Source organism: Rhinolophus ferrumequinum, chromosome 17 (genome assembly GCF_004115265.2).
Source record: "Rhinolophus ferrumequinum isolate MPI-CBG mRhiFer1 chromosome 17, mRhiFer1_v1.p, whole genome shotgun sequence".
In the NCBI taxonomy this organism is placed as follows: Eukaryota; Metazoa; Chordata; class Mammalia; order Chiroptera; family Rhinolophidae; genus Rhinolophus; species Rhinolophus ferrumequinum.
Window position 1 is genome coordinate 64,445,006 of NC_046300.1, and position 72,089 is coordinate 64,517,094.

Below are 72,089 nucleotides of genomic sequence, written 5' to 3' on the forward strand. Positions count from 1 at the left end.
GCACAGAGTAGCACATTGGATCAAAAAACTAAACCCAACCATATGCTGTCTCCAAGAGACACATCTCAGCTACAAGGACAAGCATAGACTCAAAGTGAAAGGGTAGAAATTGACACTTCAAGCAAATGGTACCCAGAGAAAATCAGGTGTAGCCATAATGATATCAGATGAAACAGACTTCAGGGTGAAAAAGGTAACAAGAGACAAAGATGGACATTTCATAATGGTAAAGGGGACTATACAACAAGAAGCCATAACAGTTATCAATATTTATGCCCCCACTCAGAGACCATTGAAATATACCAAGCAACTACTAACAGAACTAAAGGGAGAAATTGACCAAAACACAATTATACTAGGGGACTTACATATATCATTGACAGCTATGGATAGATCATCAAAACAGAAAATATATAACAAAATAGCAGCCCTAAATGACACATTAGATGAAATGGACATAATTGACATATATAGAGCACTTCATCCTGAAACATCAGACTATACATTCTTTTCTAGTGTACGTGGAACATTCTCAAGGATAGACCATATATTGGGACATAAAATCAGCCTCAGCAAATTTAAGAAGATTGAAATCATACCAAGCATATTCTATGATCACAAGGCTTTGAAATTGCATATCAACTGCAAAAAGGAAGCAGGAAAAAACACAAATACATGGAGATTAAACAACATACTTTTAAAGAATGACTGGGTCAAAGAAGAAATTAGAGGAGAGATCAAAAGATACATAGAAACAAATGACAATGAAAATACATCCTACCAAAATTTTGGGGATGCAGCGAAAGCACTTTTAAGAAGGAAAGTTATATCATTACAGGCCTGTCTCAAGAAAAATCCCAAATAAATAACCTCATGTTACACCTTAAAGAACTAGAAAAAGAAGAACAAGTGAAACCCAAGGTCAGCAGAAGAAAGGAAATAACAAAAATCAGAGCAGAACTAAATGAAATAGAGAACAAAAAGACAATAGAAAAAATTAATGTGACAAAGAGCTTATTCTTTGAAAAGATTAACAAAATTGACAAACCCTTGGCTAGACTCACTAAGATAAAAAGAGAGAAGACACTAATTAACAAAATCGGAAATGAAAAACGGGAAGTTATCACGGACACCACAGAAATACAAAGGATCATCCAAGAATACTATGAAGGACTATATGCCATCAAATTCAATAACCTAGAAGAAATGGACAAGTTCTTGGAAACACATAGCCTTCCTAGACTGAACCATGAAGAACTAGAAAATCTAAATTGAATCAGTCATCCAAAACCTTCCCAAAAGCAGAAGTCCGGGACCAGATGGCTTCACTAGTGAATTCTACCAAACCTTCAAAGAGGATCTAATACCAAACCTTCAAAGAGGACCAAACCTTCAAAGAGGACTAATCCTGCTCAAACTCTTCCAAAAAATTGAAGAAGAGACAGTACTCCCTAACTTATTTTATGAGGCCAACATCACCCTGATACCAAAACCTGGGAAGGACAACACAAAAAAAGAAAACTACAGACCAATATCGCTGATGAATACAGATGCAAAAATCCTAAACAAAATTCTAGCAAATCGAATACAACAATGCATTAAAAAGACTATTCACCATGACCAAGTGGGGTTCATCCGCAGGGCACAAGGATGGTTCAACATCCGCAAATCCATCAATGTGATACATCACATAAACAAAATAAAGGACAAAAATCATATGATTATATCAATTGATGCAGAAAAAGCATTTGACAAGCTACAACATCCATTTATGATTAAAACACTTAATAAAATAGGTATAGAAGGAAAATAACTTAACATAATAAAGGCCTTATATGACAAACCCTCAGCTAATCTCTTAATTAACGGTGAAAAACTGAAGCCCTTTGCTCTACATTCAGGAACACGACAGGGCTGTCCTCTTTCACCTCTGCTTGTCCTCTATCTTCCTCTGTAGTATTGGAAGTCCTCGCCAGAGCAATCAGGCAAGAGAAAGAAACAAAAGGCATCCAAATTGAGAATGAAGAAGTTAAATTATCACTCTTTGCAGATGACATGAAGCTATATATAGAAAACCCTAAAGACTCCACCAAAAAGCTATTAGAAACAATCAACGAACACAGTAAAGTTGCTGGCTACAAAATCAACGTACAAAAGTCCATTGCATTCCTATATACTAACAATGAAATCTCAGAAAAAGAAATACAAACAACAATTCCTTTTGCAATTGCAGCAAAAAGAATAAAATACCTAGGAATAAACTTAACCAAGGATGTGAAGGACCTATATGCTGACAACTATAAGACATTTTTGAAAGAAATTGAAGAAGACACAAAAAAATGGAAAGACATTCTGTGCTCATGGATTGGAAGAATCAACATAGTTAAAATGGCCATATTACCCAAAGCAATATACAGATTTAATGCAATCCCCATCAAAATCCCAATGGCATTTTTTAAAGAAATAGAACAAAAAATCACCAGATTTGTTTGGAACCACAAAAGACCCCGAATAGCCAAAGCAATCTTAAGAACAAAGAACAATACTGGAGGTATCACACTCCCTGACTCTAGCTTGTACTACAGGGCTACAATAATCAAAACAGCATGGTATTGGCAGAGAAACAGACACATAGACCAATGGAATAGAATTGAGAACCCAGAAATAAAACCACATAAATATGGACAGGTGATTTTTGACAAAGAAGCTAAAAACGTACAATGGAGGAAAGACAGCCTCTTCAATAAATGCTGCTGAGAGAATTGGATAGCCACGTGCAAAAGAATGAAACTGTACTGCTATGTCACCATGTACCAAAATGAATTCAAAATGGATCAAAGACTTAAGCATAAGACCTGACACAATAAACTGCATAGAAGAAAACATAGGTACTAAACTTATGGACCTTGGGTTCAAAGAGCATTTTATGAATTTGACTCCAAAGGCAAGGGAAGTAAATGCTAAAATAAACGAATGCTACTAGATGAAACTTAAAAGCTTCTGCACAGCAAAAGAAACCATCAACAAAATAAAGAGGCAACCAACTGAATAGGAGAAGATGTTTGCAAACAGTGCCGCCGATAAGGGGCTTATACCAAAAATATACTAGGAACTCATGAAACTCAACAACAACAAAAAAACAACCCAATTGAATAATGGGCAGAGGACCTGAAGAGACATTTCTCCAAAGAGGACATACAAATGGCAAATAGACATATGAAAAAATGCTCAACATCACTAATCATCAGAGAAATGCAAATAAAAACCACAATGAGATATCACCTCACCCCAGTCAGAATGGCTGTCATCAACAAGACAAATAGTAACAAGTGTTGGAGAGGCTGTGGAGAAAAAGGAACCCTCATACACTGTTGGTGGGAATGCAGACTGGTGCAGCCATTATGGACGGCAGTGTGGAGGTTCCTCAAAAAATTACGAATAGAATTACCATATGACCCAGCAATCCCTCTCCTGGGTATCTACCCAAAAAATCTGAAAACATTTATACATAAAGACACATGTGCTCCAATGTTCATTGCAGCTTTATTTACAGTGGCCAAGACATGGAAACAACCAAATGTCTTTCGATAGATGAATGGATAAAGAAGTTGTGGTATATATACACAACGGAATACTATTTGGCGGTAAGAAAAGATGATAGAGGAACATTTGTGACAACATGGATGCATCTTGAGAGTATGATGCTAAGCGAAATAAGTCAGGCAGAAAAAGCAGAGAACCATATGATTTCACTGATATGTGGTATATAAACCAAAAACAAGAACAAGACAAACAAATGAGAAACAAAAACTCATAGACACAGACAATAGTTTAGTGGTTACCAGAGGGTAAGGGGGATGGGGGTGGGAGATGAGGGTAAAGGGGATCAAATATATGGTGATGGAAGGAGAACGGACTCTGGGTGGTGAACACACAATGGGATTTATAGATGATGTAATACAGAATTGTACACCTGAAGTCTGTGTAATTTTACTAACAATTGTGACCCCAATAAATTAAAAAAAAGAAAAAAGAAAAAAAGAAATCTTGTCTCTGTTGGTATTTACCTGGAAATTGAACTAGAACATTTTTGCCGTAGCTTAAATGATCAATCTTACCAAATTTTCAGTTCTTACAGTTGTCGACATAAGAAATGTCCAAACCCATAGAGAACTTGAATGAGTTTATTTGAGCCAAACTGAGGACAATTGCCGGAAAGCAAACTGTCAACGGATTAAGAAAATGCTCCAGAGAATGGCAGTTTTGCAGCTTATTTTATACATTAGAATCAAAGGAGGAGACGAAAGGATGATTACATGAAATCCTTCGGTGGTAGATTAAGGGGGTGGAAGAAAACAAAGCAGAGAAATCTCTGGGATTGGATAAAAAGTAAAAGGGAGAGACACATACTTCTTTTACCATTGGTGGGTACAAGATGATTAATAATTAACACTTATAGCACATAGCAATGGTATTCCAGGAACGAGATAACAATGAAGGGTTCTGTGGTCTCCTGCTCATAGTATGGTGGGATGTGCCCTCAGGGGTCTGGAAAAAGGGTATTACTCTGACATTCTAAGGGTAGGTTATCTTAGATGCAAAAAGACGATAGGCAGGCTCGCTTAGGGTTAAGATTGACCTTTGTCAAGGATGCTACAGGCCAAGGATCTATCCACCATGACCTGCTTTTAGTTAGAAATTTTTATGTTCAGACCATCCTACGTGGTTACTTTCGGTCTCTGAGATTATAGGGACCCTCAGCTTGTCAGGGTTAGTATGTGACCCCTTTTTTGTCCCACAGTTCCTTTAAATACCTGGCTACAATTTTCCAAACTAGTGTTTCCAATTTTTACTCCCTCTGACTCAGCATCACCAAGAAATAAACCTGACTGGCCAGATCCTTATCAGGCTGCAGACACTGAAGAAGCCCTGCAAGTGGAAGCCTGGGAACTTAAATAAACCTCCAAGGACTCACCACAGCAGCCATCCATGCATGGACTATAATTCTCCCAGGACGAGCCACTGTCTGGACTGTTAAAGAAGCTGGTCAGGCATGTGTAAGAGAGGTGACCAATAATACCATGACACTGTCACCAGAGCATAAACACGCCGCTCGAGAACACAAAGAAACTCAGAACTGCACAACGGGAAGGTTTTCCTCCACAGAGCCCTTGGAATCCACCGGGCTGGTGACCCTCGGGGTTTAATTCCTGGCTCTTTACTGGAATACAACCTTTTATATTAATATTTTTCTTTTTCATTTTAGGCATTCCTCTTTGAAGATTCCTGATCTCCAGGACTCTAAGACAACTGACCTTTGCCTCCATCGCTCAACAAACAGTTCAGCTGGGTTTGGAGAAAAGCAAACAAGAATCCTCCAGACATGATTTCTTAGACCCTGTGGGGACAGAGCCAGGAGTGCAGTTTCCAGGCTCCCACTCTCATGTGGAAAGGTGCTCACTCGGGTAGTAAATGGCTATCAACTGTAATTGGATGGCTATCAGCTGTGGCTAGTTGGCCGTCACTGTAACCAGTGAGCCATTGGCCACTAATATAACTGCCATGGCTATGCTAGCAGCAAATGGGGGCTAGCAAGAAAATGGTAGCTGAGCTAGCAAGAGCGGATTGCAGTTAGCACGGAGGATTGCAGGTAGCAAGTGAGGTTGGTTGGCAGAGAGAAGTGGACCGCAGGTTGTGGATAGTGTGGCCCCTGCTTCCTGTGTCTCCAACCCAGCTGCCAGCAAGAATATAGTGGTATGACTCCCCTATCTATGGCTCCGTGGGTGTTCCTTTTTGGCCTCACCATGTCCTGCGTTCTTATGTGGGGAGCGGGAGCTGAGACCCCGCCTGACACCCTGCATGACAGACCCTATTTTTTATTATCTCTGAGATGTTCAGTAACAAATTATATTCATTCATCTTGAACAAAAGGGAGGACAGGCAATGTGGAACTTTGTTTGAGTCCTGTGCTTCCAGAAAGCAGGACCAGTAGAAAAATCGTTCCTACCCTTTCGAGTTCTGAGAAAGAGCTAACTTCCAAAGATCACCCTGCCCCCACCTGTCCTGAGGTAAGACTGGCCTTCACCCTTCCTCAGTGAGACTCATCTCCATCTTTACTTATGACTCCCATAAGACTTGGGATGATTTCCTTGGTTACATGCCTCTGTAAGCCCTGAGGCCCCCTTCCTTTAATCTTTCAGATGTTCCCCATTGATGACATTCTCCCTATTGCAATAGGCTTAATAAAATTATTTCTTTGATTGCCCTGTGCATTTTGTCTTTCACAGTGGAAATTTTTTCAAAATTCATATGTGACCACACATATCCTGTAGGATGCAAGATGCAACCTACAGTGGGGGATGAGGGAGAAAGTTCAAAACGATTCTTCAGGCATAGAGTAGTCTTCCATACAGTTCAAGCTAATGAAATAATTGTCAGATATCTCAGCTGGGGCATTGCAGACACCTCCTCAAAAACTTTGGTTCTCATTAATTTGATCTCTTCCCACAAAATCCAATCATTCATGCCCAGAGAAAAACGGGACATGAATATTTCCTGACTGCATGGCTATTTATTTCCTGCAAATGAAATTGAATCTCTTGTCATACTTAAAAAAACAAAAAATAGTTGTTCACTTTCTGCTGCTTATCACTAAAAAGATGTCTACCTAAATCTGTTGTATAGGTCAGTTTCTGGTGTTCTCAAATATATTTTCTCCCCCTTTTACTGTCTGTATTTTATGAGCACTAAAGTAAGAAAATAAAAGATAGAAAGATAAAAGTATAGTGGATAAAATAAAATTAGAATAAAATATGTAAATTAGAAAACCAAAGAATTTCCTCCATAATTGAAGATATCATCATAAAGGAGACCTTATCTTTGCAATCTACTTTATCTTCAAATTAAAAGTACAGGGAAAATAGATCTACCTTTGACTAATAATAAAAAGTCTAAGTTGCTTATGTTGCTGGTGTCATTCAAGTCCTGTTTTCAAAAAATTGCATCTAGAACACTCTATCTTAAGAAGATAAACTTATTTCTGTAGCTTTTAATAACTGACAACTCCACATTTAAATCTCAGGCTGTACATAAACTGTCAGCATCCAAATTTGCCCAAACAGAATTGGAAAAAACAAAAATAACATGAGGAAAAAATGCACTATTAACAGCTGTGTAAATAACAGCACACCGTTAACTAATAAAAGGAAAGGAGTGATCTCAGGAAGAACCAAAGAAGGAATTCAAGTAGCTGCAAGTAGAGTTAGAAGGGTCAGCTACACTTCAGCTCGTCCCAAATTCGGTTTACTTTAAAAGTTAATACATCAAGGAACCTAGAGAAAAACCTTTAAAAAGCCAACTCTTCTATCATTAAAGAAAAAATAAGAATAAAGTGAAAATATTTCTCACTTACTGTTTTTGAGAGAGAGAAAGAAAAAGAAGACTCAGTTATTACTCTCGTTTCCCTAATCATTTGCCTGATTTACACACTTGTATTTGAATAGGACTGTATTACTGCTCCAAGTACAAAAATGGAGGGAAGACACTTCCCTCCAGTGCAGCCACTGCACTTTGTCAAAGCCCCTTTGGTTGCTGGTAATAAAAATCCTTTCAAACTTGCTCAAGCAAAACAAGGGACTTTTATTTAAAAGCTTCCCGGGGAATGACTGGGAACTCAATAGTGGGAAGTATAATTGGGTCTTGTCAAGAAATAATGATTGCGTACCTGAAATTTACCAGGCATCATTCTACATGCTGGAGACCAAGGGTGAAAGAGACCAGCAGAGACTCTGCTGCTGTGGGCTTGCATTCCAGTTGGGAAAAGCAGACAATAAACATACAACCAAGTAAATAAGAATGTCAAATACCAATACATGCTATGAAGAAGATAAAATAAGTATGGATTTTACAAAGTAAGATAAAATAAGAGTCCTGAAGTTTAGGAAAAGAAGGAAGGCAGGGACTTTTTGCACTGAGGAGAGCTTTCGTGAACAGGTGAAACTTGGCATTGAAACATCAATGAACAGAAAGAGACTGGAGCTGTGAGTCCTGCAAAATCTAGGGGAACGGCTTTGCAAGCAGAAGGAACATGTCAAAAGCTGGAAGACTGGAGTCCACTGTCCAGCAGGCACATAATTGAGCCACATATGTAATTTTTAAATTTTCTAATTGCCACATCCAAATTAAGCAAAAACAGACAGGTGAAATTAATTTTAACATCATTTAGTCTAACATATCCAATATGTTAGCATTTCATTTCAATATATAACCAATACAAAAATCATTAACGAGATATTTCACATTTTTATACTGTCTTCAAAATGTAGTATGCATTTCATACTTAAAACAAATCTCAAATTGGATGCTAAATTTTCAATACACCGAGTAAAATCTAATCCTACCCAAAGAATAAAGTTATGTTTAAAGGAAATAATATCGTACACTGCTTCAGGTTTTAAATTAAAATGTACATTAAGCTTTTATTTGATCTAAAACTTCAACTCTTCAGTTGCACTCAACTCAGTCGTCACATTTCCCATGGCTATCGTTCTGATAAGAACAGAATGAAAGCACGGGGAATTAGGGAGAGTAGGGGTCCATGGGCTGAGAAAAAGGGAAGAGCCGGCAACATAAGCCAAAACACAGACTGGTGAGGAATTTGGAATTTGGGGCTTATTCTAAGTGTAATAAACAGCTATCAGAGTTATACCAACTTCCTATTACTAATACTGTGTTTCCCCGAAAATAAGACCTCAGGATGATTTTTCAGGATGATTTTTCAGGATGACATTCCTTGAACATAAACCCCAATGCGTCTTTTGGAGCAAAAATTAATATAAGACCCGGTCTTATTTTCGGGGAAACATGGTATAACAAATTACCAGAACTTAGTGGTTTAAAACAACACAAATTTATTATCTTACAAATAATAAGGTCAAAAATCTGAAATGAGCCTTCCAGGGTTGAAATCAAGGTGTCAGCAGGGTTTGTTCTTTCTGCAGGCTGCAAGAGAGAATCTGTTCTTGCTTTTTCCAGTTTCTCGAGGCTGCTGGCATCCCTTGACTCATGAGCACATCACTGCTGTTTCTATTATTGCGTTGCCTCCTCCTATCTATTTGACCCTCTGCCTCCCTCTTATAAGGTCTTTTGTGATTGCATTGGGCCCACTCAAATATTCCAGGACAATCTCCCCATCTGAAGACCCTTCACTTAATTACATCTGAAAAGTCCATTCTGCCATGTAAGGTAACACATTCACAGGTTTAGGACTAGTAAGTGGACATCTTTGGGAGGGCATTATTCAGCCTATCACAGAGAGTTTAAGCAGGGGAGAAGTAATATGATCTCATGTACGCTTTAGAAAAAAATCACACTGGCTGTTAGACAAAGAATGACCTACCCACAAAGAAGAGAGAAAATCGACTAAGAGGCTGGTTGGCAGAAATCCAGGTGAGAGTGAGTGAAGATTATGGAGCTATGCTAGTTTTTGTCTGACCAGCATCTCCCCTGTGCTTTCTTTAGGGAACGACTCACCAGCACTACAGTCAGGAACTTGAAAGGGCTGCCAGAGCTGTAGCTCTCCAATGAGAAGAAGGGGTATATGACTCAAGCCCAACTAACCATCACAGCCCATTCACCTGGCAAGGATGGTTAGAATGAGCGTGTGACTCAAAGTGACTTTTTCATCCTGAATTGTTCAGTGTGGAACTGGAGAAGAATTGGACTTGCCTTATTGCTCATGGAGTTGAAAGCATGCAAATCAGGGACTTGCAAGCAGCTGTCTTTTCCACCATGTGGAGAAAATTTCTCTGCAGGGGAGAGAATGAAGCCAACACACGAGCCAAGGAATGCAGGGAGCCTCTAGAAGCTGGGAAAGGCAAGGAACCGAATCTTCTCTGGAGTGTCCACAAGGAACGCAGTCCTGCCATCACCTTGATTTAAACCCCATGTAAACCAAAATTAATTTTAGACTGTAATAAAGAATAAAAAGCATTTATCTGAGCAAAAAGGAACTGCAGCCGAAACACAGAGTCAAGTAGCAACCTAAATTGTGCTCCACTGAGACAAAGGGGACGCCACCTTTTATAGTGAAAGTTCCCACCCAGGTTCTCAATTAGGTCCATTTTATTTAAATGAGGTATCCAAATTGTGCAGTTCTGATTGGTCAGGGCAGGTCTCAGTCCATTGGTAGAAAGACAAAACTGTGGTTTCTCTACAGTGGTTGACTCAGATGGCTTCAACAAGCAGGACTTAGTGCAGGACGCTGAGAGCAGTCTGAGGTTCTCCCCGGTGTTCACAGGATGTGAGGAGCCCCTGTCAGCATATTTTATTATTTATAAAATTTGAGCCCTCAGTTAACCATGGCAGTCCATCTCAGCAGATAAATTCTTTGAATTTTCACATCAGATGAATCTTTCTTCTCAGAGTCCACATTGGTGGGACTGATTTTGGACTTCTGACCTCCAAAACTGTTGTGGGGACAGAGCCAGGGATGCAGTTTCCAGGCTCTTGCCCTCACCTAGAAAGGTGCTCACTCGGGTAGTAAATGGCCATAACTGTGATTGGATGGCCATCCGCTGTGGCTAGTTGGCCGTCAGCTGTAACCAGTGAGTCATTGGCCAATAATATAACTACCATGGCTACACTAGCAGAAAATGGGGGCTAGCAAGAAGGTGGTGGCTGAGCTAGCAAGAGCGGATAGCAGTTAGCACAGCGGATTGCAGCTAGCAAGTGAGATTGGTTGGCCTATCACAGAGAGAAGAGAGAAGTGGACGGCAGGTTGCGGATCGTGTGGCTTCTGCTTCCTGTGTCTCCAACCCAGCCGCCAGCGAGAATATAGTGGTATGACACCCCTATCTATGTCTCCGTGGGTGTTCCTTTTTGGCCTCACTATGTCCTGCGTTCTTATGCAGTTAGTGGGACCAGAGACCCCCCCCCCGACACCCTGCATGACACTTAAATTTATAAATTGGTGTTATTTTAAGTCACTAACTTTGTGGTAATTTCTTACAGCAGCAATAGGAAACTAATACATAGGTGCTTGTGAAATATTTATGGAATAAGTAAAAAAATTATGAGTGAGTGATGAATAAGGATCATTAGTAAACAAGACAGACGCCAAAATCCTAATTTCATAGTCTCATTGATTCAGACATAAACAAGTAATTATCAATGTGCTGAGATATGGTGTGGGGACAGAGTCCCAGAGAGCAGTTTCCAGGCTCTCGGCCTCACGTGATAAGGTGCTGACTTGGGTAGTAGATGGCCATCAGCTGTGACTAGTTGGCCATCAGCTGTTACCAGTTAGCCACTGGCCACTGATATAACTGCCGTGGCTGAGCTAGCAAGCGCGGATTGCAGTTAGTAAGTGAGGGTGGTTGGCAGAGAAGTGGACAGCAGGTTGCGGATTGTGTGGGTCCTGCTTCCTGTGTCTCCAACCCAGCCGTCAGCGAGAATATAGTGGTGTGACTCCCCTATCTGTGGCTCTTTTTGGCCTCACCATATCCTGCGTTCTTGTGCGGGGAGCAGGAGCTGAGACCTTACATGACATATGGGAAAATCTATTTCTATAGGAAAAAGATATAATCTAGCCTAAGGGGTCAGGTTAAATTTTCCTGAAAGAAGTATTATTCAAACTACAGTGGTACCTCGGTTTTCAAACATAATCCACAAGTTCTAAAACGTTCGAAAACAGCCGGCAGCTAGGCCTCAGGATCTTGCACTCGAAGTATGACATGTTCGACTTCTGAGTCGTGTTCAAAAGCTGAAGCATTTACTTTCGGGTTTACGGCATTCATAAATCAAAATGTTCGTCAATGGAGACGTTCGAAAACCGAGGTACCACTGTAGTAGAAATTTATATAACCACAGAGAGCTACCATTTTTGCCAAACTTCAGAAGGAAAACATTTCTTTTCATTGATTTGTGCTCATGACCCAAGTTGCCTAGTTGTTTTGTTTTCAAGTTTAGATTTTCTAGTGAACCATGTACCGCTGTGTGTAATGGATGAGACTCCCCTTTCCCATACATGCCTCTATTCATGCAGTGCTCTTTGAGAATGAATGCAACCCCAATGAGATAGTGCCACTCCAGGCCGCGTGTGCCTTTGCTTTATACCTACCTTAAGACCTTAATGCATCCAAACCATACACAATACACAATCCAGTGCCTGAAACATTGCATATGAATACAATTTTCATATAAGCTTCCCAAAGGAGGCAAAAGAGAGGATTATCTGTTGAACCATTTTAAAAAACTAAATCGTGTTTATGCATTATGACCTCTCTCTGCATTCCAATACCCTTCCTCCAGAAAACCTCTAAAAATCTTTACTTTCCTCACAGGAGCTCTGTGCCCTCAGGTAGCCTACCTTACTCAGCAAACCAAAAGCAGTAGGATTCCGAGGTTTGGCAAGAAAGAAGAAAAGAGGGGGTAAAAAACATCATCTTTGAGCCTTTCCTGTTTCAGCTAGACCCTGCTTGCTCCCAGATGCCTTAGGGAAACAGGCCAAAACCAAGAGAAACAAAAGAAGTTAATATTTGGGCTTGCAAGGAACCCAATCCTGATGATTTAAATCCATATTCACAGGCAATTGTTTTAATCTGTATATAATTTTCTCCCTAGTTAATGACTTTAGAAATGAAGTGTATTTGAAGCTAATAAAGTCTATGGCATAATAGCAGTGTTCCTCTGATGCAACAGCCTGAAGAGGAAAGCGAGGGAGGGGCATTTTAGCTGGGCCTGGAAGGATGAATAGGATCTCAGCAGGGGTTGATGATGGTGGGGGGGGGCATGCATGAAATCCTGCTTCATCCCTTTTTCCTGACCTTGCAGCCTCTTCACCTGTGTAATTCTTGCTGGCAGAAGCTCTGGCCAAACTTGCTTTCTGTGGATTCTCTGGATTCGTCCACCTTTGCACGTATTATACTCACGTCCCCACTTCCCACCCTTTCGCCCTCCTTCCATTCAGTGCTTGGCCTCATGGACACTTCTTCCACTTTCAAATCCCATTTCTAAGATATTTCCTTACATGTGGTAAAATCTAGCATCCTTTAGTGTGGCTATTTGTTCAGCGTTCAGCTCCCTCGCTAGACTGTCAGTTCCATGGGGAGTAAATCAATCTGCTCTTGCTCCCTGCATTTTGACACCCAGAACAGAAGCTCAGCAGATCTTTTATGAATTAAACTACAAATGCTATTTGCAAAAGCTCTGAGGGGCTGGAATTTGGACTGTAGATGCAGGCAGAGCAGTTTCCTTCCCTTGCTGTCCTGAATCCTTTGGAGCTGATACTGTGTTGAGAAGGACTCCAGGGTCACATCCAGGCTCATTGGGAAAGAGCAATATGGCCTCAGTGCTGGAGAACAGCAGCCTCCACGCTGCAGATTTACTGTCAGCGGGAAAAACAAAGGGCCAAGTGGACTTTTGACGTACCTTCAACAGCTTAAACAATCTGAATGGTTTTATTCTCTTTAAAAACATTTGGGTGACATTTTTCCCGGGAGGGAGGGGGAGGCGTCCCTTGAGAACTTCTTCAGGCTTGCTTGCCCTCCATAGTCCTGGATTCAGATGTTTCAGAGCATTCGTATCAAATAGACCTTCCCCGTGGAGAGACGGGAGGGATAGCCCATGAGAAGCCATGTGCTAGAACTAACCTGTGCCCCAACTGAGTGTCCTGGTCTGCTTTCTAAACGAGCGACATGACTCAGAGCTCTTGTCATTTCCCGAGTTAAGTTGACATGGTTTTGGCATCAGCTTCACAACTTCACTTTGTGCCATCAGGCAGCACTGGATCATTGTCTGAGTCATTGTGACAATTGGGAGTCACGTTCAAGTGACAAGGAAATTGATGCCAAAATAAAAAAAGTTGAGGAAAGCAATTATTGTGTATTCCCATTATCTAGCTTTCAAACTTAAATATTTTGTTTTGGCCAGTAGGAACCATTTGTTTTCCAAAACAAAATGAAGAATATCGGTTACATTCAAAGGGAGCTTTCTTAGAAACCAGATTCTTTTTTACCTTTTAGTGAGACACTTAGCGAAGATGGGTAGACACCGTCAGCCTTCCAAGGCTGATCTGTCAGAAGTTGGGCAAAGTGAGTACTGAGAAGAAGGACTCAAATCTGAGGCCATACGGGGCTACTTTTTCAGCACCACCTGGCCTCACTCCATTCAGATGTCTGCTGACATCCAAACACCCATCAGTCCTCCGTTCCTTAGAAGTCAGACTGACTGACTTCTGCACCATGCAGCCCCAGTGCCTCTTCACAGTGTTGGAGTGCCATAAGTTTTGTTGAGTGAGTAAAAGAATGGGTCTGTGCCATCTGGGTACTCAGGTGAGGCACCCTTTGTGAGGGAGCTAGATTTGAGACCGGTCCATGCCTCAGAAACAGTTTTTCTTTCAGTTACGACATCCCTGATGAGGATGTAATTGAAATACTTGAGTTTTATGGCCGACAATCTGAATATTGTTGCAGACCCTTGTGGCTGTTAGGTCTGACCACTGAGTACCTGCTGGGAAGTGATGGCTTGATCTGCAGTTCTCAAGTGTGTGAAGATGCATCCTGGGAGGGCTTGAGGATGGTAGAAACATGGCACATTGTCTTATATGTTCAGTGTGAAGCTTGTTTTTACATTAAAGCAAGCAGAGCTACAATAGTAAATAGAACCTGAAATACTAAAAGAAAAAAAAAAGTAAGAATATGCTAGGCAACTACCAACACATCGCTGTTAGCTTTTTACCTCTGGCTGTTCCCTCAAGGCCTCCAGTCTGTCCTGTGCACATATGGGCACCACAGTGAAAGCAGAGAAACACTGACAAACTCTATGTAATCTAATTCCATATGAGCTTCCTATCGGTGAAACTTTGCAAAATGTATGGTTTCTCAGCTCCTTCCTCTATAAAATGGCGATGACACTTGTACCTCGCCATACTCAGAAGACTGGTGCTAGGTACCCAGGAAACGCTGCAATCAAGGCTGGCCATTGCCATCATCGCTGTTATTGCCGTTTTGTTGTTGCTTTTTTATTAGAGGTTCTGGGACAGTTTCAGGAGTGTAGAGGAGTAATGGCTTTGTCAAGTGGAGCCATATTTAAACACTGGAAAAAGAAAGGGATTTATTAATATCATTTAACCTAAATAAATTTTTCAAAATTCAAAGGAAAATCGCCCAACATTGGGGACGGAGTTCCCTGGTGAATTCCAGAGCGTGTTCTGCTCACGTTCTTTTGCTCACCCACTTGTGTCCTCAGGACTCGGGGCCGTCCATCCACTGCTCCGACAGTCCAAGGCCACTGCTCCACTGTCACGCTCCTGAGGACACTCAGGGGAGCTGCATGTCTCTGCGCCCAGTTCCAAGCATCTCAGCCTCTATCTTCTGGCCGCTTTGCCCTTCTTCTGCCATCACTAACACAGTCAGGAAAAGCATCTGTCATCTGTCACAGTGGTATCTTTCTTGATCTTTAGGACCAGTTTGTCCAGGTAAATGCAGTGTCATAGAGACCTTCCGAAAAGTGAACAGGGAAACACTTAAAACTACAGAAAGGGGGACTTAGGAACATTGGCATGAACTTTTCTGGTCGGCCACTTGTTGCCTGAATGGTATTTGTTGAAAATGAAAATGTTTGCCCAGACCTAGTGTGCGATACAAATAGTTAATAAGGAGATTTCTTTCCTGCCTTACCGAGGCATGCCAGGAAGTTGGAGAATTCTCAATATTCCTAACCTTTTATTTCAGCTGTTTGTTCTATGTCAGATAAAACCCATGTCTCCAGAAAATAAAGAATAGGGAAGTTCCCGAGGCTTGGCATCATTTGAAACACATAATTAAGACAAAATTTTCTGTAACAATAAGTGAGATTCCCATTACTTTCCAAGTATGATTTTTATCAGTATTTTATTGTCATATATTTTTTAACTTTGAAAACTCAAGTTTACTTTGAAAGACTACCAAACTGTAAATGTACAAGTTGTGACAATTTTGTACTCTAAGGCAACTGCATAATGAGACATGGAGCTAAGTATAGAGCAGGGGATGACAAAGTCAGGCCTAGGGACTAAGCCGTGCCTGCCGGTTCTAATGCTATCCACACTGCCTGCCCACTACAGCAGTACAGCAGAGTTGTCTCAGCAGAGACTATGTGGGCTACACAGCTTAAACTGTCCCTTTACAGAAAAAGTTTGCCAACCTCTGGCAGAGAGGTTAGGTGCAGGTGGTCATGTATGCCTTCCAGAGCTGCCATTTACCTCGTGAATTTGTATAACTGCTCTAGACCTCCTTTCTGTGAAGCGGGACTGATGATCGCAGTTGGCACCTATGGCAAAGTGTGGCTCTGAAATTAAAATGAATATCAGTCAGAGGACTGATGCAAGCCAGACTGAACGCATAGCACGAATGACATAAATATTAGTCGCTGCCATTCTTATGTATAGGATCTAGCGTAGTGCCTAATGTAAAACCCGAGTGAGGGCATCCCCTGGAGAATTTGGAAATAGAAATAAGGTGGCACTGCCTGAGGTTAAAAAGTAAGGTAAACACAGAGTAGAGCAGGGCAGAGCTATGGCACATCTCTTGAAGACTTAAAGCGGCACTCAGCCAGTGAGGCTTAAATGGATCAACACATTCAAATCAAGAATGTGTCCGTCAGATGGGTGTTGACCTGAAACCTGAGTCAAGAGAAAAGTATGCATTTGGACATCCAGCATTAACACTGCCCATCCTAGCTTTGCCCCCGGAGGAAAGGGGACCTGCCAACCACTGAGATTCTTTTGGGGCCTAAGGAAAGCTACTCCCAGCATGGACGAGACGCACTGTGTCTTCGTAGTCTACCACCACTAAATATTTTAAAATTTGCTCGCCAAGCAAGCTTCTAATTCTGATTTGACTTCTCAAATGGTTCTACCAGAAACTGCCAGCCCTACCTCCAGTCCTGGAGTCCGTGGATGGGGTTTGAGGACTCGTGAAACCCTTTAAATTGTACTCAAACTATTCAGTGTATGCATTTTTCTGGGGAGAGGAACCATAGCTGTTCTCTGGATCTCAGAAGTTGCCATGATTCCAAAATAATTAAGAACCCACTGGCCCCTTACAATGCGGGTCACATTTGCATTACGTCTTGTGGTAAACTAAGAATTTGGGGCTTTCTTCATCAGCTTTGCTGACATAGTGTGATTGTGCAGTACACAGCCTTCACAACCACATATGATTACCCTACTTCATAAATATTGCTGCTTCCCAGAGAGCAGGGGAGAGAGAAAAGAGAAAGAGACCGGTGGGTTAGCCCTTAGACCTTGATGAATTCTCTAATATTTTCCAAGCCTCTACTGTCTTGTCTGATGATGAGCAGGCCTCTCCTCGAGATCCTTCTTGTCACTGCTGGCTAAAAGTATACCTTTTCCTACTTGAGTGTCCTTTAGCGAGCCCTTCATTCAACAATGTTCACTTCAGAGTCTTAGTAGCTTACACTTGATTTTAAATTTCTTTACGAATCCCAACTAATTGTATATTTGAGCTTAAAGATGGACAATTCAAAAAAAAAAAAAAAAAAAAAGCCAGGTTTCTCTGTAAGAGCTTTGTAAGGCAAGAAATAAAGACTTACATTTATCTCAAGGAATAATAAACAGCAGCTAGAAAGGTATGGCTGATGAAGTGAGCCGTTTACAGGTTCAGCTGTGAGTGTGGCCACATCCAGTAAGGCTGTCCGGAACCTCCATGACAGCTTGTTTAGGAATGCACACAGACTCTGGGAGGCGTATACCACGGAGGCCAAACAGCTGCAACCTGCCCATATTAGACCACTGTTTTTTTCGAATTCACATAAACATCGCCACAGCGCATGAAGTCACTGGGCCACGTTTCCTAGTGGGTCTCTCATGGGCAGATTCTTGGAGGTCAGCAGAACAGGGAAGACCCTGGTTGGATCAGACAAAGTTGTAGGAAAACACGGCAAAATTTTCCCAAGTTGATATTCCAGGATCAGATGAGAATCACCCCGGAATTTTGAGGTGAATGCTCCTTTTTTTTTGCCTTAAAAATCCTTGGGTAGGCTTCTCAGGCTCAACTCTTACCCAAAGGAAGTCAGACTTGGGGTCCCCATCTCTGGCAGGTCCCGAGCCAGTCAGTCCTGACACTTCAGAAGGCCACAAGCCTCATGCATGTTGGACCAGCGGGGCTATGTCTCCCCTGCGCAGTGGGGTTACACAGAGCAGCTGCAGAAGGCTTTGCCTGCTGTGGGGCATCCGCTGTAGCTCTGTGGTTACAAGAACGAGACTTGGCCATGACTTAGGCTCAAATGACAGTTCTGCCGATTCCTAGCTGGGTCCTTGGGTAAGTCATTTACTCTTCCTGAGGACAGTGGGGTAATGTCCTTCCCACAGAGACATGTGACTTGTTGAGACACAAGGCACGGTGCTTGCCACTCAGCAATAAGACAGCATCCTTATCTTCTGTTATAATCTGTCATCATCATCGTCATTTATGTCACCTCATCCCAGCTCAACAGCCCACTTTCCCTTCAACTTTACTACAGCAGATTATTAGAACAGGTGCTTTTGCCAAATTATTTTTAAATCATTAATTATAAGCTTGCTCTAGCAAGAACACTGAAGAGAATACTGAATCATGAACTTTCCAACACTCAGATCAGTCCTATAAAATCCAGTCTCAAAATCAGCTTTACAGGTTTCCAGAGGCAAAAAGGAAGTGAGAAGCCTCTACTGGGCTCCAGTATTCGTGTCTTGGTTTCTCATCCCTGCTATGCTACATAGTTGGTGGTTAATGTGCGAAAGAGAGGTTTCCAAGTTCAGCTTATGATATCGCTTCTTGAAAAGTCAAAATAAATCAAACTGAATAGTTGGCTTTAAAATTTGTCTTTTAAATATGAATTTTGGGTGGCTTTCTTGTTCTGTTTTTTTCTCTGATTTTTTCTCTCTTTATTTTTCAATTACACTTCATATTCAATATTATTCTATATTAGCTTCAGGTGTACAGCATAGTGTTTGGACATTTACATAATTTCTGAAGTCATCCCCCTGACTAACCTAGTACTCACCTGCTACCCTATATAGCTATTACCATATTCTCCATGCTGTATTTTATATCCTTATGACTACTTTGTAACTACTAATTTGTACTTTTTAATCTTTTTTTCACCCAGTCCCCCAACTGCCCTCCCATCTAGTAACCATCAGTTTGTTCTTTGTATCTATGAGTCTGTTCCTGTTTTGTTTGTTCATTTATTTTGTTCTTTAGATTCCACATATAAGTGAAATCATATGGTATCTGTCTTTGTCTGACTTATTTCACTTAGCATAATACTGTCTAGGTCCACCCATGTTGTCACAAATGGTAAGATTTCATTCTTTTTATGGCCAAGTAATATTCCATCATATATATATATATATATATATATATATATATATATACCACCTCATCTTTACCCAATCATCTGTTGATGGGCAATTAGGTTGCTTCCATATCTTGGCTATGTAAATAATGCTGCAATGAATATAGAGGTGCATATATCTTTTCAAATTAGTGTTACAGATTTCTTCAGATAAATACCCAGAAGTGGAATAGCTGAATTGTATGGCAGCTCTATTTTTAATTTTTTGTGGAACCTCTGTACTGTTTTCCATAGCGGCTGCACCAATCTGCAATCCCACCAACAGTGCACGAGGGTTCCCTTTCGCCACATCCTTGCCAACAATTGTTGTTTGTTGATTTATTGGTGATAACCATTCTGACAGGTGTGAGGTAACATCTCATTGTGGTTTTAATTTGCATTTCCATGATAATTAGTGATATTGAGCATTTTTCATATATCTATTGGCCATCTGTATGTCCCTTTGGAGAAATGTCTGTTCGGATTCTCTGACCATTTTTTAATTGGATTGTTTGCTTTTTGGTGTTAAGTTGTGTGAGTTCTTTATAAGTTTTGGATAATAAACCCTGGTTGGATGTTTCATTTGTGAATATCTTCTCCCATTTAGTAATTTGTCTTTTCATTTTGTTGATAGTTTCCTTAGCTGTGCAAAAATTTTTAGTTTGACGTACTCCCATGACTTTATTTTTTTCTTTTGTTGCCCTTCACTGAGGAGATAGATCAGAAAAACTTATTACTAAGACCAATTTGAAAGTTACTGCCCATGTTTTGTTCTAGGAGATTTATGGTTTTAGGTCTTACATTTAAATCTTGCACTTAAATCCATTTTTAGTTTATATTTATATATGCTGTAAGAAGATGATCTATGTTCATTTTTTTCTGCATGTATCTGTCCAGTTTTCCAAACACCATTTATTGAATAGACTGTTTTTATCCCACTGTATATCCTTGCCTCCTTTGTCATGAATTAATTGAGCATATAGGCATGGGTTTATTTCTGGGCTCTCTATTCTGTTCCATTGATCTATGAGTCTGTTTTTATGCCAGTACCATGCTGTTTTGATTACTATCGCCTTGTAATATAGTTTGAGATCAGGTAGCATGATACCTCCAACTTTGTTCTTCTTTCTCAAGATTGCTATCGCTATTCGGAGTCTTCTGTGATTCCATATCAATTTTAGGAATATTTGTTCTAGTTCTGCGAAAAAAGCCATTGGTATTTTGATAGGGATTGCACTGACTCTTTGAGTACTTTAGGTAATATGGGCATTTTAATGATGTTAAAGCTTGCTATTCTTGAGCACGATATATGCTCTCTTTTATTTGTATGTTTTTCAATTTCTTTCTTCAATGTCCTTTCCAAGTACAGGTTTTTACCTTATTGGTGAAATTTATTCCTAGGTTTTTGGGTTCTTTTTCCATGTAATGGTAAATGGGATTGTTTTCTTAATTTCTCTTTCTGATAAATTCATTATTTGTGGTTACATAAATGTAACCAATTTCTGAATATTAATTTTGTATCCTGCTACTTCACTGAATTCATTTATCAGTTCTAATCGTTTTTTTGGTGGGATCTTTAGGGTTCTCTATATATAGTGTCATGCCATCTGTAAATAATGACAGTTTTACTTCTTCCTTTCCAATTTGGAAGATTTTATTTATTTTTCTTGTCTGATTGCTGTGTCTAGGACTTCATATTGAATAAAAGTGGTGAAAGCAGGCATACTTGTCTTGTTCCTGATCTTAAGGAAAAAGCTTTTAGCTTTTCCCCGTTGAGGATGATGTTGGCTGTGGGTTTGTCATATATGGCCTTTATTGTGTTGAGGTATGTTCCCTCTATTCCCACTTTGCTGAGAGTTTTTATCATAAATGAATGCTACATTGTATCTAATGCTGCTTCTGCATCTATTGATGTGATCATATGATTTTTATCCTTTATTTTGTTTATGTGGTATATCACATTAATTGATTTGTGGATATTGAACCAATCTTGTACCCCAGGAATAAATGCCACTTGATCGTGGTATATGTTCTTTTTAATGTATTACTGAATTTGGTTAGCTAATATTTTTAAAGAATTTTTGCATCTATGTTCATTGGGGATATTGGCCTATAATTTTCTATTTTTGTGATGTCTTTGTCTGGTTTTGAAATCAGGGTAATGGTGGCTGGGTAAAATGAACTTTGAAGGCTTCCCTCCTTTTGAATTTTTTTGGAATTGTTTGAGGATTGGTATTCATTTTTCTTTGAATGTTTGGTAAAATTCATCTATGAAGCCATCTGGTCCAAGATTTCTGTTTGTTAGGAGTTTTTTGATTACTGATTTGATTTTGTTAGTAGTAATTGATCTGTTTCTTCTTGATTTAGTCTGGAAAATGATATGGAGTGAGGAATTTACCCATTCCTTCCAGATTGTCCAATTATATAATTCTTCATAGTATTTTCTTATAGTCCTTTGTATTTCTGTGATGTCAGTTATCACTTCTCTTGCATTTCTGACTTATTTGGGTTCTCTCCCTTTTTTTCTTGATGAGTCTTGTTAAATGTTTATCAAGCTTGTTTATCTTTTCAAAGAGCCATCTCGGTTTCACTGATCTTTGGTATTGCTTTTTAGACTCATTTATTTCCACTCCGATCTTTATTATTTCCTTTCTTCTACTCACTTTGGGCTTTGTTTGCTGTTCTTTTTCCAATTCCTTTAGGTATAAGGTTAAATTGTTTATTTGAAATTTCTCTTGTTTCTTGAGGTAGGCCTGTATTGCTATGAATTTCTCTCTTAGGACAACTTTTGTTATATCCAATAGATTTTGAGTCATTGTGTTTTCATTTTCATTTGTTTCAAGCTACCTTTTGATTTCTTCTTTAACTTATTGTTAACCTATTCATTGTTTAGTAGCATGTTATTAGCTTCCATGTATTTGAGTGTTTTTCAGTTTTTTTCTTCTAATCAATTTCTATTTTCATATCATTGTCATCAGAAAAAATGCTTAATAAAATTTGAAAAATTTCAGTCTTCTTAAATTTATTGAGGCTTGTTTTGTGGCCTAACGTGTAGTTGAGCATGGAAAATGTTGTTCCATGTGCACTGAAAAAAAGGTATATTCTGCTGCTTTTGGATGAAATGCTCCAAAAATCTGAATTAAATCCATCTGGTTTAATGTGGCTTTTAAGGCTGCTGTTTCCTTGTTGAATTTCTGTCTGGAAGATCTATCCAGCACCGTCAGGGGGGTATTAAAGTCCCCTATTATGACTGTATTACTGTTGATCTCTCCTTTTATGTCTTTCAATAATTGCTGTATTATATTTAGATGCTTGGGTGAATAAATGTTTACAAGGGTTCTATTTTCTTGTTGGATTGATCCCTTTATCATTATGAAATGCCATTTTTTGTCTCCTATCATAGCCTCTGTTTTAAAGTCTATTTTGTCTGCTATAAATATTGCTACCCTAGCTTGTTTGTTTGTTTCCAATCACATTAAATGTCTTTTTACATCCCTTTACTTTTTTTAAAAATAAACAACAGAAATTTATTTCTCATAGTTGTAGTGGCTGAAAAGTCCAAGATCAAGGTGCTAGCATTGAATGATCCATTACTTTACTTTCAATCTGAAGTGAGTCTTGTAGACAGCATATGTTACGGTTTTGTTTTCTTCTCTACTCAGCCACCCTATATCTTTTGATTAGAGCATTTAACCATTTACACTTAAAGTGATTATTGATATACTTATTGCCATTTTATTTTTCATATTTATGTTCATTTTGCCCCTTCTTTTAAAAAAAAAAGTCCCTCTAACATTCCTTGTAATGCTGATTGGATGGTGATGAAGTCCTTTAGCTTTTTTTGTCTGTGAAGCTCTTTATCTGTCCTTCAATTCTCAATGATAGCCTTGCTGGGTAGAGAAGTCTTGATTGCAGGCCCTTGCTTTTCATCACTTTGAATATTTCATGACAATCCTTCCTAACCTGCAAAGTTTCTGTTGAGAAATCAGCTGACAATCTGATTTCTGGGGACTCTCTGTGCTCCCTGGACTTGCATATCTCTTTCATTCACAAGGTTAAGGAAGTTTTCCATCATTATATCTTCAAATAGGTTTTCAATTCCTTGCTGTCTCTTTTCCTTCTAGTATTCCTATTATGCAAATGTTGTTATACTTGATGTTGTCCCAGAGGTCCCTTAAACTATCCTCATAATTCTTTTTTCCTTTTAGCTGTTCTGATTGTTTTTTTTCCTCTACTTTGTCTTCCAAATCACTGTGTCAATTACCTGCTTCATCTATTGCTGTTGATTCTTTCTAGTGTATTCTTTGTTTCAGTTATTGTATTCTTAATTTATGACTGCTTCATTTTCATGGTTTCTGTGTCCTTTTTCATGCTTATTGTCTCTTCATTGATGTTCTCATTAAGTTCCTTGAGCATCTTATAATCAGTGTTTCATAGATTGCTTGCCTCCATTTTGTTTAGTTCTTTTTCTGGAGTTTTCTCTGGTACCTTCATTTGGGGCTTGTTTTTTTTTGTTTGTTTGTTTGTTTTGTCTCCTCATTTTGGCTGCCTCTCTGTGTTTGTTTCTATGTATAGGTATATCTACTATATCTTCCAGTCTTGGCAGTGGTCTTGTGTGGTAGGTATCCTATGGGGCCCAGTGGCACAGTTTTCCTGGTCACTTGCTCCAGGTACTCCAGGAGTGTCCCTTGTGTGGGTTGTGTATGACCCCCTGTTGTAGTTGAGTTTTGATTGCTGTTGGTATATCAGTGGGTCGGATTGACACTCAGGCTGACTGGCTGTAAGGATTAGCCATGGCCACAGCATCAAAGCTGCTGTGCAGGGACTGACCCCTTAGAGCAGGAGTTGCCCCAGCATGCTCTGATGCCTGTTGAGACTACCATTTGGGTGTGCCACTTGTAGGCAAATTGAGTGGTGCTCTATTGTCATCTGAAACTGGCTACTGGGTGTCTTGGTCCTGGGACCTCTTAGTAGGAGCTTAGCAGGACAAGATCAGCCATTGCCTGTGACCAGCCTGGGGCTTCCTAGTAGTAGCTACAAAGCACCCCACAGTTGGTAGCTGCCTATGCTGGACCTGGAGGCATGTAGGAGAGACTATGCTGTGAACAAAGGCGGGCTGCCACCAGTATCAGGTTTGAGGCCATTCAGCAAAATGCACAGCATATAGCCAACCTTGCTGCTGCCTACTGGCTGCCTATAAGTCTCAGCCACTGAGAGGGCCTCCAGCAGTATGTGAGTTGGATGAGGCAGGATCTCAGGGAGTCACCAGGGTAGAGTGAGTGGTGTTTACCAGGTTAATACAGATTCAGATTTTACACTGGCACAAAAGGCAAAGGGCACACCGAGGCCAGCTGCCACCCTCCTGGGGCCTGCAGAGCTTGGAGAGTGTTTTCAGAAAGACTGTAGCATGGTGCAAGGCCAGTTGCCTGCTGAGTTAGGTGGGGCAGGGACTCGGGGAGTCATCAGGGTGGAGCAAGTGGAATTTACCAGGCCAGTGCAGATTCAGGCTTAGTCATGTGTGTGGGAGAAGGGCTCAACACAGGGACAATGGCAGCTGTCCCTCCAGTCCTCACTGCAAAGTCATACTACTCAGTTTCTCCCTGTGTGTCCCTGGTACCTCCTGAGCCACTGTCCATTTACTGGAGCCCAGGTTGAGTGCTTGGGTGTGAGAGACTCTGTGCACAGACTGTTTAAGAGGACTGCTGGGTTTCTAGAAGATTTCTGTCTCACCCGACGTACTGATTCCCCACTGATTTTCACAGCTAGTTGTTGTGGAGGTTCCTCTTCCCACCACTGGTGCTCCAGGCTGGGGATCCTGGTATGGAGCTTGGACCCCTTACTTTTTAGGGGGACTTCTGCAGCCAAAATATCCCTCCTGATTCTCAATCACCACATGTGGATGTAGGGCTGGTCTGTTTCACATCTCCACCCCTCCTACCAGTCTTGATGTGGCTTATTTTTTACATCTTTAGTTATAGGACTTCTGTTCAGCTAGTGTTCAGGTGCTTCTCTAGATTACTTGTTCAATAATTTAGTTACAATTTTGATGTAGTCATGGGAGGAGGCAAGCACCGCATTTACCTACTCCTCCATCTTGATTGGAACTTCTTGGGCAGCTTTCAACTGGTCAAGACCTGTCACCTCAAATGTTCAAAGTTAATATTAAAAGACTATTTACTAGATATCAGGCACTCTGCTGTGTCATCTCTTTTAATCCTTGTAACTATCTAAATTGGGTCTTCATTATCCTCATTTTGTCGAGGAACATGTAGCTCAAAGATATTAAGTAACTGGATGAAAGTATGATAATATTTGTAAAGCACTTAGAATAATGTTGCATATGATCAGTCCTCATTAATATTACCTGCTGCTGCTGATGTTTTCATTATTAATATTATTATCAGGTGGTAAAGCCCCATTTTCACTCATGCCAACTCCAGAACCTGTGCTCCTAATCTCTACACATGTAACTGCCTCCAAACAAATGTTTCAGTTCCAAGAAGTTACTAAACGTTGTCACCCTGATGAAGAGAAAGCTGAGGAGTTAAGCAGTTAAGACCCCAGGTACCCCTAGTGACTCATCAGAGAAAAGAATCCAAGGAATGATAAGCCTCTGCTTCTACAGTTGCCAGGCTAAGAGTAAGGCCGAGGGCAGAGTAGATCCTGCTTTGATGGGCAGGTCTGGAGTGGTGGTGGGGGAGGAAGGGAAGGAGACCCTGCACTGTGGGGAGGCTAAGCCTCCATTGCTGGTCCAGGGGACAGCTGCAATTTATGTCTTAATCAGAGAGTGCCTGGAGACCTGCTTCTACCTCTCTGACTTGCCCACTCAAATCAGTAATCAGAATTCGGATCCACCAGGGATTGAGTGATGGTCAGAGAAAACTCGCTGGCTGTTCTTTCGCCCATAGTTCTTACCGTGTTTCCCCGAAAATAAGTCCTAACCAGAAAATAAGCCCTCGCATGATTTTTCAGGATGACATCCCCTGAACATAAGCCCTAATGCATCTTTTGGAGCAAAAATTAACATAAGACCCCGTCTTATTTTCAGGGAAACATGGTAGAAGAACCCTGTGGCGTAGTGCGGTGAGAGAAGAGGGATGGGCAATTGGAGGAGGGTGGATCTATCTCTCCTTTCAAATACATGCAGGCCTCTCTTCCTACTGAAATGCCTGCTGTTGAGTCCTCATGGTCACTATGGTAGCCTGTCAAAAGCATTTCCTCCACTCTATTTCCTAGTCCCCAGTTTGAAAGACCTGTGATGAACACATGTCTAGTTAACTCTAGTTTGAAAGATTTTTCCTGACCTGTAGTTAAAAGGCAGAAAATTTTCTGACCTATAGTTAAAGGCAGAAGGTATTTTTTAACACAAATCTTTCACAAAGCATGGATTCAAGAATACTGCTGAATTCTAAAGCATTGACAACATTGTATGTAGCCAAAATTTCAGCCAACATCAAGTATAATCAGAGACAGAAAGCTCAATTCTGGCTGCAATTCATAATCCTCAAAGGCTCCCTTACATTGTGCTGTGTCAGGCGGTGTTCTCTTCTTGCAAAAATACAAAAATGGACTCCAGCTAACATAAGCAGCGAAACAATATATTGGGAGGAAAAACCATTGGAACGCTCTCAACTACACATAAAGGAATACTAAACTATTAGTGGCTTAAATAAATGAAGATTCCATTTTTCTTCAACAGCAAGAAGTCTGATAGCCATTGGAGTTGGTTCAGTGCCTGGACAATGTAAAGACTGGGTATCTCTGATTCTTTCCACTTTTCCCTCATGGTAACAAAATGGCTCCCAGCACACCAAGCTTCATTTACTTTAAAGGCAGGAGGAAGGGAAAGGGAGGGTACAAGCTGCTCCAGTCCCTTTTATTAGGAAAGTAGATTCAGTTTAAGTCTCAGCCAAAACTCTATCGCTTTGATCCCTAATCCTTAGCAATAAGAGAGGCTGGGAAAGTGAATATTTTTCACCATCTATAGGGAAGCAGGCAAATAATAAGGGATTGGAAATAGGTGGTATGTTAGCCCAGGGTTTCTCAACCTCACTATTTGGAGCCAGGTAATTCTTTGTTGTAGGGGTTGTCCTGTGCATTGTAGATTGCTTAGTAGCATCCCTTTCCTAGTTATAACCACCAAAATGTCTTCAGATGTTGCCAGCTCCCGGGGTGGGAGGGGGAGGAAGGGAATCACCCCGAGTTGAGAAACACTAGATTCGTCCACCCACAGCATCTGCCACCGATGACAGTGCCATAATCAAAGACAAAGTGAAACAGCCAGAGCAGTTCCTAGGTCCCAGGGAACAGGACCTAGAAACAGTCTCTACCTTGGAATGAATCAGCTCTAACCATTTTCAGTCTGCTATGGCTCAAGACATAAATCTCAAGACAAGAAAATAAGATTGGCCCAGGTTACAAGCCCATCATTGGTGAGGACAGGACAGGGCATCTTGATTGACTCTTCCACCAAGTCTGTAGCCAGCACAGAAGCTCTTACCTGAAGGTGATTAGGGGCAGAGGGGCAGGATAAGATAAATGCTGGTCAGAATATGTATATGTACAATACAGAAAAATGACTTCGGACAGCCGATCCTATTTCTGACTGGTGGCTGAGTCCCTTGAATTAGTTTGAGAAATGGCCACTCTTTAGAGTACTTTTGAGGAATAGTCCAGAGTGGCAGTATGAGCTTAGGTAAAAGTCATACATTCCTCTTTAAGCCTCCCTGTATTTATATATAAAATAAAGGTTTGAGGCAAAGGATTTCAAAGATCCCTCAACTTGAATACTCAGTATCTTGGCTTCCAGAAAGTGGCGCCAGCTTCCTCTTTCCTTCCACCTACGTGCCACAATTTGTTTCATATCCCGAAGCCATGCTTCCCCTGCCTAGATCTGGGCTGTCTTGACAGTGAGAAGCAGAAGGACAGCTATAGCCTTTAGCAAGAGCTTGGCGCATGATGCATACATGTAACTTGAGACTTGTGTGTGTGTGTGTCTCATCTGGGACTTACTGAATGCATCAAACTCCCCAAGCACATCACAGCTCAGCTCAATGGGCTCCGAGACTCTTGCAGGAATCTGACTAGAGAAAGTCACCTTCCTCTATACAGTTGGCACCTGCGAGCAAATTCTTGAAAGATGATGACAGATTCTGTAATGGAAAAGCCCTCAGTAGTCCTGTACTGTGGTTTTGATGCTACCTCGTCAATTTACTTAGTACAGTGGTGAAGAGGAGAGGAATTGGAGCAAGGGGTGGAGGGAAATGGGGATTAAAAATGTAAATATGTGATTACTTTTAATGACCTTATTACTTGACATCAAATCTGTTTGTATTGACAAATAAGTATGCAAATGTTTATATCAACACTCACCTCATTAAAATAGTAAATGGTTGAAGTTAATATTAGTGCAGCATTGAAACCTTGAGTAGTTTTGATTACATAGCAATAAGCTACTGATGAGTATCATTATGTACCAATCATACAAAAATGAGCCACCAAAGGCCACATTTCCAAAATTGGGTTGAGCAAGTACATCCACAAAACAGAGAGAAACAAAGTGCCAGAGACTTCCTCTGTCTTCACATCCAAGCATAGTTTGAAGGCACAAAACGGGAAATTACATGTACAGAAATACTGTTAGATGTGTAGTTATGCAAAGTGTGCCCCCAAAAGAAGTGTGTACAGATGTTTCAGACTGTGGAGACTCCCCTACCCCTTGTATGACAGCCCAAGTCCATTTTCTTGACTTTTTTCCAATGATGATTTTTAGTTTAAAGGCCAGTTATTTTTAAAAGACCTGAAGCTTTACAAGTAAGCAGACATGGGTGTGTATGTCTGTTAAGTGGCAAACAGTTGGGTCTAACATTCCTGAAAGAAACCAGCATGTTTCTGATTTCATTCTTTCATTCTACTGCTTCTTGAGTTCTGTATTTGTTGAACACTTTACCAGGCAAATGTTAGTGAGAAGGTATGATCAATGAGAAAGGTGAGCTGAAAGATGTATGAAGTCTCAGATGGACATAGAGCTAAAGCAGCTTGTCAGAGAATTTTCACAGAGGCCGCAACTGAGTTGTTTTCTTAGGCTTGAGACAGTGGGCTCCTTAGCCTTCATTGCCACATGTTTTTAATTTTTAGTCAAATCCAGGATGAGTAGAAAGAAGTCCTTGGTATTAGTAAAGTGCTGAGTTTTTCCCAGGAAAATGACTGTAAATAGGTGTTTGATTCTTAGCAGTGCACATCTGACCAGGCAGTGTTCAGCCAGCGATCAGGTGTTTCTTGAGCACACACTATGAAGAAAGTATTCATGGAAGTATCTGAAATGAGCACTTCTTCCCAAGTGGGTACACTTGGGCTGGCAGGCAATACACATCTCTATACAGCTAAAAGCTAAAGTAAGAACTTGAAGCTAGCAATCCATCTGATCAGAAAAAGGGAAGTGGAGGAGGCCACTGTGACAAGAGGGCTACCTGAACAAGAAGATGAACTTGACCTTAGATTTGGACTCAGATAGGATGGTAATAGGTGGAGCATTTTAGACTGCAGAAGGAAGCCCAAAGCAGAAGTGCAGAGGCCCTTCCCTAGAACAGTGAGGACAGGACCAGGGGAGCCATAGGGAATCAAAGCAGGGTGGATCACATTGCAGAGGTCCTGATGTCTCAGCCAAAGGCAGTGCGAATGCAGCCACTGAAAGCCATCTTGTAATTTTTTAATTTTGAAACAATCTCAAACTTTGAACAAAATTGCAAGAACATTACAAAGATTAGGTTGCTGACATTACTGACCCTATCACTTTAGAGAGTACTTACTACAAATAAGAACATGCTTCCACATGACCGTCACACAAATATCGAAGTTGGGAAATGAACATTGGTGCGTTACCACCATCTATTTAATTCAGAAACCATTCAGGGTTTGCCAATTGACCCAACAACATCTTTTCTAGCAAAATGACTCAGTTCAGAATCACACATCGCATTTGTTGTCTGGTCCCATTTGCCGTCCTCAGTCTGTAGCTGTTCTCTTAACTTTCAAGACTTGGATTCTCTTAAAGATTACAGACCAGTACTTTTGTAGAATATCTCTCAATCTGAGTATGTCTAACCACCCTTCATGATTAGATTCAGGTAATTCAGCTTTAGCAAAAATATCACAGAAGTGATGCTTTATTTTTCTCATTCCATCCTATCCCAAGGTTTGGAATGTCGTTTCTCCCATTTCTGATGATGTTAATTCGATGACTGGATTAAGAGAGTGTCTGTCAGGCTTCTGGTAAAGTCACCCTATTTCCATTCAGGGAATCTTTGAGTAGAGGAATAAAGGATTCAAAGTAGCTGTTCAGGAAAATTGGACATATTGTAGCCTAAGGCAAATGAATTAGAGAAGGGATTCCACCTGGGCTGTTTAGCAAACATAAAGTAAGGTCCTGGTAGCAGGGGAGCTCATGTCGCCTTTTGGCCAAAAGAGAATACATTTTTCTATTATCCTGACCTTTCACTCCAGTCCATAAGTCTTGTCAACACTTCTTACTGGATCTCCTCAGTTTCTCAACAGCAAACCAACAGGCCAAGATGTCAGAGAAAATGCTAAGCATGGAAAATTAAAGAGCATGGAGTCTGGTTTACCAGATATCCTTTTGTCCTTTCTAGAAGATACATGAACTCTGATACAATGAGTGAAGAATGGACTTTGAAGCCAAACAGAGTATCATGTGATACAAGGTCCCCGTTTAGTTAACTACCAGGATTTTGTTTCTCTGGCATGTAATGCAAGCTGGGGGAAGGATCTGAATTATTTGAATATTTGGTACAAATGTTAGGGGATGTTTATGGGAAGGCAAGAGACAGTAAGCAGGAGAAGAGAATGCTGCTTAAGTAAACTGATATCGAGTGGAGAATCTGAGGCATGCAATGAAAATCCCTGTGCTCTTGTTTCCACTAAGCGATTATCTCACCAAGGTCAGTACGTATGCTTTTATATTGAAAGGAGTGAGATATGTAGGGTAAAAGTCCTGAGTTCAAGTGCTGTTCTTAGGCAAGTTAACTATTTAGCCGAGCCTGTTTCCCCATGTAAAATAGGGAAACTAGTATATACCTCACATGCACTTTAAGAAAATTAGATGAGATAATGCATTAAAATGACAATGCAAAACTCTGGGAATAAGATTGGTAGTTAACATTTTAGGTGTTGCTTACTGTGTATTCGCAGGCAACTAGCACAGTATTCTGCAAATCAAAAGCTTCAAGTGATATCTGCACATGAAATCTTATAAGAGGTATGATCACAAAATACGGTGAATGTTTAAATTTAAAAAAAATGTATTGCAGTAAAAGACACATTGCCATTAATCCCCCTCAAAATACTCCCCCTCTCTTTGAACACACTTATCCCATTGTTCTTGCCACTTCCTGAAGTAGTTCTGGAAGTCGTCTTTCGTGAGTGTCTTTAGTTGCGCTGTCGTGGCTGCCTCGATGTCCTGAATCATTTTGACTTAGGGAAAGAGCCAGAACTCGCAGGGTGCCAGAGCTGGTGAATAAGGTGGATGAGGACACACCATAATGTTTTTATGTGACAGAAATAGCCATATACCAGAAGCAATGTGTGACACGGAGCAGTGTCATGTTGGAGGAAGAAGTAAAGACACTCACGAAAGAGGACTTCCAGAGCTGCTTCAGGAAGTGGCAAGAATGATGGGATAAGTGTGTTTGAAGTGAAGGGGAGTATTTTAAGGGGGATTAATGACAATGTGTCTTTTACTTTAATAAGTTCTCTTTTATTTAAACATTCACCATATTGTTTAATCACACTTCATACAGTATTAAAAAGAAATAAGCTAATAAAGCAAGAAAAGTCATGAAGGAAATTTAAAAGCATATTGCTAAGTGAAAGAAGGCAGTCTGAAAAGGCTACATACCCTATGATTTCAACTACGTGATATTCTGGAAAAGACAAAACTGTGGAGAACGTAAAAAAGCTACAGTCAGTGATTAGAGAAAGGGATGTATAAGTGGAATACGGAGGATTTTTAGGGCAATGAAACAATCCTGTATAATACCATAATGGTAGATTCATATCGTTATGTATTTGTGGAAACCCACAGAATGTACAACACAAAGCTTGAACCCTAATGTAAAATATAGACTTTAGCAAATAATAATGTATCAGTATTTGTTCATCAATTATAATAAATGTCCCACATCAATGCAAGAAGTTGATAGTAGAAACTATAGCGGGTGGAGGATGAATGGAGAGGGAGGCAGTATATGAGAGCTTTCTACATTTTATGCTCAATTTTTTGTAAACCTAACACTGCTCTAAAAACTAAGGTCTATTAATGTGTTTTTAAAGCTCTCAAGTGCTGAATGAGTGAATGAATACATGTTCTGTTTTTCAATGAGCACATGACATTTATTGTACCTCCATGTCACCTAATTTTAAAGGTCTTATAGGACTCTCTGTGTTTCATATGGGATCATCCAAATCTCAGCCTGTTCTCTATTCCATCCCCACTTACCTTTATTCAAGACCAGCATGAACCAATTCCCAATCTTTGAGAATTGGGACAATTAGAGAATGTTACCTCTTCTGGGTATACAGGGCATATCCCGCCCTTCCTGTGTTTCTAGTTATTGGCTGAGGAAACTGAAATGTTCTGCTAGTGGCCAGGAGTGAAATTTCCTTTAGCATCCCCATCAATCTAACCAGAAGCTATCAGGTCTGGGCCTCTGTCCTCCCAGGATTATCTCCCCATGACCTCTCTATCCCTAGAAGCACTCTGGAATGGCTCAGGTATTTTTCAGAGCAGGAGCATCTCCACTGTCTTGATGCAGAACCTTTCTTTTTCACATGCCCAGCTGGCAGAGAAGGGCAAAGACTGGACAAAGGGATCTGATGGCTCAAAATTCAGTGTCCAAAAAAATTTGCAAGCCCGGTAGTGCTATTCCCAAGAGAAACTGAGAGGCCACACTACATGGGTCGATAAAGCCCAAAGTTTGGGAGCAGAGACATATCATTTTAAGCCCTGCCCTTCCCTCTTACTACCTATAATACCAACTTTCCAAGAGCTTAATTCCTTGAGCTTCTACATGTTCACCTAAAAAGGGGGATAACTGACTTGCCAGTGGTTATCATTCTGGACAAGGTAGTGGTAACAGTTAATATTTACTGAGAGCTTACTCTGTGCCAGGTACTGGGCTAGGTATTTTGTAGGAATCATTTCCTTTACTGCTCACCATTCTCTGAGGTAATGAATGTGCACAATGGAAAGCAGGTGTACCATAAAGAATATTACAAAATATGTTATATCGGAAGCAAAAATTTTTGACCTACAAAAACGGCCGTGTCACATGATTCAGCCTGATATCAAGAGGGATGAAGGTTTCCAAATTAGAGATTTAGGCATGTAAGAAGCAGGTTAAAGTAGAATCCACACCAGTGACTGAACAGTGAAGATGGGGAAAGTCGCTCAGGGTGACAGCTAGGAAGGCAGAGGACAAGCCTGCACCTCAAAACTCCTGAAATTGTAGCACTTAAACCGTAAACTGAGGCAGCAGCTTTATTTCACCATGAGAAGGACCTGACCAAGCACATCAGAAAAGCTCTGGATCTGTGATGGTCATACATGAGCTGGTATCTGAGTCACACCGAGGACTTAACTAACACAGCTGTGGGCCCACCCCGAGTCTCTGTTTCAGGAGGACCTGGCTAGGCCTGTGAATGTGCATTCCTGACATGTTCCCACGGGATGTAGAGGCAGCTGCTCTGGGAAGCACACTGTGACAGCCACGTCGTAGACCAAAGATGGCAAACTGGGGCTCTGAAAACCAAATTCAATTTTCAGTTTCATTTTACTTTTTCCACACAGTGGTTTACATTTTTTAAAATTATTTTCCTATACTTAAAAATCAGGAGATTTCACATAAAAATCCAGATTTTCACCTTCTAAAAAACGAGAGAATCTAGAACTCACATTTTTGAATCACACCCATTGGCTAGAGTGAGTCCATGTTGCTTGCAGGCGGTGGTAGAGAGAGGGGTCTGTTCTGTCTGCTCACGGAGGGGACACATAATTTGGACCCCCATTGCCAAGTAGAGCTGTCAATGCAGACTTAACATCTGTATTTTAATTCACTGCTCTTTACTTTCATATAGGCTTTGAATTATTTTATTAGCCAGATTTTCGTATCAGAACCTAGGCCAAAGGAGGTAATGCTAGTTGAACCAGAATGTTTTATTTAAATTTTTACTAATCTGCCGACCCATGTTGAGAACCTATTATACGCTTGTGTTCTTTTACAAATGTCCCATTTCTACCACAGAAAAACAAACCAACTAATTGGCCTGGAAATCCAACCGATTATATTTCTTAAAACCTATTAAAATGTGTTAGCCTGAATCTAATGAGCGATATCACAATTGGTAGTGTATTGAAATTTATGCATTAAAATGAAATAATAGCTGCAGAAAGTCAGGGAGAAATATTTAGGGGCGTTTACCAGGAGATGTGATAGATGGGTCCTAAAGCTACCTCCAGTGATCCCACTGCTTGCCGTGAAGTTGTTATTTTTTTATTCTAATGGCACTGCTAATAGAAGTAATGATGTCAGTTGTTTGGGAATAGAATGTGGTTCAGATCCAGGAGATCAGCAGCACACTTAGCAGAAAGCCTTTCCAGAGCCAGCCTTCTGTATGGCACTGTGTTCTCCCAGTATTCTTATTGTCTACTAACCCTGCGGTAGACAAGTTAGTCAATTCCTGTAGCAGGACTTTGCATAAGGTTTATGTAAGCTAAATGTGAGTCATGATATTTCCTTTAGTGGATATGTTTGCTTTTTTTTTTCCTGTTTGACAAAGATCTTGTCATTTCAACCGTGGGAGTAGTTTAAGAAATGTGGTATGCAGAATGCATAAATGTCAAGAAACGACCATATCTTGATCCCCACTATTCAAACTGGGGTCTGAGGACCAGGGGCATCTGCATTTCCCTGGGAGCTTGTCACGAATGCAGAAGCACAGGCCCAAGGCAACCAAATTGGTATCTGTAGGATTACAAAATTCCCTTGGTTTGTTTGAAAAATCAACGTTGGAAACACACTGCTTTAAAGCAGTTATCAGATGTAGAAAACTTGGCATCTCAGAAAAAACTGGTATCATTGATACTTTGGTAAAAAATAAAAAAAAAAAAACATTGGAAAAATCCTGAAAATATGGTCTGTAGATAATTTTCAATTTAGAGGATCCCTTGCAAAATAATATCAAAAGATTTCATGAATCCACACATGATGTAGCTATGTATTAGTGTTCATCTGGTTTTTAAAAACACTTGATGAGTAATACTTTTAAATGAATGTGTACATTATTAATCAGATCACCTATTCATTTGGAAAATATTCATATATTTATATGCATCAGATGATAACTTTTTCGGTTCTAGTAACAATGCTTGCACACATACGGATTGTCGCAGCCCTTCTATCTTCAGAGCTCACAGAGTGGGAAATTTTGGCCTAGAGAAATAATGATTAATCAGTTATTGTAGTAGGATTTATTTATTTCCTATGCAAGAGATCTAGAGCAATTGAAAATGATATACCTACAAATATATGGTGATGGAAGGAGAACTGACTCTGTGTGGTGAACACACAATGGGATTTATAGATGACGTAATACAGAATTGTACACCTGAAATCTATGTAACTTTACTAACAATTGTCACCCCAATAAACTTTAATTTTAGAAAAAAGGAAAATGACATACCCCCTAAAATTTTGAATAATGGACCATGTCCAAGTTCCAAATCTAATTAATACCCCATAGCAGTTATGCTCAAACTTTGGTGGGAATCACCTGGATACCTGTTAAAAATACAGAGGCCCAGGCCCTCACCTACTTCCATGAGCCTGGGACTCCGTATTCTTCACTCACTTTCCACATGGTTCTGACTCATCCAGGTTTGAGAATCACTGCTTAGGGATAGGGATTCTCAACCTCAGCACTACTGATATTTGGGGTTAAATACTTCTGGGGGCATCCTGTGCACGGGCGGGTGTTTAGCAGCATCTTTGGCCTCAACCCACTAGCTGCCAGTAGCAACTTTTCTAGTTGGGACAACCAAAAATGTCTCCAGACATTGCCAATATTCCCCTGGAAGGACAAAAATCACTCCCAGTTGATAACTACTGGACTACAGGAAGAAATACCAATTATAGGTTGGATTCCTAGAGTGACGGATTTTGGTTGAGATCCGCATAGGACCACCAGAACTAGAGAGCTGAATGGCTTTGCTCATCCATTCCAAACATCCTGGGTCCTGACTAGATGTAGGTAGCTGTGATTATGGGCCCCAGACTATAAATAAAAATAAAAAAAAAATTCTAGTCTATTCTGATCTTGACACATTGAGACTAACCCAGCTAAATGATTCAAATAGTACTTTGTGGTTTGAGTTCAATTTAGAGGCAATATGCAAGGCTCAAGCAGGCATTTGTCTTATGTCAGGGTGAGTCACATTTGTCACACAAAAACCAGACCACTAAATATCCTTTTTTAAAAAGCCTTTTCTAAAGCCAATTTTCAATCTGTTTGAAAATTATATTTCACAAAGATGAAAAACATAGATTTTCATTTTGTTTCGAATTAGCACTGTAAACAGCTGGCTCTCTTCTTTCAAGTGGAGGCCTTAGCTCCATTTGTTAGCTCTGTTTCTGATATTTCACCTATCCTTTATTTACTTAACAGAGTTTGACAGGAAATTCTCAGAGAGATAATATATCTCCATTAATAGGGTGACTGGGGGAACATAGTCTAAAGTTTCAGGTGGAACAATAACTTACGTCTTGGACATTTCGTCAGCTACCGTCCCATTAATAGCATCCAACAGAACTTCCCCTCAACCCGTGAAGTCTTACGAATACATTGTGGCAAAGCACACTTTTTTATTTTTCAGATGATTCAGGTCCATTACGTTATTATCACTAGATACTACGTCATAGTGTGAATTAAAAGGACTTGTGAGAAAGGCAAACTGATATCCATGAAAACAATCTTCACACATAAATCAGACCACCATAGAGAATGAAAATGAATCAAGCTGGATTTCTGGGTGAATCTGGAGAATTAAGTGTCTAAGATACCTTCTACCTCAAATTTGTCTTGAACTTAAAAGTGTATAAAGAGAAATCTGCTCCCTAAAAATGTAAACTTTCCCTTTGTTCTAGTTGGATGGCAGCTGTCATTGAACTATAGGGAGTATCACCCAGAGAGAAACCTCTCACATTAATATGCATAAATGCACTTTCTTCTTTGCAAACATCACCAAAAAAACTAAAAATAAGCCAGAGGCTCACCGGTTAGACATCCCTTTACTGTTTGATACGTTTTTACACTAGCATTGCAAAACATACCAAAATGAATTAAGGGTTGTCTTTCTTCTCTTTTTTTTTTTCCTGGCAAATGGATGTTGGTGGCTTGCCTTTATTTTATTTTATATTTTATTTTGTTTTTTTTTATACCCATTCTCCCAAGCCCTCCTTTGGCAATCATCTATATCCATGGGTCTGTTTCTGTTTTGTTTATTCATTTGTTTGGGTTTTTCTAGATTCCACATATAAATCAGATCATAGGGTATTTGTCTTTCTCTGCCTGACGTATTTTACTTGATATAATACCCTCAAGGTTCATCCATGTTATCGCACATGGCAAGATTTCATTTCTTTTTATTTCTGAATAATATTCCATTGTATATATGTACTGCATCTTCTTTTTTTTTTAATTAAAGTTTATTGGGGTGACAATTGTTAGTAAAGTTACATAGATTTCAGGTGTATAATTCTGTATTACATCATCTATAAATCACATTGTGTGTTCATCCCCCAGAGTCAGTTCTCCTTCCATCACCATATATTTGATCCCCTTTACCCTCATCTCCCACCCCACTCTCCCTTACCCTCTGGTAACCACTGAACTATTGTCTGTGTCTATGAGTTTTTGTTTCTCATTTGTTTGTCTTTTTCTTTTGTTGTTTTTGGTTCATATACCACATATCAGTGAAATCAAGTGGTTCTCTGCTTTTTCTGTCTGACTTATTTCGCTTAGCATTACAATATCAGGATGCACCTCAAGATCCATCCATGTTGTCACAAATGTGCCTATTTCATCTTTTCTTACGGCAAATAGTTTTCCATTGTGTATATATACCACAACTTCTTTATCCATTCATCTACCGAAGGACATTTTGGTTGTTTCCATGTCTTGGCCACTGTAAATAAAGCTGCAATGAACATTGGAGCACACGTGTCTTTATGTATAAATGTTTTCAGATTTTTTGAGTAGACACCCAGGAGAGGGATTGCTGGGTCATACGGTAATTCTATTCGTAATTTTTTGAGGAACCTCCACACTGCCTTCCATAACAGCTGCACCAGTCTGCATTCCCACCAACAGTGTATGAAGGTACCTTTTTCTCCACAGCCTCTCCAACACTTGTTACTATTTGTCTTGATTATAACCATTCTCACTGGGGTGAGGTGATATCTCATTTGTGGTTTTTATGTGCATTTCTCTAATGATTAGTGAAGTTGAGCATTTTTTCATATGTCTATTTGCCATTTGCATGTACTCTTTGGTCTCTTCAGGTCCTCTGCCCATTTTTCAATTCAGTTGTGTGTTTTTTTGTTGTTGAGTTGCATGAGTTCCTTGTATATTTTGGATACTAGCCCTTTATCAGAGGCACTGTTTGCAAAAATCTCTTCCCATTCAGTTGGTTGCCTCTTTATTTTGTTGATGGTTTCTTTCGCTGTGCAGAAACTTTTAAGTTTGATATAGTCCCATTCATTTATTTTAGCTTTTACTTCCCTTGCCTTTGGAGTCAAATTCATGAAATGCTCTTTGAACCCAAGTTCCACAAGTTTAATACCTATGTTTTCTTCCATGCAGTTTATTGTTTCAGGTCTTGTGCTTAAGTCTTTGATCCATTTTGAATTAATTTTAGTACATGGTAACAGATAGCAGTCCAGTTTCATTCTTTTGCATGTGGCTATCCAATTCTCCCAGCACCATTTCTTGAAGAGGTTGTCTTTTCACCATTGTACGTTTTTGGCTTCTTTGTCAAAAATTATGTGTCCATATTTGTGTGGTTTTATTTCTAGGTTCTCAGTTCTATTCCATTGGTCTATGTGTCTGTTTTTCTGCCAATACCATGCTGTCTTGATTATTGTAGACCTGTAGTACAAGCTAAAGTCAGGGAGTGTGATACCTCCAGTATTGTTCTTTTTTCTTAAGATTGCTTTGGCTATTCGATATCTTTTGTGGTTCCAAACAAATCTGATGATTTTTTGTTCTATTTCTTAAAAAATGCCATTGGAATTTTGATGGGGATTGCATTAAATCTGTATATTGCTTTGGGTAATATGGCCATTTTAACTATGTTGATTCTTCCAATCCATGAGCACGGAATGTCTTTCCATTTCTTTGTGTCTTCTTCAATTTCTTTCAAAAATATCTTATAGTTTTCAGCATATAGGTCTTCCACATCGTTGGTTAAGTTTGTTCCTAGTTATTTTATTCTTTTTGCTGCAATTGCAAAAGGAATTGTTTTTTGTATTTCTTTTTCTGAGATTTCATTGTTAGTATATAGGAATGCAATGGACTTTTGTATGTTGACTTTGTAGCCAGCAACTTTACTGTATTTGTTGATTGTTTCTAATAGCTTTTTGGTGGAGTATTTAGGGTTTTCTATATATAGCTTCATGTCATCTGCAAAGAGTGACAATTTAACTTCTTCATTCCCAATTTGGATGCCTTTTATTTCTTTCTCTTGCCTGATTGCTCTGGCGAGGACTTCCAATGCTATGTTGAAAAGCAGAGGTGATAGAGGACAGCCCTGTCGTGTTCCTGAACGTAGAGCAAAGGGCTTCAGTTTTTCACCATTAATTATGAGATTAACTGAGGGTTTGTCATATATCGCCTTTATTATGTTAAGGTATTTTCCTTCTATTCCTATTTTATTAAGTGTTTTAATCATAAATGGATGTTGTATCTTGACACATGCTTTTCCTGCATCAATTGATATAATCATGTGATTTTTGTCCTTTGTTTATGTGATGTATCACATTGATTGATTTGTGTCTATTGAACCATCCTTGTGCCCCTGGGATGAACCCCACTTGGTCATGATGAATAATCTTTTGAATGCATTGTTGCATTTGATTTGCTAGAATTTTGTTTAGGATTTTTGCATCCGTATTCATCAGAGATACTGGTCTGTAGTTTTCTTTTTTTGTGTTGTCCTTGCCAGGTTTTGGTATCAGGGTAATGTTGGCCTCATAAAATGAGTTAGGGAGTACTGTCTCTTCTTCAATTTTTTGGAAGAGTTTGAGCAGGATTGGTATTAGATCCTCTTTGAAGGTTTGGTAGAATTCACTAGTGAAGCCATCTGGTCCCGGACTTCTGCTTTTGGGAAGGTTTTGGATGACTGATTCAATTTCCTTACTGGTGATCCGTCTGTTTAGATTTTCCAGTTCTTCATGTTTCAGCCTAGGAAGTCTGTATGCTTCTAAGAACTTGTCCATTTTCTAGGTTATTGAATTTGGTGGCATATAGTCCTTCATAGTATTCTTGGATGATCCTTTGTATTTCTATGGCATCCATTATAACTTCCCCTCGTTCATTTCTGATTTTGTTAATTAGTGTCTTCTCTCTTTTTATCTTAGTGAGTCTAGACAAGGGTTTGTCAATTTTGTTAATCTTTTCAAAGAACCAGCTCTTTGTCACATTAATTTTTTCTATTGTCTTTTTGTTCTCTATTTCATTTAGTTCTGCTCTGATTTTTGTTATTTCCTTTCTTCTGCTGACCTTGGGTTTCACTTGTTCTTCTTTTTCTAGTTCTTTAAGGTGTAACATGAGGTTATTTATTTGGGATTTTTGTTTCTTGAGATAGGCCTGTAATGATACAAATTTCCCTCTTAAAACTGCTTTCGCTGCATCTCAAAAATTTTGGTAGGATGTATTTTCATTCTCATTAGTTTCTATGTATCTTTTGATCTCTCCTCTAATTTCTTCTTTGACCCGGTCGTTTTTTAAAAGTAGGTTGTTTAATCTCCATGTATTTGTGTTTTTTCCTGCTTTCCTTTTGTAATTGATATCCAATTTCAAAGCTTTGTGATCAGAGAATATACTTGGTATGATTTCAGTCTTCTTAAACTTGCTGAGGCTAGTTTTATGTCCCAATATATGGTCTATCCTTGAGAATGTTCCATGTACACTAGAAAAAAATGTATAGTATGATGTTTTAGGATGAAGTGCTCTATAAATGTCAATTATGACCATTTCATGTAATGTGTCAATTAGGGCTGCTGTTTTGTTATTTATTTTCTGTCTGGATGATCTATTTATAGCTGTCAATGATGTATTTACGTCCCTTAGTATAATTGTGTTTTGGTCAATTTCTCCCTTTAGTTCTGTTAGTAGTTGCTTGGTATATTTCAGTGCTCCCTGATTGGGGGCATAAATATTGATGACTGGTATTTCTTCTTGTTGTATAGTCCCCTTTACCATTATGAAATGTCCATCTTTGTCTCTTGTTACCTTTTTCACCCTGAAGTCTGTTTCATCTGATATCATTATGGCTACACCTGATTTTCTCTGGGTACCATTTGCTTGGAGTGTCAATTTCCACCCTTTCACTTTGAGTCTATGCTTGTCCTTGTAGCTGAGATGTGTCTCTTGGAGACAGCATATGGTTGGGTTTAGTTTTTTGATCCAATGTGCTACTCTGTGCCTTTTTATTGGTAAGTTCAGTCCATTTACATTTTAGGTGATTATCAATATGTGAGGATTTCCTGTCATTCTATCTTTAGTTTTCTAGTAAGGCTGTGTCTCCATTGTTTCTTTGCCTTTTTGTTGTTGTCTATTATTTCTGTGTGATGGTATTCTATGATGTTTCCCTCTGTTTCTTCTTTTATTACAGTATATATTGCAGTTCTGGATTTTTTTTGAGCGGTTACCATTAAGTTTATGTAAAAGAAAGTTTGATATTTAGAGTATTCCATTTTCTTCAGCATGCTTACTTTCTCCATTCCCATGTTCCAGTTCAGGCCTTTACTCTCCCCTGTTTTATGTTTTGGTTGTCACAAATTGTCCCTGTTGATGGTGGTAGAATAGCCTCCTTTAGTATTTCTTGTACTGAAGGTCGTGTATTACAAAATTCCCTCAGCTTCTGTATGTCTGGAAAGGTCTTTATTCCTCCTTCATATCTAAAGGATATCTTCGCTGGGTATATTATTCTTGGCTCATAATTTCTCTGTTTCAATAGTTTGAATATTTTGTTCTACTCCCCACTGGCTTGTATAGTTTCTGCTGAGAAATCTGATGATAATTTAATGGGCTTTCCTTTGTAAGTCACCATCTTCTTTTTCCTGGCTGCCTTGAGGATTCTTTCTTTGTCATTGATTTTAGACAGCTTCAATACAATGTGCCTTAGAGAAGGCCTGTTGGGGTTGAGGTAATTAGGTGTTTTATTTGCTTCTTGGATTCGAGGGTCCAGTTCTTTCCTCAAGTTTGGGAAGTTCTCATCGACTATTTGTTTGAATATACTCTCTGTTCCCTTCTCCCTTTCTTCTCTTTCTGGAATGCTCATTATTCTTATATTGCTCTTTCTGATGGAGTCACAAAGTTCTTGTAGAATTCTTTCATTTCTTTTAAGTCTCAAGTCTCTTGTTTCTTCCATCTGTGTGATTTCTGGGTTTCTATCTTCGATGTCACTGATTCTTTCCTCCATCTGGTCAACTCTACTACCTAAGCTGGTTATTTCATTCCTATTTTCTTCTATTGAGTTCTTAATCTCCAAAAATTCTATTTGGTTCTTTTTAAAAATTTCAATCTCTTTTGTAAAATGCTCATGTTGTTCTTTGATTGTGTTTCTGAGTTCATTAAACTGCCTTTCTGTGTTTTCTTGCATCTCGTTGAGTTTTTTCAGAACTGCAGTCTTGAATTCTCTGTCATTTAAATCTCATATTTCCATATCTTTAAGTTCCTTTTCTGGAGACTTTTCACTTTCTTTCTGAGCTGTCTTGTTGCCTTGGTTATTCATGACAATTACTGATTTATTGTTAGACATCTACAGGAGTGGCTTCTGTAACAGGTTGATAGGAAGAGGTTTTTCTTTTGTTTTCCAGTACTTGTTGGTAGAATGTTTTATTTTCTCTCCGACTGCAGCCTTTTTTCTCTCTCTCACACGGTAGTGCTATGTTTTCTCTGCACTATTCCAGCTTCTCACACAATGGGGGGATTCCCTGGGAGACAGGCTTCTCCTCTGTTAATAGTTCGCCTGGGTCACAGGGCGCAGTGTCCGTGTGGGTATGCGGAGAGCTTTTGAAGTTCCAAAGCTCTTCCTGCACCAGATTCAGAGCCCGTATGTTTCAGCAGTTCTCTTTACTCCTGCAGGGATCTGCCCAGATAGGTAGGGCTAAGGGCGGGATGAGTTCTGAAAGGTAGCCCAGAGTAATGGCTTCAACCACCACCACAGCTGGTCCTGCTTCCACAGCTCCCTCCCATTTGCTGGAACTAGTTGGGCTGCGAATCTGTGTCTGCATTCCACAGTTCTCAGAACAGCAAATATTCTGTTTCTCCAATCTGACACTGCTACTGTTCCGCTTCTAGCACCGGGCAGGTGGGGGTAGGGCAAGCTCTGAGAGGGGAGGGAGGGGGTGGCTAGTCCCAGTGCCTAAGGCTTCCATTCTCTGCTCGGCAGTGAGGACTTAAACCACCGTTTTCAGCCTTCTTCCCTCAGTCTTTTCTCCGAGGTCTCTGCCTTGATCCTTGGGTTCAGCCATGTTATATGCTCTCCCCTCAACCCTGTGGGCCATGAACGGAATCCTAGCAGTCCGATTTCTTCCCTCTCCCGCAGCTGCAGTTGTTCCGGGATGCAGCGAGCTCGGAGCACTGAGCTAGGTCTGCGTCCTGAGCCCGCGAGGCTCCGTCTCCGCACTTCTCCCCTCTCTCTTCCCCCTCTCGCGCGATTCGCCCACCTTTAGGTGAATTCAGTAGTGGGCCTCTTCGTCTTGCCTGTCTGCTGTGCAGGAAATCATTTGTGAATTTATTGTTGTTCAATTAGTTGTAAATTCCAGGGGAGGTTTACAGAGGCTCACCTCATGCTGCCATTTTGATGACGTTTGACCCAATTTTTTCTTTAGTGTCATTGTTTTCAGAGTACAAATCTTTACCTCCTTTTAAACTTTATTTCTAGGCATTATATGCTTTTGATACAGTTGTAAATGGGATTGTTTTCTTAATTTCTCTTCTGATAGTTTCTTGCTGGTATATAGAAATACAACAGATTTCTGTTTATTGATTCTGTATCCTGTAACTTTACTGAATTCATTTATTAGTTCTAGTAGTTTTTGGTGGAGTCTTTAGGGTTTTCTGTCTATAGTGTCATGTCCTCTGCAAATAACAAGAATTTTACTTGTTCCTTTCTGATTTGAATGCCCTTTATTTCTTTTTCTATTTGATTACTATGGCTAGGACTTCCAATACTATGTTGGATACAAGTGGTGAGAGTGGGCATCTGTGTCTTGCTCCTGATCTTAGAGGAAAGGCTTTTAGCTTTTCACCATTGAGTATGATATTTGCTGTGAATTTGTCATGTAAGAGCCTTTATTATATTGAGCTATATTCATTTTATATTTATTTTCTTGAGAGTTAAGGGTTGTCTTATATCCATATTTTCACAACCAAATTATAGAGGTCCAGCCTTCCAAGGTAAGCAAAAATCCCCCCACATATTAGATGTTTCTGTAGCTCCTCATTTCCCCAATTTTATCTAAAAAAATGTCTCTAATAATTGATGATGCAAGGGGCATGATATGAAGTAAAAATGAAATTTATAGCAGTGAGATAAAACACAGATAAAAGACCATTTACCTTATAATGCTGTAAATATAAAAGTAATTATGAGGGTTGGTTCTAACTAGAATGTATATTTAAAATCAAGATGGAGTGGACAGAATGGTGAGCTTCCTGGTGCTGGAACTTCATTCTTCATTCTATAGTACATATTAAAGGACAGTTGTATACACAAATATAGTGGGTGGAATAATTCCCCTGCAACAAAAGCTATATTCAAGTTATAAAACCCTGTAATTGCGACCTTATTTGAAAAAAAGGTCTTCACAAATGTAATCAAGTTAAAAATGAGGTTTAGTTATAATGCAAGTTATACTGTATTAGAGTAAGTCTTAAATCCAGTGATTGGTGTCCTTATAAGAAGAGGAGAGGGGACACACATATGCATGCATACATACACACACACACACACACACACACACACACAAGGCTCTGTGAAGATGGAGGAAAAAACTGAAGTGATGCAACTGCAAGTCAAGGAAGGTCTAGAGTGCTGTTTTGAAAATGTAAACCAAAGAGTTCCAAGCTGGTGGAGTAGATAAACATGATGTATGCTTCCTTTCATAAACACATTGAAATTACAACTAAATTCTAAACAATCAACCTGGAGAATCATCTGAAGTCTAGCTAAATAGAAGTTTCATAACGAAGGATATAAAGAAGAATCCACATTGAGACTGGTAGAAAGGGCAGAGGCACAAAATGGGCTGACCCCAAACCTCCATGGTGGTTGAGAATTAGGAAGGATATCTTAGCCACAGTCTTCCCATGGAGGATCAAGGCTCCCCAGTCCAGAGTACTGGTGCCAGGAAGAAGAACCCCCACAACATCTGGCTGTGAAAAACAGTGGGGATTCTGACCATATGGGTGGAACAGAAGCCTGCAGGAAACCAAGATTTCCTTTTAAATGGACCATGCAAAGACACAGTCACTCTCAGGTACTCACCCTGGGCTCCAGCAGAAGGATGGTGACTCAGAAGGCATCGAAGGCATACAGGGGATAGACTGAAATCTGTGGCTTTGAGGCAGGGCTGAAGAACAGTTGCCATTTTCCCTGTGTGAGGTCCTACTCCTGTGCAGGTGCCATCTTTCTTGTGTTGAGCCCTTCCCCACACCCAAGGAGGAATCTGAATCTGAATTGGTCTGGTGAGCTCCTCTGGGACCCCACCCCATCCAACTTCCCCAATGCCAGAGGCACTTTCTCAGCAAGCAGACAGTCCCACCTGCATTAAACTTTTACTTGGAAAACTATCAGAGTTCATGGGCCCCAGGTGGGTGGCAACTGGCTGCAATGTGCTCTGACAGTTCCGCTGAGTAGCTCCAGGCTCAGCGCTGTTGCCAAACCAGAATCTACATTAACATGATGAACACAACTTTTCCCATTCCAGTGACTCCCTGAGAGGCTGTCTCACCAAATTTGCATACCACATCATGCTTTATCAGTGACTGGACCTTGAGGGAGCTGACAGGTGGCAGCAGGCCTCAGGGTGTCCTGGCTTTTTGTGGAATTACCCCAGGCTTGGTACTGGTGACACATACTTCGGTTCACAGTGTGAATTCTCCCACTCACCTCTAGGTTTAGCACAGGCAGTGAACAACTGTGGATTGCTTTGTAGCTCCTACCAGGTAGTGTCCAGCCAGTCACAGGTTAGTGGGTGACCTGGCCCTGCACCAGAACCCCAGAACCAATATACTTGGAGATTGGCTTCAGACTACAGCAGAGCACCACCCAATTAGGCCCACAAGTGACACACACAAAGGGCTGCCTCAACAGGCACCAGAGTCTGCTGGGGCAAATCCCATTCCATGTGGTAAGCCCCCTGCAGAGCAGCCCGTAAGCTGTGGATGTGGCCAAACATCACAGCCAGTCAGCCCGATGTTCAGTGCCACCCACTCATGTGCCAATAGTAATCAAGGCTCAATTATAACAGGAGGATACACACAACCCACACAAGGGACACTCCTGGAGTACTCAGTGCAGGTGACTGGGAGACTGTACCACTGGGCCCCAGAAGACGCTCACTACGTAAGAACACCTGACAAGACTGGGAGACATAGCAGATTTACCCAATATATAGCAACAAACACAGAGTAGCAGCCAAAGTGAAGAAACAAAGAAATGTGTCCCAAATGAAAGAACAGGAGAAAAATCCAAAGAAAGAACTAAACAAAATGGAGGAAAGCAACTTACCAGATACATAGTTCAAAACAATGATTATGAAGTTGCTTAAAGAACTTAGTGAGAACTTCAACAAAGAGATGACAAGCATAAAAAAGAACATAGAAACCATAAAAAGAACTAGTCAGAAGTGACGAATATAATAACTGAAATGAAGAATGCACTAGAAGGAATCACCAGCAGACTAGATGAGAAAGAGTATCAAATCAGCAACTTGGAAGACAAGGTAGTAGAAAGCACCCAATCAGAACAGGAAGAAAAAAAAAGAATTTAAAACAATGAAGATAGTGTAAGAGACCTCTGGGACAACATCAAGAGCAACAACATTTGCACCATAGGGGTCCCAGAAGGAGAAGAGAGAAAGCAAGGGATTGGGAACCTATTTGAAGAAATAATGACTGAAAAATGTCCTAACCTGGAGGAAATAGACATACAAGCCCAAGAAAGCCCAAAAAGATGAGCCCAAAGAAGTCCACACCAAGACATATCATAAATAAAACGGCAAAGTTTAAAGACAAAGAGAAAATCCTAAAAGCAGCAAGAGAAAAGCAGTAGTCACCTACAAGGGATCTCCCATGAGACTGTCAGCTGATTTCTCAACAGAAACTTTGCAGGCCAGAAGAAATTAGCACGATATATTCAAAGTGATGAAAAGTCAGGACTTAAAACCAAGATCACTCTACCCAGCCAGGATATTATTTAAAATTGAAGGACAGATAAAGAGCTTCCCAGACAAGAAAAAGCTAAAGGAGTTCATCACCTCAAACGAGTATTACAAGGAATATTAGAAAGGCTTCTTTAAGATGGAAAAAAATAAAAATATGAATAATAAAATGGCAATAACTACATACAAGGTCTGGCAATTAAGTTCGCAAACTTGTTGCAACGATGTTGCCAAACATTTTTGACATCAGAGGGATCATTCATTATGAATTTGTACCAACTGGACAAACAGTTAACCAAGTTTACTATTTGGAAGTGCTGAAAAGGCTGCATGAAAAAGTTAGACAACCTGAACTTTGGTTCTTGCATTAGGACAGTGCACCAGCTCACACGACACTGTCTGTGAGGGAGTTTTTAGCCAGTAAACAAATATTGTATTAGAATACCCTCTCATATGACCTGATCTGGCCCCCAATGACTTTTTTCTTTACCCAAAGATAAAGGAAATATTGAAAGGAAGACATTTTGATGACATTCAGGACATCAAGAGTAATATGGCCATTCCAGAAAAAGAGTCCCAAATTTGCTTTGAAGGGTGAACTAGGCTCTGGCATCGATGCACAGCTTCCCAAGGCGAGTACTTCGAAGGTCACTGTAGTGATATTCAGCAATGAGGTATGTAGCACTTTTTCTAGGATGAGTTCTTAGACTTGTCAGACCTCAGATGTATCAACAATTACTTTCAGTGTAAATGGATTACATCCTCCAATCACAAGACATAAGAGGGATGAATGGATAAGAAAACAAAACTCTTACATGTGCTGCTTATAAGAGACTTACTTTAGATTGAAAGATGCACACAGATGGAAATTATAGGAGTAGCAAAAGATATTCCATGGTAATGGAATTGAAACAAAAAAGAAAAGCAGGGCTAACAATACTTACACTAGACAAAGAAAGACCCAGTAATCCCACTTCAGGGTATTTATCTAAAGAAACCCAAAATGCTCCTTTGATGGAATAAATTAATACATATGTTCATCACAGCATTGTTTACAATGGCCAAGATGTGGAGGCAGCCTGGGTGTCTGTTGATGGAAGAATGGATAAAGAGCAAGTGGTACATATATGCAGTGGAATATTGTTCTGCCGGGAAAGGGAATGGTTTCTTGCCATCTGCAGCAACATGGATGGGCCTGGAGGGTATTGTGTTGAGTCTAGTGTCAGACACAGAAAGTCAGGTGAAATGTGATTTTGCTTATATGTGAAATCTATAGAACAAAATTAACAAACAAAACAGAAACAAACTCATAGATACAGAGAACATTTTGATGGTTGCCAGATGGGAGGGTAGTCAGGGGTGTGGGTGAAAAAAGGGGGAGGGATGAAGAAGTACAATTGGTTGCTACACAGTAGTCATGGGGATGTAGGGTACAGCATAAGGAATATAGTCAATAATACTATAATAACTATGTATGGTGTCAGATGGGTACTAGATTTTTGGGGGTGATAGATGGAAGGAGGTTGGGGTGCAGGGGGAAATAGGTGAAGACATTAAGAATTATAAATTGGTAGTTACAAAATTGTCATGGGGATGTAAAGTAAAACAAAGGGAATGATGTGGTAATAACTATATATAGTGCCAGGTGGGTAATAAACTAGTCCATGGGATCACTTCTTAAATTATATAAATGTCTAACAACTATGCTGTACACCTGAAACTAATATAAAATAATACTCGATGTCAACCATAATTGCAAAACTTAAAAAGTGGGGGAAAGGTGAAATGGAACAAGGGGTTCAAATTTCCAGGTATAAAACAAATAAGTCATGGGGATGTAATGTACAGCATAGGGAATATAGTCAATATATTGTGATAGTGTGGTACAATGTCAGATGGTTGCTGTACTTATCATGGGGATCACTTCTTTAGATATGTAGATGTTGAATAACTATGGTGTACCCCTGAAACTAATATAATATTGTACGTTGAGACTAAAAATAAAAGTAGACATTTCATTTAATCTTATCATACAAAAGTTTATTTCTTTAATCATAAACTAAATAATATCATTTTACTTTCAAAAGCTGTTGTTCAAAAAGTCAGTCTGGAACATCCTAGAACATAAGCTTTAATCAAAAATCTAATAGAGCAAAACAAATCCAAACAAACAAAAAAACAAAAATAAACAAAACAAAAACCTAAATGAACCCCGATTGACTAAAACAGTTGCCATGTCCCTATCCCTCCTCTCAACTTATTCATTTCTTAAAAATCTCACTCAATAATTATTACTCTCATTTAAGAAATATTTCTAACAATCTAGGTAATTTGCCTATTGCAATTGATATTATTAGAGTTGGTGAAAATATTCAAGGAATTTATATTAAGGGCATAAATTTCTGTAAAATTCAGAAGGAAGAAAGGAAACTTTTGAAGGAAATGATGAACAATTATGGATGTTTATAATGCTAACCGGAGTCATCAAGAAAATCTAATTTCAAGTTCCAGTATCTTCAGATATGTTATAAAAAGTCAGAGAAACCTATAGGAAAGTGTCTGCTGGAAATGTTAAATATAAACGTATTAAAGTTGCTTCTTAGGATAAAAACTTCAATTATGTGCACATTTGCTTATATGTGGCACACGTTATCCTTCAAGTCTTTTTTTTTTTTTTAATTTTTTATTGGGGAATGTTGGGGAACAGTATATTTCTCCAGGGCATATCTGCTCTAAGTCAAGTCGTCCTAGTTGTGGAGGGTGCAGGTCAGCTCCAAGTCTAGTCGCCGGTTTCAATCTTTAGTTGCAGGGGTGCAGCTCCCATCCCAAGCGGGAATTAAACCAGCAACCTTGTTGTTGAGAGCTTGCGCTCTAATCAGCTGAGCCAACGGGCCGCCCCCTATCCTCCAGTCTTTTTGATTACAACAAGTATTACTTTAGCTACCGAGAAATAACATTTAGATTTGGAAACAGTTTTTTAATTAATTTTTTCTTATTTAGAAAATTCTTATGAATGTAAATGGACTTGTCTGTGATCTGTGTTGATATTTAAGGTGTTTATATAACCATATGGAAAATGAGATGAAAATTCCTGTTTACATTTCTTGAACGTTTTACATATTTTTTAAAGTTCAAATTTTTTAATGTTAGAAGTGTTCTTGTTTATAATGCACATAAATGTTTCTCAGAAAAGTAATTTTCATAAATGTCTGTTTGCTTGAATTAAAAGGCAATTCTTTGAATTCAGCTTCTAATATAGTACGGGAAATTTGTGTAAGGCAAGTCATTAAACCATCTTTTTTGAGGATAACTATAATAGTAGCTAGTCACCAGTTCATCTGAGATTTGGTGATCTTTGCAGAACTTCTGACAAACAGTGTCTGAAACCTTAAGTATTTTTTTCCTCTACAGAGTTTCAACTACCACCTAGAGGTTTTATAGTAACGGTTTTGTAAACAGATTTAGGTGGCAGGTGTTTGTTTGTTTGCTTGTTTGTAAGTCATATTCGACACCTTAACACTTGTTTTGAGTGCCATTAGGCAAGTTTACATTGTAAGTTCCCGTCAGGCCCCACTGCAGTCAGCTGTCTCATGCAGGCCTATTTTGTTCATTTACATTTCCTATCTGTCCCTCCATCCCAAAGCATCTGAGTTTTTTATTCTGGCTACAACATATTCTCTAACAATTAGTGACACAAGGTGCCAGTTTCATCTATATATTGTGGTATTAGATCTTGCTGCTTGGAGAAGCCTTCAGATCTCCTTCAAAAGATTATGAAAATGTAGCCATGTGGATTAATTTTCCTTGAGTCACCAGCTCAATTAGAGAAGCCAAGCTCTCCCGGTGGACCTCCAGATGCCTCACAGAACTGGGTAGGAAATGACTCAGAGAATGAGCCTTTCTGGGATTCCCCTCTGTTATCTCCAGCATTTGATGCAACTAAACTCCCTGAGTATAAACTGTTCAGACCATGCCAGTAGCACTACTGAACAATAATGCAGGGACAGTTACTCAGTTAACTGAGAAGGTCTGGCCCAGCGTGGTACGCAACCTGGTACAGTCATCTTGAGGATATTGCAGGAGAAACTAGAGCATGGGATTTAACACTGAAAATTAGAAGTTGATACTACTTCTTAGACAAAATTGAGATTGAGAAAATTGAGGTTTATCTACATAAACCTTTAAACAAAGACATAGGTCTGAATCAAAATTAGGGACATGGAAAAAATGAAGTTGAGAATTTGGTCCTGTTTAATTTCTTAAAAGAAACTCTTCAAAGAGGGAGAAAAAAGCATAAGAAAGAAAGATATACAGGTTCAGCTATCTCCTTGAGCTATTTAGGACTGATTGCTGGCAAACACCAATTTGGCCATACATTTTCTTGAAAAGATGGCTTCTGTATGTTCTATAACTTCTGAGATCATTAAAACTTAAATTTGGGTTCCAAGCCCCCAAACCACTTAATTTTCTGTGAGCTAGGGAACCAAGGGTTTCTTGACAAGTCATTCTAGAATTAGAAGTAGGTTGTCTGTAAAATGCTAACCTCATTTCTCCATCGTTAGGCTTGATCTGTTCTGCATGAAAAGTAGGTTAGTTAAAACAGATCACAGATTAATTGAAACAGATAAGAACCTTTCTGCAATAGCATTTCCAAAACAAAAGCATTTATAGTATTTGTATGCTTAAAAGTGCTGATAAATGAAATCAAAGAAGACCTAAATAAAAGGAGAGACACACTGTGTTTGTGGGTTGGAAGATACAGCATAACAACGATGCGATTCTCTCCAAATTAATCTATATGTTTAATATAATTCCTATCAAATTTCCAGCAAGATGTTTTATAGACATAGATAAGCTTATTCTAAAACTTACCTGGATAGGCACAGGCCCTGAAATAGCTAAAAAGATCCTGACAGAGAAGAATGAAATGAATGGTTACTTAGCTGATATGAAGGCTTATTACATAGCTACAGTAATCAAGGAAGCACGGTATTGGTGAAGGGTTAGGCACATAGAACAATGAATCAGAATAGAGAACAAATAAACCCACACAAATATGCTCAACTAATTGTTGAGTAGGGTGCAAAACCAATTCAGTACAGGAAGGATGACCTTTTCAACAAACATTGCTGGAGCAATTGGACATTTTCAGACAAAAATATTAAAAAGTGAACCTAAACCCCCTACCTTATATAAAAATTAACTCAAAAAGGATCATATACTTAATTGAAAAATGTAAAACTTTGAGAAAAACACATAGCAGGAGATCTTTAGGATCTAGAAACTAAGCGGAGTTTTAAAATTAACATGAAAAGCACAATCCATTAAAGGAAAAATTAATTTTGAAAACCTCATCAAAATTAAAAACTTTTGCTTGGCGAAAGTCCAGCTGAAGAGATTGAAAGACAAGTTACAGACTAGAAGAAAATATTTGCAAAGCATATATCCAGCAAAAGATCGTTATCTAGCATATATAAAGAACTCTGAAAACTCAACAGTAAAAAAAACAAACAATAAAATTAGAAAATGGACCAAAAATACAAACAGATATGTCACTGAAGAAGATACACAAAGACAAATAAGCAAATGAAAGGGTGTTCAATGTGATTACTCATTAAGGAAATGCAAATTTAAACCTTGATGAGATATCACAGCATACAGATATCAGATATTAGAATGGCTAAAAGAAAAAGTAGTGACAACATCAAATTCTAACGAGTATGTGGAGAAACTAGATCACTTATACATTGCATTGTTGGGGAGAATGTAAAATGGTATAGCCACTCTGGAAAACAGTTTTCCAGTTCCTAAATATAATAAACATGCAAACACCATAAAACCCAGCAATTGCAATCTGGGCATTATCCCAAAGAAATGAAATTTATGTTCACACAAAAACCTGTGCATGAGTGTTTATAGCAGCTTTATTTGTAATAGCTTCAAACTGGGATTAGCTCAGATTTCCTTCAACAGATAAGTGGAAAAACCAACTGTGTTACACATTCATTACATGGAATACAACTCAACAATTAAAAGAAGGGTTTCCAGGAGGGAATTCCCACCCATTCTCAGGAACTTTTTTCACTTTCCTGTTCCTGAATCTCGAGATATAAACTGTTTTCTGTTCTCCACGATGAATCATTTCCACAAAGTGACAGCCGATACTACCAACCACATGGGTTCAAGGAGCCGATTTTCCCGATTTCCCGACCAACTTTTCTCAGGATTCGGGAATGGAAAAGGGAAAAAATTCCCGAGAATAGGTGGGAATTCCCACCCGGAAACCCTAGCAATAAATAGGAAACATGTCTAAGAGATACATTGTGAGTAGTATGTCTATTTCCCATTTGTGGATATTGCTGTGTTCAAGGAGCTGATTTTCTCAATTTCCCGACCAACTTTTTCAGGAGTAGGGAATGGGGAAGCGAAAAAATTTCCTGAGAACGGGTGGGAATTCCCGCCTGGAAACCCTAATTAAAAGGAATGAATGATTGATACATGCAATGACATGGATGGGTATTCAGGAAATTATGTTAAGTGAAAAAGTCAATATCAAATGCTTTATACTATATGATTCCATTCATATAGCATTTTAGAAATGAAAAATTTTAGAAGTGGAGGACAGATTGCCAGGAATTAGGCACTGGGGTGGGAGGGAGAAAGATGCAGCTATGGAAGGACACTAAGATGGATCCTTACGGTATTGGAACACTAGTCAACATGTTGAGAGTGAGGGTCCATGATACGTGAAACTTATACAGAACTTAATAAACTGCGTGCGCACACACACGTAAGTACAAGTAGAACTGAGGAAATCTGAATAAAAATCAGTAAATCATATCAAAGTCAATGTGATATTCTACTATGGTTTTACAAAATGTTATCATTGGGAAGACTGAGCAAAGTGTACAAGATATCTCCCTCTGTTATTTCTTATAACCACAAGTGAATCTACAATTACCTCAAAAATCTACAATTACCTCAAAAAAATTTCAATGAAAAAAAAAGAATATTTGAAATTGAGAGTTAACAAGACCCCACATAAATGGGTGTTTCAAAAAGGAATTGAAAAGGGTAGTTAACATGCCCAGACCCAGGAAACTCAAGTGTTTTTACTTTGCTGTAGGGTAAATGCCTAAATAAATACATTTGTAAGTCCCCCCAGAATCCTTCTCCTCCATATTGAGCATAAAATTGAAATGTGGCTGTTCGGACATGACAATTGCATTGAATAACAGCAGTAATAATAATAGTAGCCCTCACTTTGTGCCAGCCACTGTGCTAAATATATGGGTCACCTCATTTATTCTTACCCGTCAAGAGCCATTTTGATTCTCATTTTCCAGGTGAGGAAACTTAGACTTGAAACAGCAAACTGTCTAACACAGAGCCACACAGGTAGCATGGCTGAAAATAAAACCAGCAATCTGACCTCAGAATCCATGCGTTAGACCACCAACATATGCTGTCTACAGGCTCTATAAGGAAGCTTCTCAGCCCTCTGTTTTTCTAAGATGTGCTTTATTTGAGATTGGTTCTAAATCTTGGCATTATTTTAATAACATCAAAATGAAGTGGAGGATTCTTACATATGGAACACAGCCTCCTCTTTTAATATTTCACTGAGGATTGGGTTAAAATCTCCCTGCCATGTTGCAACATCATGGACTTTATTGCACTTGACGTGGTCTGGATACTTCCTTTGAGAACCTATCTGGTAGGTTCTCTACAAGAGAGCATTGGGAATATTGGGGTCAACAAACAATGAACAAGGAAGTGTATGTCAGGAGGTGAGTTGGGAAGTTGGGATTGAGGGATGGGCATTGAGACTATTTTGTAGAGAGAGGTCAAGGAAGGTTGCTCTGATAATGGCAGTTTAGCCCAAACCAAGAGGAAGTGAGAGAAGAAGTCCTGAAAATATCTGGGAGGCAAACATTCCAGGGAGCAGAAGGGAGACAGTGCACAGGCCGTGCAAGTGGGATTGTGCTTGTTGGGTTTGAAGAGTGACAAGGAGGCTCTCCTTGCCCGGGCTGAGTAGCTGAGAGGAAACCTGGTGACATATCATGCAGGTAAGTCCTGTGGGTCATTGTGAGAACATTGGCATTTGCCCCAACTTGGGAAGGCACTGGTGGGTGTTAAACAGAAGAAGGACATGAATCCAATTTATCTTTTGAAAAAAATCACTCTTGCTGTTGAATTACATGTAGGAGACAATGGAGGAATCAAGAAGTCCAGCCAGGGACACTGCAATAGCCCTGACAAGCGATAAAGGTGGCTGGGAAGCTTGGAGGATGAGGTCAAGTTCGCAGTATGTTTTGTAATGATTTGCCAGTGGATATAATGTAGAGTGTGAGAAACAGAAAGACGTTAAGGATAATTCAAAGATTAATGCATTCAGCAAATATTTTTGTGAACTTACTTGAATTATAGAAAGTGACATCTACCTGGAGGCCTGGAGATAAAACAGGTGTTAGCCAACCCAATGAGTGGCTGGAGAGTGGGCCAGCCTTGCCTGAGCAGGTGTGTGAGCACTGAGGTAAATAGGGCAGAGAAAGCCGCTCAATGTGGCTGGGCATAGTCAGCAAAGTTAGTCACATATATCGCCCAACCTCCACTACCACAGCAGATATGTGTTAGTGTCAGGCCTACTTGCCCACTATCCATATTAACGTGTATAATATCTTTCTTCAAATTCCAATTCTTTCTTGGTTAACTAATATTTGTTGAGAACCTGCTTGTGCCAAGCAATATTCTAAGTGCACGCGAGAGAGAAAGTTGGAGGAAAAGACAGACCAAGACTCTATCCTCCATGAGTTTATGTTCAAGTGACAAGTGTTCCTTAATTGTGAAATTCAATCATTGATTGGTTCATCTATTCAACAAATATTTACTCAGCATCTGCTATGTATCAGGCACATTGCCTGGCATGGAAGCTAAAGACATGAACCAGAGAAGAGTCCCTGAATTGATGGGAAAAGAGGCAATGAAAAATAAGCAAAATATAAAACATGTTGCGTAGTGATAAATGCGAGGGGGGAAATGAAATAAGAAAGGCACATACAGGAAGAGGATGGGAGTTGTAAGTTGAGCTAGGCTGAACCTCAGACACACAGGGTGTCATTTGCTACTACTCTTTAAAAAACCCTAAATGTGGTTCAAATATGGACGGTCTTCCTCACTTGAAGTAAATCATTCCCCTTAAGAAAAGGTTAATAGTGGATGTTAATTCTCAGCTCTTCAGATTTCTGCCTTAAATAGGAACGGTCTTTTTATATTAAAACATCAGGACAGTAGAATTGAAAAAGATGTGCAATCTAATTAAAATGGAGAGATTAGCTGCCCTCAGAATATTTGCAAAGCCTAGAAAGGTAATTTAGTGAAATGTATACAGTTTTATCGGCTTCAAGTTTTAATGAGATAACTTATAATGTGTGCCAGTTTCCTGCATTTCTCTGCATTGGCCAAACTGTGAACCTGTTTACAAACAGGCAGTGTTTTAGAGCCCATGGTGTGGAACAAATCAGCACAAGCCAGGAAATTCACTCCTGCTCATCAGATGCTGCCTTCTGGCTTGGGTAAGAGTGAGTCCCCAATCTGAGATGCTGTAACTGAAAAGATCTGAACAATCTAAGCTGTGCTGAAAAATACACTCCTAAGTGATGAACAGTCACTGATGTCTGATGGATCCCAACCCATGAGCATCAGAGGTGTTTTGATAACCACAGTAGCTGCTGTATATGTTTTAGTAAAAGATGATTTATTTACATCACAATGAAACACCATTTAATATGGACTAGGCCACAGATTTTTAAACATTAGTGACTGTTCCAATTCTCCCCTCTTCCTAGACACATGAGGGGATTGTGTTTTCTCATCACCTTTGAAGGTAGGCATTGACAGATGTCTTGCTTTGGCAAATGAAATGATGATGTCATTTTCAGTGGGAAGCTTAAAAGCCTCTGCATTACGCACTGTGTTTACTTTTTTCCCCAAACTGACCATCACAGAATCATGGGGCAAGATGCACCAGCCTGATTCCCAGAAGCAACAGAGACCCTACAGATCCACATCAGTCATGAATCATGACTTGTGTAAGGGAGAGGAAAATGTCCCCTCTTTTCCCTCTTAGTGCTTCTGGCTGCTCTAATAATCAAATTGACATGAGACAGATTAATAGGAGAAAACAACCAAATTTAATTACCTATGTACATACAGGGGTTCCATAAGAATATGGGGCCCGCAATGGAGGCATATAGGCCATGTTGAGTTAAGGAGAAGTGGGGGTTAGTGCTTTTGGACTTTAAAGGGGAGGAAAGTGATTCATATGGACATGGAAAAGCAGATTTTTGGTAAACAAATGTTTGCTGGGCCAGCTCTAATAAGGGGACAAAGAGAAGATTTTAATCAAATGGGCCTTGCTAAGTTCTTCCATGTCTATGACACTAGTTTCTATTAAACTGCAGTTATCTATGATGAAAGCTCCCTTGCTGGAGCAGATCCTCTATCTGAATTCTTTTTGGCAGTTGGGGGAACATCAAAGGTTTTTCTTGAGTCTTTTGTTTCTTAAAACTAAACAGCTTAAAATAATATCCCAAACAGGCATATTTGGGGTTGCAAACTCTACTTCCTTCAGTGGTATTTAAAATTGTGTTTTGTTAAGTCAGTCACTAATATCTGGAGGAATTTTTGTTATTATAACATAAACCTGCCTTATACTAAGTCGAATTTGAAATTCTGTGAGAATAAGGAATATAAAGGAAATGAATGAGAAACTCATGCCTATTGAGGAATCCTTTGGCTTAGATCTTTGAAAAGAATAATATGTAAATGGCGCTAAACTACTCTGTAGAGGGTGTTTTGGCGTAATGGGTAAATTGGCCTAGATTTGTGTCCCTGCTCTTCTGCTTTTCAGGTGATAGACTTCCGGCAAGGTACTTAACACTGCTGAGTCTCCATTCCTTCTCTTGTTAAGTAAGAGCAATTGTGATATGTTACAGCATCAAATACAAGGGCCCAGAACTTAATAGGGACTCATAATATCTTATTTTCCCTCCTCGTGTTGTTTTCTTTGTTTTCATAGTGAAACAGTTCAACCTGGTTATAAGATCATAAAGTCTAACAATGATCTTAAGCTCGTAAAGGCAGTTACACTGCATCGTAAGCTGAGAAAATGTAAAAGAGGGAATAAAATGAAACAAAGCCCCAAGAGCCAGGTTTATCATAAATAATTATACCCTTAGTATATTGTGAGATAGATTTTTAGCTTAGAAAGGAAATGAGCAGCTAAACAATGGGTCAAAGCCGGATCCAAGTTTGAGAACATGACATTCATACTCATAGTTGGTGGGAAATAGCATTGCCTCTGGGAGACAGGCTTTGCCTAGATGGAAGCAGGACGCATGAGACTCACCTGAGAGGCTTTTCCAAATGATGCCGATTTCTTCTCACCACTGAAATCTTATTTGCCACCCAGGGAGTGTATAACAGAATTGGATAGGTTAGGATAGGACATGCTGTAGTAAAACAAAACAACAACCCTTCAATCTTGGTGGCTTACAACAACCAAGGTGCATTCTTCACGCATGTCACCAGCGCATCATGGGTGGGCTGCAGCTCTGCTTCACAGCATTTCACCCTGGGAACCACGCTAAGGAACTAGACTCTATTCAGAACCCTACCTCTCTCCTGAGAGAAAGAAAGGGCAACATGGCAAACTCCACACAGGTTCTTAAGCTTCTAACCAGAAGTGCCACATCACCTCCAGTCACATCTCACTGGCCAGAGAAGGGCAGGTCACATAACCGAGCCTATGACAGTGGAAGGAGGGAAGGGTAATCTTTTCCAGGCAGGGGCAGGAAGTATTTGTGAACAATAACGCTTACTCCACTGCACTGCAGAAGTGAGCACGTCCATCGTGATGAGGCGGTTGCCATATCCATTTGCTGTGCCAGAACAGAAAGTAAGCTTAAAGTCCACTTTGAATCCATGTCCTCCATTCTAGCTGTAATTCTTTACCGCATCACACAAATTCAGTCAAGAGAATGGAGGAAGGAGTCAAGGTTAGCACTGAGCTCTCCTCCTTTTCAGCCAGTGGCCACTCCTCTCTTATACCACACTTCAGACAGGTGGTAGGCAGAACTCACTCAGTTAGGAAGCCTCAGGAAGGGTTTAAGACAAACTAAAGATATGCTGTTGTTGTGCCTATTGGGCACGAAACCACAAGGTAATCATTCCAAAAATGTTTCAGTCAATTAGGAAAACTGTTCATGATGTACTGAACTATTAAGGCTAAATAATCCACAGGGTTCCTAGATCTTCCTTGCCTTGGAACAGGTGTGTTGATATAGTGAAGTCAAAGCCTCAAACCTCCCAGGATATCAAGTTCCTTTTCTGCCTAAATTTATGTTCCTCTCTTGATGCGTTCATAATAAAGGCTTGGATTGAGGTGAAACATTTGAGGACAAGTCACAGTGGAGGCTGAAGACGTTTCTGCCTGTAGTTTTAACCCTAATGAGAATGAGAATGAAGTCACTCAAGCTTTTACAGCTATATTGGCACAAATCCAGCAAAAGAAGAGCATATTTTTAAAAATAGCATCGCCAGTGCCTTTCTATAACTAAACGGAGAGTTATTAAACTGAAAATCATTAAGTATTGACTTAGTCACTGGTTAGTTGCATTCCTTTTGTCATGTTTTATTGTCCAAAAGATCTGTAAGCAAAATGTGCCATTTTCCCAGCTCAAACATCTTGATGGAAACACAGGTCAGCAAAATGCTCTTTAGCTCATCTCAGGGATTCTCAGTGCCAACGACCATGATCTGGCTAAACCAACATCATCGCGTGCTCTCAACAACATTTTGGGTCTGCCTCTCTCTCCTTTATGGCCCCGCCGAATGTTACTTTTAGTTACTGCTAATTCAGTTAATGTGTTGAAATAAGGCTTTTGCCTCTGTCAAGGTGCTTTATGCTGTGAACATTTAAATCTTCCTGTCATTTCTGTGTTGGACAATCATCATCCACATTGCAGTTCATGACTGAAAGATAACCCATTGTTAAATGTTACTGCCAAGGGCGTGTGATAGGACTCATTTTCTCCCAGTTTAAAAACATAGTTAACTTGAACATCTGATGTAATGCAGTAAAAGCTCATATCTAGAAAAACATTGTTGCTAACAATAGGCATGATTACCTTTCCTTTTTCACATAACAGCAATGCCATTATCACCACTGACAAAATTAACAATGATTTCTTAATGCCGTCCAGTCCATGTTCAAATTTTCCTTCTTGTTTCAAATGTCTCTTTGTAGTTGGTTTGTGAAACACAATCCAAACAAGGTCCATTGTATTTGGTGGATTTCCAGCATCCCGATTCTGGCCGATAGTATTCTCATAGTCTCATCTTATTTGTTCCTTTATCTCCCTGATTTACTGTAAGCAGGTTGTTAGATTTAGAGACTTGATTAAATTCTGGTTAAATTTTATATTTGGAATTCTTCCGGGGTGGGGGGTGTATTTCCTCTTGCATTATGCACATGATTTCTTGTTGTTCTGCTTTCAGTGATGTCACGTTTGTTCGGGGGTAGAGATGACCAATACTGGTAAAACATTTCAGTCCTTGATTCAAATAAACCTTAACTCAGTTCACTGACTGATGGCTGAGCTACATAAAGGCTTCACAGTGGCAAGAACACACCCCACTGACAAAGACATTGAAATAGATTCCTGACTAACGCGAATGTGGACGTACTCAGGGTCTCTGTCCCATTTTCTTCAAGGTTCGATTGAGCTCCTCACATTTGTAAATCTGCTGGATGAAGAAATCCCCACAGCTCCTGGTGACCTTGGTGTCTGCGATGAGGACCAATCCTCATCGATGGAGAAGTCAACCTCACAGGCTGACTGAACTCACCGTCTGGGACAGAGATGCCTCTGGTCCACACCACGTTCTTCATTTTGTGTTTGAAGACAAGAAGCTGGATATGAAACTCGTGGTCTGTGAAGTTCAGGAAGCCCACCAGCTTGGCCACAGCCATGATGGTGTAGAGCTGACCAAGATGGAAGATTGAATGCCAAGTCCATTCCTCCCAGTCTGTGGTTCAATTTCATAGGAAGAGTTCTGATTATCTCTCCATGGAGAGCTCAGATTACAGTTGCTCTGATCAACTGCCAGTAAAACTCCCCAAATCATGTAGGAATCATAGGAATCTCTGTTTTTCTCAGAATCGTTTGAGTGAATGAGCTCCGCTTCAGTGATGAAAATTTGTATTCCAAAGAAGGCCCAAAGGGTCTGGTAGAGGAAGGTGAGAACATTAGTACACAAGCTGTCATGTATTGCAAGTGTTACAAAGTCATTAGACTGGAATTAACCTCTAAAAGTAAATTGAAAGAATACACAGTCAAAATGAAATAGTATATTGTGAAGACCTCATGATATATATAAGGTTGCTCAAGACTAAAATTTTACATATTTATAAGGGAAAATTGATGCATGATGTTTTGCTCAATTTACATGTGATCTCTGGGTAAAGATCCTAAAAATAATTGAGTTAAGAAAAATTAACTAAGTAGTGCAGCAGCATGCTTTGAATAGATACTACTTTACTAGCAAAATCAAATGCTTTCAAGGATAACACCAACATTCCCTGAAAATCAAATTGAAATCATCTGGGGTACCCACGCAGCTCAGTTTCATGGAGTAAAATTTAAAGAAGCACATTTCAACCACCAAAAGAAATTGTAAAGGAATTTCATTAAAGAAGGTCTAAATATATCATCCACACTGAAGTTTCTCAATGTCAGCACATTTTGAACTGAATAATTCTTTAGTTTATTTGGGGGAGAGGTGGAGGAAACTGTCCTGTACATTCTAAGATATTTAGTAGCACCCTGGTGTCAACCCATGGATGTAAGTAGCCCCTCCAGTTTTGACAATCAAAAGTGTCTCCAGACTTTGCCAAATGTCCACGGGGAAAACCTCACCCCCAGTTGAGAACCATTGATCTGCAGCGACATTCACCAAAATTCTCTTTCCCAATTTGCCAGAAGCTTGTCTTTTACTTTGGGGACTAGATGTTACCCAAAGTTTTAAATGTGTATTATTAGGCTTTCCATGTCAGGGCTGAAGAGAGCAGACTCTGAAGTCAGATTGTCTGGAAACAAATTCCAGATCACCAATTCCTACTTCTGAAATGTTGGGGAATCTAAATTTTCTCAATTGCAAAATGGGCCTCCTTCAAACGTGTGTTGTCTATCCATGAAGCGGCTTCAGAGCTGCTTGTGCAGCGGGTGGGAAATTCACAGTCCTGGGCCTTATTCCGGTCCTACTGTGTGGGCCTGGGAATAAACATTTGGTGTCTAAGATTCACCAACAAGAACTACACTGTCTGAAGGGCAGGGTATGAAACTGCTCAGCATTCATGTGTGAATGTGAGGGTGGGGTTCTTTTTTTTCTTTCATTTCTATGGCATTAGTACATTCACATTTCTGTTCATCCATTCCACCACCTATCTCTGGAACATTTTCATCTTCCCAAACTGAAACTGCACCCATTAGATGCTAATATCCCATTTCTCCCTCCCCCAGTCTGTGGCAAACACCATTCTCCTCTCTGTCTCTATGAATTTGACTACTTTAGATGCCTCATATAAGTGGGATCGTACAGTGTCCTTTGATGACCAGCTCATTTCACTTAGCGTAATGTCTTCAAGGCTCAACCTGTTGTAACATATGTCAGAATTTCCTTCCATTGTGTGTACATACCAATTTTCTTTATCCATTCATCCATCAAGGGACATTTGAGTTGCTTCTACCTTTGATTATTGTGAATAATGCTGCTATGAACATGGGTGTACAAATATTTGTTTGAGTCCTTGTTTCCACTTCTTTGGGTTAAAATACCCAGAAGTAGAAGTGCTGGATCAAATGGTAATTCTGTTTAAACTTTTGAGGAATTGTCTTACCTTTTTCCACAGCAGCTCCACCATTTTACATTCCCACCAGCAGCATACAGGGGTCCAATTTCTGCACATCCTCACAACACTTGTTATTATGTATAATGCCCTCCTGTTTGATGGGAGGTGGTATCTTGTTGTGTCTTTGACTTGAATTTCCAGTGATGTAGTGATGTTGAGATCTTTTCGTGTGCTTAGTTGCCTATTTGTGTATCTTCTTTGGAGAAATGTCTGTTCAGATCCTTCATCGTGCTTTTGAGTCCTGCTCTGCAACATGGCAAGAGCACAGATTTTAGAGCCAGAAAACCCTGAGCTCTAATCTCAGTTCTACAGCTATTTCAGCTGTGTGATTCAGACAAGATTTTTACCTCTGTGAGCCACTATTTCCTCAACTGCAAAATGACAAGAGTAGAAAAACTCTGAAGTAGGTTTTTGAGAATAAAATAAATAATGTCTTATGTAAATGTTCTGGGTTTTTTTATTTTTATTTTCCATATGCCAAGATGTTTTTTCTGAGGTATCTACACATCAGAACAAGACAGAGAAAAACTTCCAATAGCAAAATAATTAACTGATACAAATATTTACCTACAAATGTGTAGAAGTTATGAAACATGTGACATAAGAAATATCTCAATGTTCCTTTTGACAAACAAATGTTTGTTCTAAATCTTATTGTTGTTTTTTTGTTTTGTTTTTGTTTTTGTTTTAATGCTTACAACTATCAAGGCCTGGACTTGAAACTTTTTTGCTGGAATTAAAGGTCAACATAACCTAAAAGTGAATTCCACCAGGTTCTCCAGAAGGACAGTCACTAAAAAATACTTATAAACCCCAGATGTACGCTTCCAGTGTTGGCCTTGTTGTTGAACAGTAGTGTGGAAGGTGGTATGGACCAGATGGCCACAGATATACTCTTTGAATAGCTATCTTTTTATCATATAGGACAATCTATCAGGATTTAGGAGCCAATGATCCAGAGGAAACAGCCTGAGCCTACAAAGGCTTCCTACTCCAAAAAGGCATTTACTTGGAGTATATTTTCACTTTGTCTCTGTTTTGTCCCTTGGTTCCCTGGAAAAACCTCCTCTTAAGAAGTTCCTTTATTCTGCCTTTTTCTCGTGCATCTCTTCAGCATAACACAATAATCTCAGGCAATACTGATGGGCCTCAGTCCCCATCTGTGTCTAAGAGTCTCAGGTATCTGTCAAACCATGTGCAAAATTCGAAGATGGAGCCATGGAGGAGAGCCTTCCATAATAGTGGGCAAAATAAGGGCAAATTCAAAGGGAAACAGAAGGAAATTTACATTTAATGAGCCCAGAGTGTAAAATGTATGTGAACTTGAACACCTCCCCCAGCCTACCAAACCATTTTCCTTCTTCTAAAGAATGTAAACTCTTTCCTCTAGGAGAGAGATCTACATAAGTGAATCTACATAATAAGGGGCTAAGAAACAGAAGATGAGGGGGAAAGAGGAAAAATAAGTCACAGGTGAGTGGAAATACTGAGGAGAGAAATCCCTTAGGAATTGCAAGGTATGAGTGAAGTGGCAGGAAAAGGAAGAGAATTTTGGTAAGTGTCACTCAAATATTTGGGCTCTCTTTAATGGAATTCTTAAAAATTCTTTTTGGCAGTTGAACCAGATTTCTTCAAATTTGACTTCATGAGACTGAGCTATGTAGGGATTATACCAATATGTATTATCTGCTTTTCTCACATGGAGCCAGTATTTGGTGGACATATAATTGCATTTTTTAGAGGTAGTAGGGCGTAGTCAACTGGATTCAAACCCTGGTTCAACTACATGTTACCTAGATGGACATGGGTCAGTTGCTCAACCTCTCCGTGTCTTCATTTTATCATCTACAAAATAGGAATAACAAAGTTACCTCATGCATGTTCTATGGGGATAAAATGATTGAAAAACTTGGTGGCATATAATAGTTCTTCAGTAATTGCTGTTAATATTATCCTTAAATGTGATAATATTGAAGATATTACATGACTTGCTGAAGGTCACGTAGCCCATGGGTACTGTTGCCAGGTAAAATATGGGATGCCCTTTTAAAATTGGATTTCAAATAAATAACAAGTAGTTTTTTAGTGTAAGTATGTCCCAAGTATTTCATGGGACATACTTATACTAAAAAATTATTTGTCTTTTACCTGAAATTCCATTTTAATGGGGTGTCCTACGCTTTTATTTGCTAAATCTGGCAACTCTTTTCATGAGGAGTGTTACTGTGATTCAAATCCATGTTTTGTGACTGCCAATTCCATGCTTTTCCACTTGCTCCAGAGGAGAAGTCAGAGCCTGGGAATGGGAGAGAGTGCCAGATAGTTCATGAACATCTAAGGGACATGATACAAAGAATGTGTACCGAGCACCTCTTACATATCCAAGCCATGCTAAATGGTGTGTTACATTATTTATAATCTATGCAACAGCTTAGCTAGATCAATGTTATTATCCTCATTCTACAGAAAGGAATCAATGTTATTATCCTCATTCTACAGAAAGGAACCTTGTGAATCCAAGACACTGAGTACCTGGCTACGGGCACAACAGATGGCAACAGATGTTCCAAACTCCGACCTGGATGCGACACCATCACCTATCACTTTAGATCATCTCATTAAGACAGTTCTGCCAGGACGAATTTGTGAGGCATAAAAAGATGGCCTGCTCTTTCCTGGGAATATCTAGGAGAGTGCCCTTTCCCTTCAAATGACTCAGATCCATATAGTAAAGTGAAGGATGGGCTGTCCTTCTGAAGATTTAAACATATAGACAACTAATGCTTACATCTCCCAAAGCAAAAAATAGTCTTGAGTGAGATGGTTGCACACCCTGCACTCGCTGGATGGCTGCCAGCACTGCACTTAGCAAGTGAGGGGAGTCAAGTCCCCCCTCTTTTATTCCCAAGGCTGACAAAGTTAGCCATGTGACCTGTATGAAAATATGTACAAAATTACCAAAATGACACATACACAAAAGTTTGTCCACCATAGCTCTGTCAGAGCCAAATGTACTTTATAGATTTTTCCATATTTATTTTAAGAATAGAATCTTTGTGTTTGAAAGAATCTGAAAAATTAAGTACCCAGGGCAAAGTCTTTTTCTGATAGAAATGAAATGAAGAAAAACTTGTATTTCGTTTTATGTTCCCCCAAATGCCCTTTAGTAAGTTCAATTCCTGAGTATCCACTCATTCAGTTGAGACAGTTTAGAAGAGATTATCATTTCCTTAGTCCAAAGGCAGAGTGATGTTACACTGGAGAACCAGCTCAGTGCATAAAAGGCTATGATTTGACTTCTGGCTATAGAACGAGAATTCTGATAGGTCTTTCATTCATTAGACAATTTTCTTTTTTAAATCACCTACAGTATAGTGGTGACTGCCAGGCACTAGGAAAACAAACTGACTCATAAGAGTTTAGACCTTCTTCATGTGGCAAGATTTTTACCTCTGTGAGCCACTATTTCCTCAACTGCAAATAGTAATAGTAGAAAAACTCAGAAGTGGCTTTTTGAGAATAAAATAAATCATACCATATATAAATGACCTAGGGTCTCTTACTGTTATTTCCCATATACTAAGGAGATGTGGATACCTTCTCTCAAAAGCTAGCAAATTATGAACTTCAAGTGGAGAAGAAAAAATAGCAGCAAACAGCAGGGAAGAAAAAATATTGAGATTGTTTAGCACATGACCTTTGACTTTGAGATTTTTCTCAGTTCTCAGCATGTCTGCTTCTTCACACCAGAACTTGTACTCACTCCCATCTATTAAAGAACACAAGTTGAGACAATGTGAATTGTTACTAGTTTAGCTAGTCTTCCATGTTAATTTTGGGAAAGCTTTGGTTTTCTTCAACAAATACAGTTGCTATTTATGCTACCAGAACTCATTTAGTTGCCAATGACAGAAACTCAACTCAAAGTGACTTAAGCAAAAAAGGATTTTCTTGCGTCATGAAATCAAATTGTTCAGAGAATGAACGTAAATGGATCAAGTAGCTCAGGTGCTCAGGACTTTTTCTTCTTCCATGTCTTCATTATGGCTGAATTTGAAAGCCCACGGAGCTCTTACTTTACATTTTCCAGTTCAGCAGGGGGAAAACAATGCTTCTTTTTTCACAATGATTCCCACAAACTTGCCCATCCCTGAATCAATCATAAAACCATTGGGGATGATGGTGTCCAAATCATGGAAGATTTTTATTATCTAGGGTTGAGGTGGGTGCGATTCCAGTAGAATAACAAGGACAAACAGTGGGAAGGAGGGGCCATCCAAAAAAAATTGAAGGGCTGATCATGAGAGAAAAAAAGGAAAGGCATACCGGGCAGAGAGAAGCAAAACATATCAAATACAGTTTTTAATGGCCTTCCCTGATATTGAAAAGACAGAATAAAAATTTTAAAAAGTCAAAATATGTTTGTGAAAGTGGAAGAAGCAACACTCGTCCAGCCTGGAGGTACTTCCACACCCAGAAATGAGGTGGTAATATCCAGTGTCCACATAACTTACAGAATATTTACCTGAAGAAAATGGTTGAATGTGAGTTTAGTTAAATGTTTAAACCATTGATTTCAAAGTAAGAACTGACAACTAGCTATTAGATGATGTAGTGGTCTTTGGAAGCAGAACTATGTGAAAAAAACAGCCTCAACCCTCAGCTCTATGGCCTGCAACATGTTACCTCTCTTTAAATCTTAATTTCCCCATCTGGGGAAAATGGAGACCATCATAGTACCTACAGGGTTGCTTAGGGTGAAACGTGATCACACATGATGCTTACTTAGCATAGATCCAGGCTCACAGTAAGAACTTGGAAAAATTTTGCCATTTTGTTGTTTGTCTCTTTCCATAAGAAAAAAAGTTTATTGGAGAAAAGTATTTAGTGCTTTAACATGTTGATTCTCACCAGGACCAGCTATATAATTTGCCGGGCCCAGTACAAAATGAAAACATGAGGCCCCTGATTCAAAGACTATTAGGAATTTCAAGACGGCAGCAGCAGAGTGTTAAAGTACGTGTGGGGTCCTTCTGAGCACAGGGCTTTTTGTGCAACTGTACAGATCACATGCCCATGAAGATGGATGTGATTACTTTTGTTAAAAGAAAAGAATGTTAAAGCCGATCACTTCTGAGTAAGAAGGGAGTGGGAGCATTTGCCTGAGGTCCATTTCTTATGAAGAGCAAAATCTTTGAAAGGAAGTTCCACTTTCTTCCCCTGCTGGGAACAGGAGAAACTTCAGACATGGATAAGAGATGGACTCATTCCCAGGAGATGCCACTTTCAATTGATTTTAAGGAGGTGTAGAAGAAACAAGAAAGCTAAATTTTTTTTTTTTTTTAATTTGGATGGGAAGCTTTCTGGAGATGGAAGACAAATGACAATATGGAAAGGAATTTTCAGTGAAATAACATTATAAATGGCTCTGAAAGCATAACAAAGTGAAGCCAATAAAAATGGACGCGTTGCACAGTCTGAAATTCCACGAAGATTCTCTTTCAGCGATACACTTTATTAATAAATCAGTTTTCTTTGCTCCATTAAAATCATAAAGCTGAGCAATTTGTGGTTAGGTTAATGTCATTTTGTCCTCACTCGAAGAGCTCACTTGAGCAACAAAGAATTGTTTCAATCTAAGAGATTTAAAAATACATTTAAAAAATTTAATTCTTGGGGCAGCCAGATGGCTCAGTTGGTTAGACCATGAGCTCTTAACAACGAGGTTGCTGGTTCAATTCCCGCATGGGATGGTGGGCTGTGTCCCCGCAACTGAAGATTGAAAAGGGCGAGTGGACTTGGAGCTGAGCTGCGCCGTCCACAATTAGACTGAAGGACAAAGACTTGGAGCTGATGGACCCTAGAGAAACACACTGTTCCCCAATATTCCCCAATGAAATTTATAAAAATAAAATGAAATGAATCTTACTTTAAAAAATTTAATTCCTATAATATAAATTGAAAAAAGAAATCTTGTTTATACTCAGTTATGGATTATTCTACGGTTCCACAGCAACAGAGAGAAGTATCCAAATAATCCTCTAATCTATATGGACTGCAAAGATAGATGGGAACATCCTCTTGCTTTGCCTGATCCAAACTAATCCAAGATGATGATGATGATGCATGCCCCTGCTTAAAAGTCAAGGGTAAGAAGCTAGCTCATATGCCCTCCTCATTTTGTCTCAGTAGCAATTTAACTTTGACTCCAACCATCCCCCACTAGCAAAGTGACATGCTGACTAATCAACATGAATATTAAATAAACATTTATTCAAAATCCGAAATATAAAAAGCAGTAAACTGGGTGGCAGGGTCATATTTACTTTAGCATCCCAAATAAAGGAAAGAGCATGTGCCAAACAACAAAGTCTGAAAGGCAATGTAAAGCATGGCTTGCACTAACAGTCAGGCAAGAAACCCTGTAAAGGGCTGGTGGTTAAAAAAAATTCCAAAGCAACTTTGCTTTTGGCATATTGACAAAATCTTTGTCAACCTCTTTCAAGGGGACTGTGGAAACATGGTTCAAATTTTATTTTGTTAGTTTTTAATAAGGAGTTTGCCATGTTGGTGTTCCATGTTCACAAGTGACAAACAACTTGCCCACATTGAGATTTCCTCTGGGATCTCATGATCTCAGATAAGCTCAATTTATCTCTCAGATGAATTTGGGTCCATTTAAAAAAAAAAAAGATGCGACACTTTCAGTTGTCACCCCACGGCTCTAGATGTTCCTCAAGGCAGATTTACACCCAAGAGAAGTTTAAGCTTGAAAAATATAGTATATGAACTTCATTCATCATTCTCCCCTGGGTGGCTCTAATGCTCAGGCCTAAAATTCAAGGCAAGATTCTGCCCATCATAATTGCCTATGAAAATTACAGATTCCTAGGTCATATCACTTTTCTGGGTGGGATCTTGGAATTCGTATTTTTAGACTTTCCTATCAAGAATCCTTATTTGTGACCACTGAACTGTAAAAAGCAGTCCTTTTCTTTTCAACTGAGAACGGAGAGATCAGTCCTGCATCATGTGTCAACCCTCACTGCAATTATGTTCCATCCTCGGAAGACCTATGCTCAAATTGGAATGTGTATTCCTACGTAGTTTAGATGAGAACAGGGTGAACCAGCTATGACCCACAGGTCAAATCTGGCTAGCAGACTACTTAGGTAAATAAAGCTTTATTGGAAAATAGCCAGGCTGTTTATATATTGTCTATCGATGCTTTCAAGCTATAAGAGCAGATTGAATAAGTTACAACAAAGTCTGTTAGCCTGCAAAGACTAAAATATTTGCTAGCTGACCCTTTGCAAAAAAAGTTTCTGGATCTCTAGAAGATAATAATAACTAATATTTTTTGAGAGCTTACTTGGAATTGGAGAACATGATAACATAAATTGTCTCATATGTTCTTCCAGCACTTCTGAGGGGTAGGTTTTATCTCTATTTTCTTCAGTTAAGGGAAGTGTGGTATAAAGAGGTTCTACAATTCAGTCAAGGTTACCCAGCCAGTGAAGAGCAGAGCTAGGCTTTACCTTTAGATGCCCATGCTCTGAGCTCCTGTCCTCTACTGCACAAGACTGCATCAGACCCAGCCATGGCTAGAAGAAAAGCCCCAGGATATCAATGAGGGGCATTATTTAGATAAATGATTTATTCATCTGAAAAAAGGGAAGGATTGAGCTGGATTTTAACCTAGCAGTTAATGAGCTTGTTTACCCTGACCTTTCAAATCAATCTTCTCTATCTACCTTTACCTTTTAGAAAGGATTGCATTTTCTCATGATAAAGCACATTTTCCTCTTCTTACAATCTAATGACCACCTGCTGTATTACTAGATATCATAGCGGCCCATCAAATCATTAGTTACACATAAAACCTATTAATATACAATAGGTTGCATTAATATACAATAGGTTCACGGTTGCATTTTCTTTCAACCCAATAAAAAGGAAACAATTTATTATAAGGGCCTGATATCCACCTTGGTGCA